The 72,089-nt window shown below is 47.9% G+C and overlaps 2 protein-coding genes and 1 long non-coding RNA gene across 3 annotated transcripts in view; 2 read left to right on the top strand and 1 right to left on the bottom strand.

The window, feature by feature from the left end:
- LOC122374716 overlaps positions 1-22,346 on the top strand; it is a 29,617-nt gene extending 7,271 nt beyond the window's left edge. Inside the window, exons 2-3 of the long non-coding RNA XR_006255270.1 lie at positions 17,096-17,292; positions 21,467-22,346. This is a non-coding gene — a long non-coding RNA (uncharacterized LOC122374716). The remainder of the gene's footprint in view (positions 1-17,095; positions 17,293-21,466) is intronic.
- A 9,846-nt stretch (positions 22,347-32,192) lies between these two features.
- Positions 32,193-48,047, top strand: LOC122374717 (neuronal PAS domain-containing protein 4B-like). Its single transcript, XM_043353637.1, has 6 exons — positions 32,193-32,682; positions 35,600-35,693; positions 37,702-37,874; positions 46,766-46,821; positions 47,503-47,592; positions 47,964-48,047. The coding sequence occupies exons 1-6, from the start codon at positions 32,664-32,666 to the stop codon at positions 48,045-48,047; spliced, it is 516 nt and encodes a 171-aa protein (XP_043209572.1). The 5' UTR covers positions 32,193-32,663.
- A 2-nt stretch (positions 48,048-48,049) lies between these two features.
- Positions 48,050-64,189, bottom strand: LOC122374715 (neuronal PAS domain-containing protein 4B-like). The gene is made up of 6 exons (XM_043353636.1): positions 63,697-64,189; positions 60,686-60,779; positions 58,505-58,677; positions 49,566-49,621; positions 48,795-48,884; positions 48,050-48,058 (listed from the first exon to the last, which is right to left on the bottom strand). Exons 1-6 carry the CDS (start codon positions 63,713-63,715, stop codon positions 48,050-48,052), a joined length of 441 nt encoding a protein of 146 aa, XP_043209571.1. The 5' UTR covers positions 63,716-64,189.
- Between the last annotated feature and the right edge of the window lie 7,900 nt (positions 64,190-72,089).

Here is a 72,089-nt window from a genome sequence, read left to right as displayed (position 1 = left end):
TAGGGGTGCAAACGATATTGAAGCGCCCCTTCCCGCTGGGCGCCCCTTACCATATACCTACACGGTTGTAGTAACACAAACAGTGAAGAGACGTTTGACAATGTGTTGTACCTGTTAACACGTTCAGAATTACAGTTTTTATGTAACGAGAAATAGTTAGGTACATTCCATAGCGTAAATGTAACCTTCATAATGTTCGTTTAGAAACAACCTCATCACCATATCATAAGATTCTCCGAATAAGGCATATCGAAAAGAGTTCCACGGTTGCAATACCTTCGTGTGAACTAGTGAATAAGGCGCCGAATCCATAACGCTAACTCGGTGCCAGAGAATTGCAGGCCGGTAAGCAGCATGCCGCCTGGGCTGCACTGCACTATTGCATTCAGTGGTGTCATCAGTATCACGCCAGCCCTTCGGAACGGACATCCATGGCTCAATGTCATCAGGTTTATGGTGGGAGTAGCAGGTTTGTGACGCCCCAGTGAAATAAATGCCGCCTTTCAACACCGATAGGAGCCCGAAATGAATGAATACAGGCAATCAACGCTGGTAGGTGTCCCAGCGAAATGAATGCATCTATTACCACCCAGAGGTGCCCCCATTTCAAACTAATACGACGGCGACGCCTCCACACCGATAGGGGCCCATCCCAGGGGAACGGAATAAATGCCGCCCCCTCATTGCCGGGCGCCCCAGGAGAATGAATGTTACACATCAACACCAATATGCCTCCCAGTGAAATGAATTATGAATGTCGCCTTTCGACGCCGGTAGGCGCCCCAGACACCAGTGGATTTACTGCCGCCTTAAAACACCGATAGGCACCTCAGTGAAGCGAATGCCGGCCTATACCACCGATAAGCGCCCCGGATGAATAAATACCACCCGTCAACGCCGATAGGCGCCTCAGTGAAATTAATGCCGCCCAAATCTCCGATAGGCGCCCCAGGTGATACATGTCGCCCATCAACACCAACGGGCGCCCCATTGAAATGAATACCGCCCTTCAACACACAGAAAAATATTGACACCGTTAGCGGTGTAATTGCACAGTACATATCTGAGCACTTGAGGAAAGTTAATTTAGTCCCTTCCCCGCTTGAATTACTCGCGCTTCTAAATGAACACCAGGAAGAAGGTAATAGAACACTGTTAGGAGGGTTGGGTGTTTTACTACATGTAGCAAAACACCCAACCCTCCTAACAGTGTTCTATTACCTTCTTCCTGGTGTTCATTTAGAAGCGCGAGTAATTTAAGCGGGGAAGGGACTAAATTAACTTTCCTCAAGTGCTCAGATATGTACTGTGCAATTACACCGCTAACGGTGTTAATATTTTTCTGTGTGAACACTGGCAGACGCCCCAGTGGAATGAATGCCGCCCCACAATGCCGATGGCCGTCCCTGCACTGGAAAATCAGTTTCGCCCCTATACAGGCGCCCATAGAAGTTTGCAGAGTGCTATTCCTGGTCATAATCATCTCCCTAGTAAAAAAAACGCAAAATACGCCCTAGCACTAGGGGTGTAACCGCCCACGGACAGTGCAATTTTACAGATCCCAATCTCGGACCTCCCTTAACATTCATATGTTGTAAACGGCAAACCGCCCCCCCCCCCCGATAAATGTTACACAAACTAATTTCCTCTCGCATATCGGCCATCAGGCGCCCCTTTTTGTCGCATGGAGCCTGCAACGCTATAAGCCCTCATATGTTCGTGTTGGCGTTCGGAGGCTATCGCCTTCAAAGACGTCTCCATAAATGTTTCTTTTTCGTCCCCCCACACACAGGCGCCCCTCTTTCGCATGCAGGCGCCCCTCTTCCGCATGGCGCGCTTCTCGAGTGGCTGCGCCCTCCTAGCCTTTATCGCTGGCAAGATTATATTCGACAGGGTCGGCAGCATCTGCCTTTGTTTCAGATAAGGATGCCCTCCACTCTTCAGCATATCAAAAGATACTTTTCCCACGTCATTGCCACCCTCTTCGTGTCACAAGTGCCTTTATCAGTTGCGGTGTCGCACTGCTCAGCTTTATGGCTGCCGCACCTCTTAACTTCCTGCCTCCTCTACAGATTTTCGAGGCGCCCCTTTCCATAGCTTTAGGGTGCAGCTGCCCCCCTTGCCCCCCTGCTTCCGCCGCCACTGGTACTTTGGCATACGAACCGTACGTACTTTTGACATACGTACTTTTTACACTACGTACTTTTTACACTACGTACTTTTGCATACGAACTTTTGCGTACGAACATTTGCGTACGTACTTTTGGCATATGTACTTTATACACTACGTACTTTTGCAAACGTACTTTTGCGTACGAACATTTGCGTACGTACTTTTGGCATACGTTCTTTATATACTACGTACTTTTGCATAAGAACTTTTGCGTACGAACATTTGCGTACGTACTTTTGGCATACGTACTTTTTACACTACGTACTTTTGCATACGTACTTTTGCGTACGAACATTTGCGTACGTACTTTTGGCATACGTACTTTATGCACTACGTACTTTTTCATACGTACTTTTGCGTACGAACATTTGCGTACGTACTTTTGACATACGTACTTTATGCACTACGTACTTTTGCATACGTACTTTTGCGTACGAACATTTGCGTACGTACTTTTGGCATACGAACTTTAGCGCCTACGTATATTTGCGTACGAACATTTGCATACGTACTTTTGTCCTACGTACTTTAGCGATACGTACTTTAGTCCTAAAATCGCCGTCCATAATGCCTGCTATGTCTGCCAGCGCCCCCTCTCCTCGATACCAGAGACGTGGTTTGAACACAAGCGCCACCTGTAAAGTAGGTGACGCTACGTACCGGGTGCCGCATCGCGAAGAGCAGCTCTTGTGTTTAACGCATGATAGCATCTCGGATGTTAATTAAGAGACTCGAAAGTTGGAGCTCATAGTTCTCATTAGGTTGCACCTATATTATATAGCAAGTCATCTGCTCATGAAATGTGTAAACAAGTTGAAGGAAAATTCATGGATTTATTTGACTTGGCCTCCGGGTATTTGGCCGATATCACGAAAGTGGCAGATAAGATCCCGCTGGCACACTGTCCAATGGATCCCGAACGGAATTGACTTGTTGACCACGCGTGAGAGGCATGACATTAAAATGCAACGGTTCGTATGAAAGCACAGCCCTGGGGTGATCGTTTGTGTGATCGAGTGCAACCTGTCTCACCGGGACACCGTCACCATCCTTCCTGAACGGGAATGAATAGAGCAACTGCGGCGCGCCAGCCGGTAGTCGGCTCCATAGGCGCGGGAACCGGGGGGGGGGCAGCTTGCCCCCACAACTCTGGGGCCGTGGGGGTGGTGCCCCCACAACTTTGAGACGCAATACAGCACTTTTTTGCCAATGTTTTCTTTTTTTGTTGAAAAGGCAAAGGGATGAAAAATAAGTGGCCTAAAGCCGGTGAGAAAACTAGATTACCATCTGTAGGTTGATCTGGGATTATCCCTAGGTTGATCTGTATTATGGTGTGCCCCCCAGTCTGAAAGTAGTTCCCGCGCCTCTGGTCGGCTCAGTCCAATGACTGAATTAGCCACAACAGGTCGAAAAAGTGAAACAAAGAAATCAAAGCAGGGAAACAAAAGGTTTGAGCGTTTGGGAGGTTTGTCAAACCAGCAGATTCGCCGGCCTGCGTCCCCCCCCCCCCCGCTCCCGTTCCTCGCCTTAGGTATTCTCCTTCCAAGGCGAGATGAATATTGCCATGAAGCATTCGTTGAACTTTATTGCGTGCATCTTTGTCAATAAGTTGGTAGAACATATCAGGATTGATATCAATAGTGTGAAGTTACCGAAGTGAGTGAACCCCAGTAGGCATTACCCGTATTGTATGTCGGTTCCACTTCTGCAGGCAACAGCCCTCCCCACGATCTGATCTATATTCAAATACTCCGCCCACGCACTACCACACATACCCACCCCTGTCAGTTGCCCCATGATTCTGAAATCCCAAATAGGTCACTGAAGCCGGCCTGATAACCGATCATGTTCGTGAACCTAACTGGTCTCGGAAACAGCCCTGGGTGTCTCCACTGGCGCCGTATCTCGGCCCATCTCCGACTCCGAGGCTGCCCAGCTGAGAGTTCCCACGCCTCGCTCAGCCAGAGATACCTAATTGCGCGATCTTATCGGTTCAGGGATCTTAAATTTGCATCTGATTACCATACTCAGCGATAAAGGGCACTCATGTACTGGCGAGAAAGTGCTGCGGCCGAGAAAATTGAGTTACAACGTGCAGCGGGGCGCATGCAATATGGCCGGGCGTTTTGCGTGTAGTACTGGGCAATGCGAGCTCGTTCACTCTTTTTGGAACGGGGCAGGGGTGCGGGTGATCGCAAGCTGTGTTTCTTTGTCTGGCTCACTATGCTTGGGTGGGGAGAGTTATACCTCTGAGAGCTTGTAAACGCATGGGTGTGGTGTGTCATGCGTGCGTAGCCCGCATGGTTCATTCCATTAACACCTCAGCCCGCCGCCAGCACTTAGATAACATTTACTGGGGTGAGCGAATAACAGAAGTGCTCCGATTAGGGTTTGGCGTGCCTTGGATAATTGTGAATCTTACGAGAAGTTGGACCGTAAACGTGACAAGGGCGAAGTGATAGGAAAGTTACAAGTACAGTGTCATAACAAAAAAAATGTGTGCGAGGAAGCTGATCGATCATGGTTCGTAACCCATATCCAAGTTAAGAAAACCATCACATCTCGTAAGACCTCACGTCCTCCGTCCTCACGCGTTGACACTTGACTGTGACATGCCGATCTATGTATGTACATAGTCAACAGCTGGAAATGGAAGCGTGAGTGGAACTCTAGCCTTTCGTTTTCCTAAACTTCTTGGTGACTGACTTATTTGCTGACGTGGATGGGTCGCATTGTGTTGAGTTTCAGTGCGTTGTATGGATACTCAGAGCACTAGGTATATATGTTGCAGGCACTTTAGAAAATCAGTCATTTTGTAAAATGCCTAGGCATTTTGCAAAATGCCTGATTTTCCAGGCTTTTTGCAAAAAGCCTAGGCATTTTACAAAATGACTGACTCTCCAGTCATTTTGCAAAATGCCTTGGCATTTTACAAAATACCTAGCCATTTTACAAAATGACTGAGCAGCGTGTTGTAGATACGAGTACCTAATTTTATACGTTTTGGTAGCGTGTAGGTGGACCGAGGAGTCCAGCATTATGACCAGAGGAGTCCAGCAGTGGGAAGTCCATAACTACCTCTCTCTATTTTGAGAAGTGCAGGCCCGCGACATTTCCAACCCCCACGTCAGCGACGCTGCTGGATTTAAAATGATCGATCTGGAGCGTCAACAAACGACTGGCCCTATGCCGGCCTGTATCTGTAAAACCATTAGAGGTCGCGAGGATTCGATCCCACACACTTAGGCGTTAGTGTCTTCTGAAACCAACGCTCTCGTCCTACGCCAAGCGACCTGATGATTCTCCCGATGTGGAGCTTGATATTTGTAACTGGGACCATGCAAGTAGGTACTCAAAGCTGTCAAACAAAGACACAATCAAACAAAGACTACACTCATTCGTTTACATGTAATTGTACATCAACCGGGCCTGCCTATTGACTAGGGCCGGTCTCCGGCTGGTTTTGTTAGGTCTATTTTCAGGCAGAACATGAACGGCGTTGATGTACTTGGGAGTTTTTACAGCGTTAGCCGTTAACTAAACAATGCTTTATGCTACAGCCGAGTCTGCAACTCAACCTGGTCGTTACTCAGCATTGTCGTCATCACAGAGCTTCAAATCGATCAGCTACAGGCTGAACACGTACCTATAGGGTATAGGAAGACGTCCAAAAACTGTTGGCCATAGTATCTGTAGTGGGATCTACGTTCCATGCTGGTCAGGCATTTTGCAAAATGCCTAGTCATTTTGTAAAATGGCTAGCCATTTTGAAAAAAGCCTGGTTGCGTTCAGTCATTTTTCAAACAGCCGTCTTTTTGTAAAATGCCTAGGCATTTTACAAAATGACTGATTTTCTAAAGTGCCTGCAACATATACAAATAGAATAGTTATAAAGGGATGTTTCAAGTTTGTGACAACCTTTCCATATTCAACCCGCAATTTTATGCCTGCTTTGCACGCTGAACAGTCTATGTATATATATTTTTTCTACTTATTTTTGGACTGTTATTTGCAAATGTGCGTACTTTTCGGTCTATTCTTGAAGCATTAATGGTAATTATTCAGCTTTGCCCTATATCTGTCAATTAACCTATAGGCGAAGTGCGGGCGCCAGGTGCACAACTGCTTATCATTTTGGAATCGAGTTGCTGATGTAACTCATTAACCCTCGCCCCGTTGGGGGGGGGGCATTTTGGCCCCCCCCCCTGTGGTTTTTCCTGAATAGCAAGAAAACGGCGGCGCGCAGCGCCGCCAAATTTTCAGTACCTTCCCGGGCATCAATTTGACACCTTCACACCAAATTTCAAGTCTTAGGTCACCTTAGGTCAGGAGTTATTGAGGTCAAACTGAGGTCATGTTCGAGCAAAAATGACCAAAAAACATGCAATCTTGAAACGCTCACCAAATCTACAGTCATCAAGCAATTTCAAAGTTCTTTATATGGTCTAGTAGACAAAAAGTGGCGCTACAAAACTGCTATCTCGGATTTTCAAAATTTTTGGTTTTTGACCAAAAAAGATTCCAAAAATTGATTTTTTTAGAAATACTTTGAAAAAATCCAAAAATTTTCCGAATTTCGAAAAAACTGGAATATATGTGATAGTCCCAGCGCTCTTCTATATACATACCAAATTTCAGATCGATATCTCGTTTTTTGGCCAAGTTATAGCGAAAAAAACTGTTCAAAAATGATGACGTCAAATTTTTCAACTCAATTTTTAGCAATTCTAGACCACGTACGGCAAAACAAAGACCACCATTGAACTCCCCGTGACGAGCTGCATCGATTCGATACCCATTTTATGCAAAAATGTTAACTTTGAAATTTGACCTAATTTGACCTGACCTTGACCTGACCTTGACCTGACCTTGACCAAAACGTGATCTAAGTTGGCCCCAAAGGCTGCCTGACCCATATAATCGCATTTGTCATGTAAAATGGACCATAAAACACGTATCACACGACACTTTCATATTGTGACCCCCTCGTGACCTGACCTCTGTGACCTGACCTGGTATCAGTGACCTCAAATAGCAAAATATGTGTTTGAAGAACATTTCCCCATCGATGATTTTCAATGAAATGCATTTTACTCGATTTTACAACGCATTTCTTGAAGTGCCTGTAAACGGTGAAAATTGGACCTTTGACCTGACCTGTGACGTCATCGGTTTGACCTAGGTCAATAAAATTGGGTCACAAGGTAGTTCCCCGTTGGGGCTATCCAACGCCGTTTACCGCTTGTCGCTATGTTGCGTGGTTCTCGAGATCTTAGGGGGGGCAAAATGGCCCCCCCCCAACCGGGCGCGTTGCTCGGCAGAGCCCAACGGGGCGCGGGTTAACATTTCCGTTGAATTTATGCTCAAACAATTGCATTTACGTACAAACTAATAAGCAAAGACGTGAGTTATACGTACCCAGGGAATTTTACATTATCAAATACTTCAGGTGTCGTCGTATATTTATCAGTGCAAGTTTCAGAATAAAGTTTGACAAAGTCCTTGTCTGGTGTCCATTAGCCAAGAACATGCGAACAATGATAAAATCACCTTTACTCTGCCCTGTATGGCAAGCCTATTCACCGCTGCACGTTCCCTAGAAATGCCTAAAATATTCCAGCGATCGCAGGCATTCATGCTACCTAATACTTCCATAAAATCTCCATTTCTCTCAACACAAAATCCGGTCAAGGTCCGGCGTTTTGCTGCACCTCTGCGATGAATTCACGCTCTCCAGCGTGGCCGGCACGGCGGCGGGCTATCTCTGAACATACATTAGAGGGCGGCGCCGACTCCGACCCTGGTGGCAGGTGCTGCCGCCAGGTGCGGGCCCGCGTGCGCATTGTCAGTCATCAGCAACCCATCTTGAGCGGCTGGGCGGCTGGAGGACTGTCTGTCGGCTCCGGGTGGTGGAGATGCGGGTCCACTGGAGGATGGAGGAGCTTGAAGGAGGTCGCTTATTGACTCTGCTGGGGATACTTGAGATTCTTGAGTCAATGGATTACGAAGATCCCCACTGCAGTATGTTTTACATGAGTCCACTGGATGTTATTGGATCCCGATGAATCCTCATTGTACCCCCTGGATCCCTCTGGATGCCATTGGATCCCTCTGGATCCCATTGGATCCCTCTGGATCCCATTGGATCCCGCTGGATCCTCTGGATCCTCTGAATCCCCGATATACCACACTGGATCCCTGCTGTATCCCACTGGATCCGCTGGAGGCCGTCGGAGCGCCGCGGCCCGGGGAGGCGGCCTCAGCCGGCCCATCCGAGGCGGACACGAGGCGAGGCGACGATCTCGGCGGCGATACCGTTTGACGTGGCGGCGGACATGTGAAGTGAATTATGGCCCACCGTCGGCTCCCGGACCTGACCAGTGCCACCGGTGGCATTAGGCATTCAGCCGTCCGATGGCATCGGCGACGGCGGATGGCCAACGCACTTCCAGCGGCTGGGGATAACCGCCGCCGGTTGGGTCATCAGAGGGCGGCCCGGCCCGGCCTACAGAGGTCAACGAGCGGCACCTTGTCATGCAGCGGCCCTGGTATGCGTACTTGGGCGTGGCGCAGAGCGTTCAGTGATTTCAGTCCAGGTTTATGTGGAGGATGTCTCAATGCGCTATGCGTAGCGATTTTCGGAATGTCATTCCTTATTTCGGCTCCCGATAAATGATGTATTTTATGCGGAACATGCTCGCTGCAGGGATGAGTCGATATGTAGTTTTCGACATGCCACTCCAAGACCCAGAGAATATTTCTTCGCTGACGTTCCACTTTATCGGAAACTGGACGTTGGCTCAGAAAATTGTTGCGAGCATGTGTTGGGCACGGGTTACCAGGGTCAAAACATAACGATATTGAATATTTTGAAGCATTCACAATACGAGCGTGCGTATGAGCAATAAAACACTGAGCTGCGCGCAGTTGGAATTTCTGTGTTATGTAAGGTTCAAGAAAACTGCTCATTTACGTAGCTCACATATTGTACGGATATTTGGAAATTCGGAATATTACACTTTAACCCTCGCCGGACCTATTGGTTTTCTACATACGCGCCGGCCGAGGGGGGGGGGGCGGGTACGACCCCCCCCCCTCGCCGTTTCGCCCCTGGTGGAGCTAGCGCGTCGCGGAAAAAACGAGCGTGTGCGCCGTTACGAGACGCAGAGATTGGTACCCGATTTTAAGGTCCTAGGTCAACCGGTGACCTCTGAGGTCAGGTCAAGTGCCCAAAGGTACGGTTCAGTTTTTGGTGAATAACTTCGCAAAAAACGGCCGCAGAGCGCCGATTTTGGCAGCATCGTGTTCGTCTCGCTCAGGCGCGTCGAATGATATACTTTTTGTCCGGGTCAGGTCAACTTGGGGTGTTGACCTCAGGTCAAGGTCAGGTCAGCACCCCCAGGTCACGAAGTTGGTCGAAAGGGGTCATGTCGCATATCATTCGATTCGGCAGGTCTTCCTGAGTCCATTGGTGGCTTTCCCGACTCGCTAGCTCAATTTGATCAAGAGTTATTGACGAAAAACTAATATGACCTTGATGACGTCATAAATGACGTCACGCAAGGTCAACATTGCAAAAGTGACGCATCTAACCTTGCAAGGAGTGCATCAAATCACGATTCTGTGTGCTTGAGATAGTTGGAGATCGTTCCCGGCGCCAGAATAGCAGTTTGAATTTTTCCCCATTGACTTATAATGGTGAGGTCACGAAAATGACCTGACCTCATATGACCTTTAGGAAAAATCCGAGATATACAAGTTGTGGGACTCGTAATGGATACTAGATCCTGCAAGTTTCATTTCCCTGTGACATCTCCTCTGGCAGTGAGGGCGTTGCGAAGTTGCGACATCTGAAGACCGTGCAGAGGTTCACTTATGACGTCATAGGTCAGTGACCTGACCTGACCCAAAAATGCGGTTGGTGTCAAAAGATGCGGCTTGGATCAAAGGTCAGGTATGCCAAGTTTCAGCTCTCTATCGCCAGCGTGTTCGGAGCTATCGCGAAAAAACCCTATGGGGGGGTGGCACCCGCCCCCCCCCCCCTCGGCCGGCGAGGGTTAAGCCGTGCAATAATCAAACGAGGCTTACACATTTTACCTGAATTGCTATTACATATCAGAAAAAGACATTTAAAGACATGATGTGGAGATGAATTGTGAATTAAAATGAAATCGGACTTACTCCACAAGAGTTCGTTGGGTCGGAGCTTTCGAATTGTATTACAATTCTTCGTCAGCGAGAGTCGTATCGGATGTTAAGATCGAATCGAAGGTACAGTGCGGATCGAACAAAATATATTGTTCGATCCGCACTGTACCTTCGATTCGATCTTAACCCGCGCCCCGTAGGGCTACCGGCGGACCCTACCACCCGTAGGGGGGGGGGCCGTTTCGCCCCCCCCCCCTAAGATCTCGGAAAGTTACCGGCCGATTTTCAAAATTCAAACGGCGTTTGATAGCCCTACCCGGGAACTACCTTGTGACTAAATTTCATTGACCTAGGTCAAACCGATGACGTCACAGGTCAGGTCAAAGGTCAGATTTTCACCGTTCACAGGCAATTCAAGAAATGTGCTGTGAAATCGAGTAAATTGGTAATTTATTGAAAACCATCGATGGTATATTGTTCGTCAAACACATACTTTGCTATCTGAGGTCACTGATACCAGGTCAGGTCACAGCGAGGTCAGGTCACCGGGGGTCACAATATGAATGTGTCGTGTGATACATGTTTTATGGTCCATTTTACATGACAAATGCGATTATGTGGGTTAGGCAGCCTTTGGGGCCAGCCTAGGTCACGTTTTGGTGAAGGTCAGGTCAAGGTCAGGTCAAATTAGGTCAAATTTCAAAGTTGATATTTTTGCATAAAATGGGTATCCATTCGATGCAGCTCGTCACGGGAAGTCTAATGGTTGTCTTTGTTTTGCTCTACGAGTTCTAGAATTACCAAAATTTGAGTTTGAAAATTTGACGTCATCATTTTTGAACAGTTTTTTCGCTATAACTTGGCCAAAAAACAAGATATCTATCTGAAATTTGGTATGTAGATAGAAGACGGTAGGTACTATCACATATATTCCGTTTTTTTCGAAACTCAATTTTTTTTTTTTGATTTTTTGGCTAATATATCCAAAAAAATGCTTTTTTGATTTTTGGGGATCAAAACTCAAAAATTTCAAAAATCCGAGATAGCAGTTTTGTAGCCCTGTCAATTTTACACCTTTTATGTCTTGATCATTTTTCTGTATCTTCAAAGCTGTAGGCCTGACAGGTCTTCTCGCGAAGGTCTTTTTTCGGTCGAAAATGACAGAACATGACGTCACTCTGACGTCATTTGTGGCCAACCTATCACAGCCTCTGGAAAAATTTTTGGTCACAATGTGTAAAATTGATGCCCGGAGGGGTCCTGAAAGTTTGGTGGCGATATCTCCAGCCGTTTAGGAGATATCGACCGAAAAGGACAGGGGGGCCGTTTCGGCCCCCCCCCTACGGGGCGCGGGTTAACATCCGATACGACTCTCGCTGACGAAGAATTGTAATACAATTCGAAAGCTCCGACCCAACGAACTCTTGTGGAGTAAGTCCGATTTCAATTTAATTATCAGAAAAAGATTACGCATACTCAGTTATCTAAACACTATGGTTATATATTTTCCCTGAACTTCGTAGAATTTCAAGAAAATATGTATTTTCTGTTTTATAATTCACTTTTAACCTCGCGTTTTATCGTTTCACTGGCATTTCCGGCCATCGGCGTGGTCTCCCGTCGAAGGCTTCAGACACGACAGAGAGAGAGAACAATGCTGTTCGCGCCATTTTCATCAGCACGGATCTATCTTATTTAGACACGATCAGAATGCGAAATATCCACAGTTGTACCGGTACCTATCCATCATTTTTAAGGTCAACACACAGCACGAAACCAGAGAAGATGAAACGATGCTCATGAGTTGCATCAGCAACTCGATTCCAAAATGATTAGCAGTTGTGCACCTGGCGCCCGCACTTTGCCTATAAGATAGTTACAGATTCAGGGCAAGGTTGAATAATTACCACTAATATTTTTATAATGTTGCATTTTTTATCGTTTTGTGGATAATTGAACATGTAAATGAATTAGAATGCTTACTCAAAGTTACTTTGTTGGCTCAGAATAAAAATTCAGACCATGTGAATAAATGGGCGGAACGCTTGAAACAACCCATTACTTGGGTACTCCTTGCAAAGCGAGAATGTCTGCAACTTGCGTTTCACTTTGTGGTCGCGTCACGAAACACTGCAAATATCGTTTATGCGCTGTTGACTACCCCTCCGATAATTTGATTGAATAATGATCATCGATTTGCAGTTCTTAATTGCTCATGCTCTTGTAAACTAGTTTGGAAGCTTCTCCGTGAGTAATCAAGAATCAATGGTTGTTGCGCCATTGTGAATTTAACAACTCTCTTTTACATTCGTTTCCATTAATATTTACATGTAACATCACGCTGACTGCCCCTTATATTCAGCGCGCCGGCTCATATGCACGTAGTTAACAGCGACCAATTAGCATTGGTCCATTGCTGCTTATTTATAATCCGGATATACATGGCACCTTAACAAGAGCACGTGTTTTGTCTTTAGTATGGGCCCGGCGCCGTCTCGGCGGGCCGCTCGCTCTCTGGAGATCAAAGGCAGACCAGCGGCGGCTCTGATGCTCGGTGCATGACGCTCCGATTCTGGGGGGCAGTCACACATACACACGGCCGAGCAGACAGAGTCAGTTTTGCATACAATGGTCAATAAGGCAGCCAGAGAGAGCAATTAAAGCGCCTTATAAATTACTGGCCGGGAGTAGGGATGATTCCACGCCGCCGACGCGAGAGGCAAGGGCGGGGGCGGGGGTGGACTCGAGGTCGCGACCTCTTCTTTCTCACTGATTAGGAACGAAACGTTATGCCACTTGTCACAGCTAGAAAATGCGATGTGACTGTCCAAGTGCTCAGTTTCTTATGACAAGATTGATGATGCATTTATCATGAAAAATTAAATACGTCATATGTTTCACTGTTGGTTTAAATAACCGTTTTTACACGAATGAATCAAACTTGACAAAGCTAACCAAACCTCTTTTGCAGCAACTAACTATTTTTATAATGTGAACTTATTTCAATGCTTTGATCGGAGATGACGTCTGATACTTAGGTAAATGAATCAGGTGTTATAGCAACAATTAATACCAAAGCTAAAACCTAAGTAGGTTTTATAGTAGTTATATAGCACTACTAGTAGTTTGCCTAGAAGTGTTTCATAGTACTATGAAACACTACTAGGCACTAGCGCTTTTCACGACGGAACATTGGTCCTATTTGACTGAATTTGAAAGCAAAGAAGCAGGGCAATCGATATTATATTCGAAAGGTAGAACCCTTCTTGTAAACAAACCGCTACTAAAATTTATTAGGTACCAAACGGATCAAACAAATCAGGTAGATGCCAAATGTTCCACCATGAAAAGGGCTACCATAGCCGTTTTCTCGACGGCTATTTCGTGAAAATGGCTAAAAGCCGTTTTCACGACAGCCATCTGATACACATTTGGTGTAGATTAGATGAAGATTTGGTGCAGATTTGGTCAAATTAGGTTCATTGTTTTTCTTAGAAGTTAACAGCTTGGGCTGCACAGTTGCCTATATAGCTGCTTTTTCAAATTATCAGACCTTATTTTCGATTAAAACTCTGAAATAGATTCATGATATGATGTTTGTTATAAAATAGATTTGTTATAGCTTTGGTCCAGTTTGGTCCATTTGCCAGATAGCCCGTCGTGCAAACTGCTTATTTGAACCTAATTTGACTAGACTGCACAAAATGTAACCAAATGTTTGTCATATATGACTGTCGTGAAAACGGCTTATTTCCACTTGGCACACAAATGCTAGTAACGACTTTCAGTGTGCAGAAAGGAAAGAATTCGTCGTGCCGAGAAGGTGAGTAAGCTAAATTTTGTCCAACAAACTCACTATAACGTCAGACACTTGCGTCAGACGCCAGTAAGTCTAAAAAACTACATGGTTATTCAGATTGAAAGCCAACATCGTGTCCACGTAACTTCAGTGACATCTTGATTGGTGAACAGCCAGACGCCGGCGGATTTTTTATTCGGACGCAGTCAACCACGAAACCCAGCCGCATGCTGTATGGCTAATGCTCTGATTTGTCATGATCAATTGTTCAGTCATGGCGTAGGTCCGGTATGTTAGCATAAGTAACGCTGCGATTTTCGTTCCTAGGCGGTTAAACGTTTCCGGTCGAGTGTCCTACATTGTTCAATGTTCTTGGTTAACAGACCAGTGAGTACCATTCCAAGAGCAAGAGCTTAAATAATGGGCACGCGGATGATATATCAAACTCTTGCGCCATGAAGCAGCCGAGCTGAAATAATCTGGACTGCGTACTTGTTGCTATAGTAACCACCTGCAGGTTCCTCCCTGCAGCCGGCTGCATCCGGGTTATTGTTTCTGAGCTGGGTGATGGTCCGTATTAGGGAGAACGGCCGCTGCCTCCTGCGTTATAGCAGAATGGAGAGACAGCCATAGACCGGTTCCAATGCCCTGTTTACCGTTACTCAGAGCTCCAGATGAAGCGTTTTGACCGTAATGGACCCCCAGCTGTAGAGTCGTATTTCAGGTCGTTTTTGCTCTGATTCTCGACCGTAAAGGGCGCGAAGGATCGCATTCCTGGCGCTGTCTCTGCGGTTTATGACACTCCGAATCAAATTGTTATTGCTCGGCCCTTACACAGGCAGCGGCCAAGGAGTCTTTATGATTTCGGAGTGCGGATTGATGGCGGTGGGAGTCATCAGGGTCCCGGTGGGGTTCATCGCTCCGACTGTGACGGCCGACCGACCCTGGGTGGTGGGGAGAGTCGACACCAGGACATGGGAGATAGTAATGGGTGGGGGAATCTATACCGGAGCATGGGAGCTGATAATATGCGGGAAAAGAGAGTCTGTCGTCTGAAACGGAGGTCAATACTTGCACGGTAGAATTTGTAAGCAAAATGTCACGGCAGAATTGTTTTTCGAGTGGATGTCGATTGCAAGAGAATCTAAGGAAATGGTGATCTATACCTTCGTAAGCATTTGGTGCAAGAGGCTACAGAGAAAGAGAGAACCTCACGCAGCGTCAACGCTCGAACATATATGCTAACACGCGTCTCTCCAGCACCCTGTACTCGTACCGACACCGCTCTGGAACGCTGCAGCGCCCCGGGCTGAGATCGCACACGATAACTGACCACAGACATAAACGCCATTATGTGGTCCAATGTCCATAAGTTTATATTTTAACTGCCCTCTGGCGCTGTAACTCGGTGGTGGTGACATCCGGACAAAGAGCACCCCCTGCGCGCCCCGCCGGCTCCTGAGCACCCGTACGAGCGTCCCGTCGGCCGAGAGCGGCCGTCTCCAGCCCGTATTACGGATGTCATCACTGAATAATGAGCCGCGGCCGTTCAGCCGGTGAAATATGACCGGCCTGGAGAGGTGGCAGCACAGCCTAGAAGTCAGCCCGCTGATCTGTTTAACAAAGCTCGGCGACAATTAATCACACCGGCTCGTCGGTAGAGGGCCAAGGGCAGCCTTTAATTGGGCAGTGATACGCAAGATCTGTATGCGCCAAGAGCCTGTTTTGCAACTGGTGATACGTTGGCGGTCGCGCGCAGCCTTTGAAATGCGCCGGGGAGGGCTGCCGATCTAACCCGCCGGGGTGTGGAGTCGAGTAATATACCCCACCGATGAGGCGGTATATGGAGACAAGAGTGATGGAGGGCGCTTGCTCAAGAGCCGATGGGATCCTTTATGGGGTGCGAAGACGTATATGGGTGTCGATGTGTCTGAAATGAGCATTCATACCTGCTACTTGGCTGAGCAGCTTTGAGGGAGGTGGATCTACCTGCATTCCGCTACGCTGAAACCGAAATCCAGTTGTATCGACAAACGGTAATGTACATTTTCCACTAGATGTTGATGCATCATTTTTTAATCTCATATGCATGCGTGCAAGCATGTAGCTTATATAATTGTCAATGTTGTCAGAAATCCGTACTGATCTCTTGTTCATAAAAGGAAGGCTGCTGGCTGCATGTCCTCTTCAGCCACCACTCTCCACCATTTATCTCATTTAATAATGCAGTAACACGCCATTCTAAATGAGAGGAAACATTGCGCAATTTCCATTCGATATCTCGATATATTCTGCCCAGCGAAAGCATCCCATCCCGTTTTATAATCCAGCGCGGCGCAGACAGTATGCGACTTTTTTATTGTCCGCCCTGCTCTTTGATGCGCTATAAAGCCGTTTGCTACCGCCACCCGCGGGTCGGTATCACTGTCCATGCATCATAACGTAGCTGCCGCTTCGGTGTGTCCGGTATATACCGCCCCCATAACCGGGCCGGCGCGGTGGCCGCCCGCGATCGTCCCCCGGGGTCACGACCTCTGACCGGCGCCGCTGCGTGCTGACACACGATCCAGGCGTGTTCTGCGTGAGCACCATCCGCCACTGACGGCCGCTCATCGTCCCGTAGTAAAACGCTGCACATACCGACCCTGAGGCGGTCAGTAGTCTTACGGCGGTGAACGGCACACGGATCAGTGCCTTCTTTCTCACGGTTATTGTGGGGGAGGAGTGAGGAATGCATTGATGGAGCTGGATTGTGATGATAATGGGCCTGGTTTGTGAATGAATGTCTGGCAACATTCTGCGGTTTGGTGTAACGGTACTGGAAGTAATCTGCCTCAAATGTGTGCTGGTGTGGGGCATATGCTGGTGTGGGGCATTTTATATTGGGCATTTAGAATGTGATGCCGTAAGCTACCAAATGCTTCTGTGTACTGAATGTCAACGGTCGTATGAAAGATGCCCGTATCCTGTTTCAGCCCCGACAAGGCCTGGCCTGAGTATGCAGCGTCACTAGAGCGCTGTTATGGAGGAGCCCGAGCCTCGTGGGCGCTGTGTCATACCACAGGCTGCAGACTCGAGTGGGCTACTCAGGAGGAGTACCGAGCCCGCCGTCCTGCTACCCATCTACCCTAGACTCTTCAAACGTCCAGTGCAGACAATGCCGTCTTTTATGGTAAGTGCTGAAGATGACCCCGATGCTGAAATGATGGCAGCTAGTGTGATACACGTCACCCAGGCACCTCATGGGGCGTATTATTTAGCTTTCACCGAGATCACTTCGCTAAATTTCAGGGGGTCAGAGGTCACCGGGGCACCTATGATGGCGACCAGGGGTGGAGGCCATAACAGCTATGGGGTGCAGTGAGGAAACTTTATCGCCTGTAAATTTGGTAACATGTTTCGCTCGCAAGCGGAATAATGTTTAATCGGAGGTGGTATGTTATGATTAGTTTCTCACAATGTTATTATTGCTTGTTCTGCTGTGGTCGGCGGTAAGAACATACTGCGCTCTTGTTTTGCTTACTATAAAAATGCAGTTTTTATACTTGATTCAGCATTCAGCCCAATTCAGGTGAAGTTGAGTGTACAGATTTGACATCAGCAGAATTTTCAATAACTCAAAGCACTTGCTTCCTTAGAGCATGCAAATTAATATCGTAGAAGAATAACCTTATGCTCACTATCTTTAAACAATCCAAAAATTAGCCTAAAATCAATGAATATATTTCGGAAACGTTCCTTCTTCAGTTCAAAAGATAACTATACAAGCCACAGAAATGTACAAATAATTGAACGTCACAAAAGCGCCGAATTCACTGATCCCACCAACGAATATTAGTCACATTCTCGTGCCATATAAGTAGAACGGCCTCTTTTAATCAACGCAAGACTAAAATAACAGGTATACATAAGGTAGCGTAACCAAATACAACTGTATGAGATCACTTGTGACCCAACGAATAACTATGCTAGTCATCTTAGAAACACACAATATAATTACAACTAACATGCAAGGTGCACACAACCAACTACTCAATAGATCGATTCAATATCGAGTCGTCAGTAGATCGAGTCGACAAACCATTCAAATATCCATTCCAAATCATTCAATCAAACGTTTTATCATACAATCAAGCAGTCATCCAATCAAACAAACAACGATTTTTATCATCCAATCAAGCAACCCTTCAACCATTAAATCAATCAGACCCACAGTCGTCCAATCAATCATCTATCAATCAACCATTCAATATTCCATTTAATCATACATATAATCAACCATTCAATGATTCATTCAAACATCGGCATTTAATAAAACATCTAACTAAGCATCTCAAAAGCCAAAAGATCTAACAGTCATGAGGCTATCCCAACATCTATCACGTCTCAGTCTGACAGTTCACACTAATCACAGAACTGCCCAAGATGCGATGTTGGTGTTTAGGGCTGGTCGGTATGTTCTTATCCATAGCGACTCTGCTATTTTTCTGTCTCTGCTGGTGTTGCATGTCTGTAGGATCTTGGCCGCGATGTGTTGGGGCTCTGGGCGACATCGAGGGTGGTCATCTCTGAAGTGGTCGCCCCACGGTGAGTCCATACGGTGGTTCTTCGCGTCCCGTAGATGTTCATTGTAGCGAAGTCGTATGTGACGTCCGGTTTCACCGATGTAGCTCCGGTTGCACAGCGTGCAGGTAAGTTGGTATACCACTCCGGAACTGTGGCACGCAACATGATCAACAAGATCCTACAGACATGCAACACCAGCAGAGACAGAAAAATAGCAGAGTCGCTATGGATAAGGACATACCGACCAGCCCTAAACACCAACATCGCATCTTGGGCAGTTCTGTGATTAGTGTGAACTGTCAGACTGAGACGTGATAGATGTTGGGATAGCCTCATGACTGTTAGATCTTTTGGCTTTTGAGATGCTTAGTTAGATGTTTTATTAAATGCCGATGTTTGAATGAATCATTGAATGGTTGATTATATGTATGATTAAATGGAATATTGAATGGTTGATTGATAGATGATTGATTGGACGACTGTGGGTCTGATTGATTTAATGGTTGAAGGGTTGCTTGATTGGATGATAAAAATCGTTGTTTGTTTGATTGGATGACTGCTTGATTGTATGATAAAACGTTTGATTGAATGATTTGGAATGGATATTTGAATGGTTTGTCGACTCGATCTACTGACGACTCGATATTGAATCGATCTATTGAGTAGTTGGTTGTGTGCACCTTGCATGTTAGTTGTAATTATATTGTGTGTTTCTAAGATGACTAGCATAGTTATTCGTTGGGTCACAAGTGATCTCATACAGTTGTATTTGGTTACGCTACCTTATGTATACCTGTTATTTTAGTCTTGCGTTGATTAAAAGAGGCCGTTCTACTTATATGGCACGAGAATGTGACTAATATTCGTTGGTGGGATCAGTGAATTCGGCGCTTTTGTGACGTTCAATTATTTGTACATTTCTGTGGCTTGTATAGTTATCTTTTGAACTGAAGAAGGAACGTTTCCGAAATATATTCATTGATTTTAGGCTAATTTTTGGATTGTTTAAAGATAGTGAGCATAAGGTTATTCTTCTACGATATTCAATAATGCTGCTCATTTTAGTACTTCGCCATCTTATTACATGCAAATTAATATTAAATTTTATAGCAATTGAACAAGCATCGTTTTATTTAGGATTTGGAGTCGGGGAACTGCAAAGCAGGCTAGGATCATTGATAACTGTCATTCACTACAGGACCAAGTCACAAAAACTTATATACCTAGTGCTTATTTAACAGCAAAATCCTCCTGTGAAAGCACTCTACTTTGACGTGCTAGCACAGATTGCTTTAGCACAGATTGCTTCTAACTAACTATGCCCGGCTCTCTGTGTCGTCATTCGTCAGCCTTGAATTTAGCTCCGAAGTGTAGAATGTAGATCCATGATTCATTCGTGGTCTTACGTGTAGGTATTTCGTGGAACCATTAATTGCAACGGCCAATAATTGCATACTGTTTCCGGTCACTAGTCCATGCAAATGTAAAATCTAGATGCAAATATCTACTCGTTATGTTCACACCAGTTGCATGCTTTGATAGTCGAACCCGATAGCCATCTGAAAATTGATTCGGTTTTCCCGACTGATGGCGAAACTGTGCGCGGACATATCTCATATGGATGATTGGATCGCATCTGGAGCGGATCATGCGAGCCTCGTGGCGCGCGCCAGGTCGTGGTCACTACGACCTCCCAATCCAGCCCTAAAACGGCGCCCGAATAGCCAGTAAAGCGTGGTTACACCGTCTCAGCTGGTAATGATCCATCCCACACGAGAGAAAATACAGCTGGCTGGATGGCCGGAGTATCGCACCACGGGAGGTGGCCCAGATAGGTGATAATTAAGGTCTCTGGAGTGGAGGCAGACCTCACATCGCTGCCTCCATCCTACAAGTGTCCGGAGAAGTGGTTACGTGAGAAATGGTAACGGGATACCGCCGAATTATCATGTGCTCATGCATGCTTATCTTATGGAGTCTCGGCAGATTATGCTACACATTGCTGTTATTTGTCAGGGCGATTCATATTTTAGCTTTATGTTATGAGAATGGGGCTGTCTTACAGCGAGGCAAGCTTGTCTTTTTGTCAGTCCATCGCTTTCAAACCAACGAGAAAGATGATATGACAATGATTTTCTAACATTATAAGACGATTTTATTGCCGTGTTAACATCATGTATTCCCAACACTTTTTGTAAGAGGTCATTATCTGATTTTTTGCAGACCGCTAATGCTTTCTGGTCCATTGAAAGACGCCAATCACGATCGGCTGTTACGGTTAAAGCTTAGAATCTCAGCTCACGAATTGAATTACTCGTTTCCTGTAGTGGCAATGTAACGGCAGAAAAAAGTCACTGTAGCTAACCGAGACAGCTATTTTTACGAAATAGCTCCTTTCAATCGCGAAGTTTTCCCACTTTGCTGAGGCTGGCGGATTCATTAACCTTGAATGGATGCACAAGTGACTAGCACGTGCGCTTCTCGTGCGATTCGGAACGACTGATGCGATTCACAAACCAAAGTTAGTTGCCACTTACAATACTAATGCTCATTGCTCATTAGTAAACACGTGAGAGAGGCACGAAAACCGGCGTCAATGAATGCTGATGCAATCAGCGATATCATTTGAAATACAATTCAAGTAATAAAAAAACGTTTTTATTTAGATGTCATGTCCTCAGGTATTAATATGTATATCGAAAGCTCTTCCAATGGATAGCCTGTTGCCATCATTGCATTTAAAATATCTGCCCGTTTTATGGTTGATTCTCTCTTTGCAGTGAGCTCGGTCAACTTTTCAAGCTGAACCACACGGATGTAATTGGTGAGCAGACTGTACTCGATGTAAGCTGGGCGGGCTGGGTGAGCTCTGTGGGGTGGATGTCTCGGTGAGCAGGCTGGCTGGGCTATATTTGTGAACTGGGTGAGCCCTGTAAACTGAGAGAGCTGTGTGAGCTCTGTGAGCTCAGTGAGAGCTGAGTGAGCTCACTGGTGCACAGCTGGTCGATCCCACAGACCGCCCCCTGTCGGCGGCCCGTCGGTGGCGGACAGGGACGCCGCGGGGGTGCGCGCTGTGGGTGTCTCACTGTCCTCGCAACTCAGAGCAACGGCCGCCTCTCCGCGCCACCCGGCGCCTCCGGTGCGCCACCGAACGTCACCGCTGCGCCGAGGACGTCGGGCGCTCCTGAGGGCCGCGCTTTTGTTGCAGAGCACAGTTTATGGCGGCGACCGGATCAGGGTGGGACCGGCAGTCGCGGCCTGGTATGACACAGGAGAGGTCCGCTTTGACGGCGTTTTGATGGGCTGTTACGGCCTGTCCGACGTCGTAAAGAGTCGAGGGGACGGGGGTCCAACGGCCGCGCAGCACAGGAGCGACCGGAGAGAACGGGCACAGACAAACACAGGTGCCCTGGTCGTACATATGCTCGTGGTATGTCGACTGTGCCACCCGCAGCTCTGAGCCTGTGAGGCAGGCTGCTGCAGCTTTTTAGTTGGGATGTCGGCATTTGCATGCGACGCTGAAGGCTTATCATAAGAAGTAGTTATGTGTGATTGAGCTGTTTGCCAGAGCTAAGGATCCCAACTCATGCAGCTATGACTGGTTCGACCATCGCCGAGACGGACTCCAGTTGTGGTATCATAAATCAGTGTCATTTCTGATCCGCTGTCTTCATATCGAGCGGAATGGACTGCGCAGATCATGCGTCCTTTGAACATCCAGCAACATTCAGCCTTCGAATGGAAAGGGGGCCCAAATCGTCATCGACGATTTGGGCACTAGCATTAATCTAGCCACGCTCAGCATGTCGGCGGCAGTCAAACAAAAGAGCCCAAAATTCACAGACTTAGATATGGATTGATGAACGAAACTGAACATGAACGATTGTCGCATTTGCATCAAACACTCGCTACTGGCTTTTTGTTTACAAGTTGATCACTTTCATGCATTTATTCTCGCACTCATCTCTAAAGTGCACCCACAAGTCTTTTCACTCATCAGACTCCCCGAAACGGCACGCTGTTTTAATGTGCCGGCTCTGCGACAACTGCGAGCACACTGGGGAGTTCAAAAACTTGTCACCGCGCTCGGCCCGGCGTGTTCAGGTCTCGGTCAGCGCCGCCGGTCGCGGACGGTGTCCGGTGACCGCCGATACCATCTCCTGTTCGGCGGTGCGGTGGCAGTTGTTCCGTGGTCAGGTCGTGGTGACACTGGTCGTCGACGACGCACGATTCGCACCCGACGCCAAGCGGGAGTCGAGCTCAAATTAGAGTCTAGTCTGGCAAAATGGGCTCTGGTTGAACCATTATAATTCGGCCATGGAGGACGGAGGGGCTCTGCCTCTGACTGAACGGATCGAGCACGGATCGCTTTGTTTCGGTCGAGTGGGCTAGCATGGTGGGGTATAAATGGTGGGGCCGGCATTAGCATGTAGGACACACTGCTCAGTCTTGGATAAGCAGAACTCTATTCTGACTGAGCTAAATGGTTAGTTCGCATTAACCGAATAAGGACTAGGACGTAATAGCCTAATGTTCCAGTGGAATGTCCTGAATAAATTGTCAATTGGACTGATCTAGAAGGACTCGAGTCTTGACACCTGGATGCCGCTCACCAGTCCCCCTCCTGCAGGACGGGGTGGCGGTGCACCGCACCAGGACTGCACAGTGCACACTGCACACGCATCGTCACCGTCCCGGATGGTCCGCGGGAGCCATTACCGACGATGACAGAAACGTTTCGGGGTGCCGGGCTGGGGACACCGCGGCACGGTCTTCCGGTATATGGGGGAACAGAAAGGGTTCGATGATTTTTGCTATACTCCCATTAGGGGTGGCCACTCTAGTCATCATGCTGCTTTCGTAGTTTCTTTGTGAGATTCACGTTCGGATATTTGCAAGTGCGAAGTACGTTTTGCAAACTTCTTAAGCCCACTCAGTGGAAGCTATGAAAAGATGTGTTGAGACTTCGGCAGTGAATTTGATGAATGGCTTGCTTGTTCTTTTCTTCGAATTTTGCATGGCCATCAGATACTGCTCACCATGGCCCGACTGCAGAGTGCAGATAATGTGATGACCTTTTCCATAACGATAATGGATACGAGGTTGGTGTGAATGACACTTGGTATCGGATGTCTGTGCTCACCGAGGGTGACTGTCCGCTCCCCGCGGTTCATTTACCTGAGCCGAGGGTGCGACCTTTACTGATCCACCGGGACGATGAAACCGGGAGTATCTACTAGGTTTCGATGACACCGGTATCGGATATCTTCCACTTGACCGAAGACGTCCGCAGTCACACCCGGGGGTCATTTGCCCGGAGTGGGGGCGGCCCGGACGCCTCCGGTGAAACGCGTCGGGCCACTGGAGAGACCGCTGGCTTCACGCACGACTTCCGGCAGTTTCCCCGGGCCGTGAAATTGGCGACAGTGCGGCGCTCACACCGCTCGCGCTGCAGCCTTTCCGCACCACCGGCTGACCTGCAACGTTGCATTTTGTGCCGACCGGCGGGCGGAAGCGACACCGACCGACGCGCGGCTGCCTGTCCTGGCTGCAACGTCGAGTGTTGCACCGGTGCTCTTGTCATGATCAGCTTCCTGACCGGTGCTGGCTGACTGGAGCCGCTAACGGGCCGAGTCGACGCACGACTGAAACGACGGGGCCGTCGCCGAATTTCACACCGACGAGCCACCGACCTGTCCGGCCAGGTGTCGAAATTCACGCCGCCAGGCACGCGCGGGGACTTTCCGACAGTGACAGGCTGCATGTGGGACTGGTAAGCAGTTGTTGCTTTACTTGACTTACACATCGATATTGCATAGACGTATCGCGTAAGCGACTGTGTAGTACACTTGGCGTTATGCAAGAGACTCAACAAGCCAAGCCGAAATCAACAAGCCAGCACTCTGAAGAGTGCTGGCTTGTTGATTTCGGAGTGCTTAAACTTGCTAAACAACTTCACCTGTGTCCGTCTCCGGCACGTGCAGTGGCGGTCCGGCATGTCCTGTCACTGATCGCCAGCACTCTTCAGAGTTTCGAGACACGGATCTGTCACATCCGTGTCTGCCCTCTCGGCCTTCGTGGCCTGTCTCCTCTTGGCCTCCATGGCCGGATCTAGGTACAGGCAGGTGGTGCGGTGAATTTCGCTCATGAGAGACGTTAGAGAAGACCATAAGCGCTTCGGGATTGTGTCTGCCGACTATCATGTACAGCGTGGACATGATTGGGTAACAAAAAAAAAAAACGCATAGCAAAGTAAATAGCACAATCCATAAAAGTGAAGCATGGTAAGCAAGTACTGTTTACGAGTCATATAAGCATCTGGATAGGGTAGGTGAATGTGACGTCACATGAACTTTTGGTTCACCCTTTTCCAGGATTTACTTCCGTGCCTTGTGATACGGGCTCGTTAGTGAAGCGTTGCTACTTTTTGTTCATGTTTTATTCACTAAGCTAGATAATGTGCAAACGTGAGTTAATTAAGAACGTAGTGGCCGGTGTTGGGGCCTCATGTACAAAAACTGTGGTTCAATCAGCAGCACGTTGCATGCCGGTCGATGTTAATAAACTCGGATATCCTCAACTGCCCTATAATATCTAACCCAGAATGGTAACGAAGAACCAGAAGCGTGGAAATGAATTGTCGTGGTTTTAATAAATGTTTACTTTTTATTATTTAGTCCTATAATAAGGACATGCCCTTTGAACAAACATGTTTTCCGTAAGCACAAAATCTTTGACGTATTTGTGCTGATAATTATTTGATTGACCCAAAATAATATTGTCTATTCACGACGCTTGTTTTGCTGTAAAATGAAATGAAATGAAAAGCCACGTCAAAAATATAAGCAGGCATATCTTATTTCTTCTTACGGATGCATGCATGTTGACAGTTCCACTCATACATCAAACTCGAGAAGTGTTAAGCATGTATTAATGGATCGTAAAATGCTCCATTGGCATACTACCCACGACATCGTTCTGCGCTGTGGTCAAATGGTAACCGTTGGATCTCTGGCATTGATCAGATGGTAAATCTCGCTTAGGATTATGTCGGCAAATATAACGTCTCGCTGAGGTCTGATAGTGGATCTTTCCATACGGGTTTCTCTACACATTAGTCCTACCATCCACCCGTGACAATAAAAAATCAAATTATGGGACATTCACGAGTTCAATGACTGTTTCTTCTCGTTGTTGTTTTTATTACGTCTGTGCAATGCCCAATGTTCACAGATCCCCTAATTCCCAATTACATGAGGTATCTCTTGGTATAACAAGGATTGTCCATTTATCCGTTCATCCAGTCACCCATCCGTCCGTGTATCCGTCTATCTTCGTCCGTATATATTTATCCTTGCATTTGTCTATCCATCCGTCGCTGTTCATCCATTCCCATTTATCCTTATGTTCGTCCGTCCGTCCGTCCGTCCGTCCGTCCGTCCGTCCGTCCGTCCGTCCGTCCGTCCGTCCGTCCGTCCGTCCGTCCGTCCGTCCGTTCGTCCGTCCGTCTATCCGTTTATCCGTCCATCCGTACATCCATCCATCCATCCATCCTTCCATCCTTCCATCCTTCCATCCTTCCATCCATCCGTCCCTCCATCTGTAAGTGCGGCGCTCACCCCGGTCAGGGCGTGACCCACTCTGAGCCGGTCCGCTGAGACGGCCCTGACGCTCTCCCGTCTCCCGGCTGCTCGCCGGCCGTTCATGAGACTGCACCCGTTGCATAATGAAGCTCCAGGATACGCGCCTGGCCTGCTGAACTGTGGCAGCCTTGAAGCCCGGAAGCCGAGCAGGGGTTGTCCCCGGATCCCGGACCCCGGATTTGGCGAGCGGTTCGGGGCTGATCGCCTCGCTTAGCGTACGGCAGTGCAGTCAGTTGGATACGGGACATTGGGGAGAGACATGGGTCTCGAAGGGTTTACTCTGTACGATAGGGGAAGTCAAGGGGTGCGCGAGAGTTCAAAGGCGGTTTTGTTCGTGCCTGCGTGCGAGTGTTCGCGGTTTCTTTGTGAGACTACGCAGCAAGAACGGCGACTTGAAATGGAGTGGTTGAAATGCGCTGAAAGTCGCCAGGAAAGCCGTAAAAGGTAAGCTGGAGTAGCTGTTGAATGCATTGCAGTGCATGCTAATGTCTGTGGTCTGTCTTTGTAAATTGGTGATCATAGAAGCTAAGTTGTGAATTAGGGGTAACGACTCTTGACTGGCAAAAGATAAATCACACATCGAATCGGTAGTCACTTTATCAATGCATATTTCCTCAAACAATTGTCATTAGATTTTAGGGTCCTTATCGATTGCTTCTTGCCTGCATCGATCATCAGTTTCTACGCCAGTCGGCAGAGCAGCCGAGTGTGCCCGCTCCGACCTCGTCCCGCCTGATCGTTAAACTCGCGGCAGACGGCAGAATTTAGTGGCGAAAGTTCTGTGCACCCGCGATGGACACTAACAGGCCACTCCTCCCAGCAAACATCGGTAGTCTCAGAGCTCTGGCGAGTGGACTCTGTGCTACAGACCATGGTGGGCTATTACCGAAATTACTGCAAGATGTAAGGCAAATAAAAGACTGTTGTTTTTCAAAAGAGAATATTACCTAAATTCAGTAATTTCTTACATTACACGTCAATAATCAACTTCGATGAAACAGATGGTCCTAAGCACTGAAAAAGTTTTTTTTTCTGAGAGAAAAGCCTCTTAGCTCCAAAAGGAAGTTTTGTGTTGTGATTTTAATGACTGCCGAATGCAATGACCTCTCTATACTGCCATAGTTTGATAGTTCTGTCATTAGAATGGTTACCCCGCGTCACACTCGTTCGTACAGGGGTGCGAATTAAAGATATGTATTTAATTAAACTCTTATATTTGTGTTATGAGGTTATCGGTGGAGCCAACAAATAAATATTTGTTGGAGCTGCGATAAATGAAATTTGTTTGTTGGCTCCACCGATAACCTCATAACACAAAGATGTCCTTACATAATCAGCAGTTCACTTTTATAGTGTCCTCGCCTTTTTCGGGATTCATTAATTGTGCTCATTGATGTCGTATTCTAATTTCATTCAAACAGCTTTGAAAATGTAAACAAGCTGGTAGTTTCATTACCACGCGCAGTGGAAAGGGGAGGGGACGAATTTCGCCCACCCCTCCTGTTTTTCGCAAATATCTAATGCCGTAATCATTCTGTGAACGTCAATTGCTAGTGCGTGCCTAACATTTAATAGCGCATCTTGCCGTCAAAGCAATAAGTAAATCGGTCCACATTTTTTTTTTGTGATGGGTGTTCAGTCAAAAATCCCGCCAGTGCGGGGGCGCAGAATCCGGTGCCGGCCGATTCTCGCTGCCGGCGCCGGACGATTACGTCTTTGCATTACGCTGCTTACCGCTGCTAATAATCGATTCGCGTCAAGACCTCTGTGAACACATAGAAATGTACATAGAAATGTAATGTAAATGACCTTTTAAGTTCAAATTCGACGCGTCTCGATGAGAGGATCACGGTGCCGGCAAAACAAGTGTCGTGACACTTTTGAGTTGTAAGTTATTGTTAGCAAACACTTTCGGTAAAAACATTACAACCTAAATTCCGTTTAGAGTATTTGTCCTAAGAAGAAAGTTTACGGTTAATTTTTGGTCAAAGCCTCATTATTTTTTACTCTTTTTTTTCAAATGTTGCCTGCCGCGTGTCGCTACGTGGCCTAGCAGCCGAGTTAGACGGGGGGGGGGGGGTCAAACACTCCATGCCCGGCGCACCCCTCGCGCCGACCACCGAGCACTGAGTATAGGTGCGGGCTCAGACGGGAATGGTGAACGACGTAACTGCTTTCTTCTGGTGAAAAAAGGAATTAGAATTGTCGATTGATACATGCAAATGCTTTAGCAATGAAAGTTTTTCTTTATTTTACTCTTTGACCATTTTATTAATAACGCAACGTTAAAATATCGCAGACGCCGCGTTTTTCCAAGCCCATTGTCAGTTTGGCTCGTTTCAAACACGTACTGTAAACAGACGCTCTGCCATAAAACTTATGCTTTATGTTGTGCTGACATAAACGGGGGCAACATTCCCTTTTGAGGAAAGGAATCCTTCACTCCATCATGCGTGCAATGTCTGGTCACCTTATCATAAATAGTGGCCATAAAACCTTGATGCTTACGAAATCCGGGTTTGCTCTCGGTGACTTATGCAAATTTTATGACACCTGTATATGCAGCCACATGAAACCCAAATTGGAGCAGCATACAGCTGTATATGCAAATTGTTCTGCTACATCTTTGAGACTTGAAGAGTGACCACAGGAAATATTCAATGGAATAGGTGGAATATTGTTACATGAACTTCATTAACAACTGTTTATTGGCGCAGAAAGTAAAATTTTTCAATAGTTCCTGTATCTGAGGAGGCCGTTAAATCATGATTATGATGAGCGGATAAAAAAATGTTTGACGCAACGTTTGCTATCTGGATCCTTGCTATGATTCCCTGTGATTGTGGTCTTCTTCACGGTATCTAAATGCTCGAAATTTTCGATAGCATAGTTGTAGCTGACTGAATTGTATTCGTGGACGGTTTTCGGCTCCTTTATTTGCTTTTATTGGTCGATTACTTACTAAAATAGTACTTAATAGTGTAATTATATTTTTATGAATAGTAACGATGATTTCAAATAGGCAACGAGACGTGCACCTCGTGTTTTAACCAGCAACCACCTAGGGGAGTCGGATCCGGTCCCTTCTGTTTGTCCTTGAATTAGTCATAAACCGTTTAAGCTAGCAAACGTGGCTGAAACGTGGAATATGTACCTTTCTTTACATCAATCTGACGATTGTTGTTAAAGTTGCATGCAATATGATAAAAAATCATTTTTAGGTATACCCATTTTACTGACCCATCTACACGACATTTCTCGTCACAAAAAGGTGCATGTTCGAAACATCGCCAAAAATCGAGCGTACGGGGACCCGCAGTTGCTACTGTACACGAACCCCAACTATAGCTGTCTGTCCTGTCCAGTAACAACCGACAACATTGATATCGACTGCCGGTCCCTGTACAAGAGCAGCTGAGGTTTTCTGTGCATGCCCTCTGACAGCTTATCGTTGTTCCCTGTGAGGGTGCTAGGACAATCTACTCAGGGTCGCTGTACAGTAGCAACTGCGGGTCCCCGTACAAGCAAAATGCAAATCAAAGACGTCAAAAGACGCACAAACATTAGTTCTCCAAATGGCTAACACCGAGTTTCCAAAACCTGTTTTGTTCACCCCTAAAATGAAAAACTTACTTCTTGACCTGCGTCTTGAGATCAACACTTTAACAATGAGAAAAAAAGCGGAATAAATGTTTGATATAACTTTTGATGTTGAAATGTTTGATGAATAAATGTTTTGGGACGCAAGGTATGACCCCCTCCCTCCCTCGCAATTGGCTCCTACTGCACTTAAAAACACGAAATTTGCAGGGTAGGTAGACTTGCGGAAAATTTCACCCTGTACAAATTTGATGGATAGTTGGTTCAATATTTCGGGGAGCTTGTGAAGAAAGGTTAAAAAGGCAAAATTTTTGCTAAAACTGGTCAATTTTTGTTGCTTTTAACTTTTGCTTTTTTAAAGCATCAAGCAAAAAGCACCAATGATCTCAGCACGCCAACGCGCTTCGAATGCTTTATTATTTTACTTAATTGAGGGAACTTTAAAAGTTCGTTAAAGTTCATCTAGATTAATAGTTAAGTTATTTAATTCATACAAATGCTTCACTTTGCATATCATTCGATTCGGTTGATTAAGAGGAGTACAATGATATCCTTTTTGAAGCTCTATCTTTCATGTGTGCCAGGTTATCAGCAAAAACGTTGTCTGACTCATTTGACCTCAGTCGACCCGGCCTTAGCGTTCTTGCACCAAAGAAACACAAAATTAGTCTTGTGTTGGTATATGTTGGAATTGTGGCACAAAAACGATGAAATGGAGTGAAAAGTTCCAATATTTTTACAATTAGAACCATTTGGTTGAAGTTTGAACATAAAATATACTTATTCTGAGTGTTGCGATACACATGACCTCTAGATGACCTGAAGTTGACGAAATTTCAAAACCAGAATAATATCTCATTCAATGAGCTAACAACAATAGCAAGTTTTTGTTACTTTAATCAGCTAAAAAAAAATGGAATGAGAACAAAATAAAGATCATTTAAGTGTTATTAATGACGTTGTACCCATTTTTTCCTAGTGACCTTTCCTGAGGTCACTGCGATTTGAAATTTGCAGGACATGTGTCAAATAGATGCCAAATAGAGTGTGCTAAACTTTATGGCGCTGTATGCTCCCGCTTTTACGCTGTGTAAGACTTGGTTACTTGGCTGATAGTTATTCTAGGTAATGCCGCTACATCATTCCAATTTTGCACCGACTGTGAACCAGCTTTGTGATCTGGTGATTTGACCTGAAGTGACTGTGACTTGAAATATAAGGAAATGTGTCAGAATGATGTCCCATAGCTTATGCCAATTTTAGCGATGCTACGTGCGGGCATTTTTACGTTATTTGCGAAAAATTGTTGTTGTTGAAAGTTGCTAGGCTGGCGAGGGTTAAATGTGTCCGAGTTACCATCAGAATCGCTCCGAGATGAGTATTCTTTTAGAGTTTAGCGAGTGTTCTACGCAAAATCATATGTTTCGTGGACTCCCTGAAACACATGAAAAAAGGATTTGAATTCGGACAAGATTTTGACAACTTCTTTTCCTCAGTGTTATAGTGCAGACACATGAGAACATTAAGATTGCAAAGTATCGTTGTGATGCCGATAGTAGGACATGAGCAAATTGCAAAAGTTTGGTGGTCATGTGTTGGGCAGTCGCTGAGTCCCGCTGCTATATTATCAAACGTCTTGAAATGAACCCTTCGCTTATACCCTTCGCTTATAGGCGGATATGTTTTTGCGCTGTCACACAGCAAGACATACCTTATATCAGTCAGAATTTTGCTTTTGTAGATGCAGGTACCTTACTGATACAAGACGTAAGCTATTCAGTACCTGCTTTCAATAGCGAGTGCCGGTTCGGCTCGAACTGGGCTGACCTGTGGATCGGTTTGGAAGCGGACAAGGCAGTTTTAGCTCGCATGGGCTGATTGCAATCTTGCTAGAGGATTACCGTGCTGCTTGCTTTTGTGGACATCTGAAATACCAAAAATACCAGATATCATACCAAAGGTAATAATTAGAGATTGATATGGGAGGCATACCTATAGGATAAAATGATCGCGCGGTTATCATGGTAAGGTTGAAAGTGAGCACTGAATTTATCCCACATAAAAAGAGACCATGCCTCAAATAATTACTTCATCACCCATAAATAAACCGTTGTTTCAATAGGCTCATTGCAATGACCCACTAACCAGGGCACATTTGCACTGAAACCCTTGCCTCATGCATCTCGCAGTGCCATAAATCACGACTGGGTGTACGTTCTCGCCCCAAATTATCGTCGTGGCTCAATTCTGGCCGACTGCTCATTATTCCGCTCGACTCAAAACTCGATCATCGCCACTGGGCTGACCCAGTCCGCCTTTTCCCATGAGGATAGCCGCTCTCGCTACGGCGGCTCCATTCTTTTTCGGCCGTCGCGCGCCGTCCACCAATCAGCGCTCTCGCTGCCGGGCGTGGACCAATGAGCGGTGAGCGGGCCGTCGGGTCCGGCTGCCGGCCCGTGGGCCGACTGGTGGTCGCTGGTCACTCGACGGTTTAGGACGGCTGTGGGCGTTGGTGGCGGCGGCGTGGACTCTGTGACATCTGAGGTACGGAGGGCCCTCTGAAACCACGGAGCTGGACAGTCGGGAGAGGACCGCCGTCCAGCGGTGGACAGTGCGAGGTGGACTTTGGTGGACGGTGGACGCAGTGCGGGACAGTGGACGAGGATTGTGGAGTGGAAACACGGGAGTGACGTGGGAAGGTGACATTTTGTGACGACGAACTGGAGCTTTAACCATGGATTATCATATCAAAGGTGAGCACGAATTGCAACCGTCGGCAGTAAACCTGGCATTTCAAGCTGACAGGGATTGTGTCTGTGGCTCAGCAACATTGTTATCATTGCGGGGATCTCAGGCGTCGTGAGACCCCGTGCGAGGGGGCAGCATAGGGCGCCTGTGTCGGCCGACCGACGCCGCCCACACGGACAAGGTCAGACGCGGCCAGTTGCAGTCACAGTGGGTCAAGGCTCGGGTGTCGTGCCAAACGGCCATTCATCTGCGATACGGCATCCGTTCGCGCCGAGCGCGATAGCCATCTGTCAAACTACGCTGGCCAGTAATTAATTGGTATTTGTAAGTCAAGTGAATGGACATTCAATGGCTCGTGTATTGCAGCTGTTGAGGCCAGCAGGATGAAAACATTTTAGTTTACAATAACGCAAATGGCGAACGAAGCAACGAAATTTGGAGCACCTATGCACGCTGAGTTCGGATTGCGTATTGCGAACGGTAATGTCTGCGATAACTGAGACTACCAAAGAGCAAACGATGGACATTCGACGGTCTGTGAATGGACATTGGACATTCTGCTAGTGCATAATGTCTCTTTGCAGCTAAGTCGGTGACCTCTGCTAGGCTGGAACAACTGACCGCGGCGGCTGAAACTGCCCCGTCGTCTCCGCTGCAGCGGCGCAGTTTTCCACTCGCAGACGCCATGCGGGCCAATGCAGTGGAGTCCGTAGTCCGTACCCTCCATCTAGGATAATGCACTGATACGCATCAAATGGCAATGCCGATGTACCGTTCCGCGGTGCGCTGAGCCCAAGGAACTGCGGCTGGCAATGTTCGGAGCATTCGTATGCTGCAAGACAGATGACATAACCGCCGCGCTGGTCGCAGAGGGAAGGTTATGAGTGCTGCAAGTTTTCACCGGCTTGGAGATCCCGGAATATTTGGCGAGCATGACAGATGTTCCTATCATTTTGAGCACAATGCAACGTACTGCAAGTTCCGCGGTGCATGCTCAACATGGAGTTATACGACTGTCCGTCTGCCCCGCCTGCGCATAGACAAAAGCATACAATGACAATAATGCAAAGAGCGGACCTTGAGGACTGCCGTTCATACAAAGACTGACTGGTTGAACTGTTATCTGTCATACAGTCCTGCAAACAATGCGCTCTGTCTGTCCTCATTGTTCGCCTCTGTTGAAAACTGTCGCACAGCAAAATTGGCCTCAGGACTGCTGAGCATGCGGGCGTTTTGCGCTGTCAGTATGTGTGAGATTGTTCACACCGCCTTAGACCGCCCGGTCGGCGACGTCCTAAACCTGACGGTCCTCTTTTGTGTGACCGACGCGTGGAACATTCAGACGAATGTGTTTTCACATAGTGCAGTGATTTTGATGGCCCTCCTGTGCCCGCGAGTGATAACACTTATCACGCGTTATTGCAGTTGTCGTGGCGATGAAAAGAACAAGTGAATCGGGTGGATAAATAGAATCCGTCGCGAGAATGAAGTGAAGCAATTAATAAAATGAAATATTGCTCACATTTTCGCTGCAAGTTGTGGGCTCGTAAAAATTATGGTCGGTGGGCGGGAAAATGAGGGCAATTCACTCAGTTTACGCAAATCTGCACTCTTGTTATAGCCCCATGAAACGTAAAACTGATTACCTTCACCTCAAGACGGCTCACGTCTAACGTATTCAAACTATCTTTATCACCACCACTATCCCTCTTATGGGATACTATCAGATGACCACAAACACTGCTGGCCGTTATGTCTACTCTAAGCCTTCATCCTGCCGGCTCCTGCCGTACAGACCTCCCGTGTGAGAGCTACGGCGAGCTCCCGGGAGTCCGCTTCTACCGGTGTCGCGGCGGAATCAAGTGGCCGGCGGGTTGTGACCCCGGTACGTGAGGAATACTAAGCAGCCGGTGGGGCGCGTGACGACCCACTGCGAGGTTCTCACACTGCCCTCTGATGTCTCAGCCACCCTGAACGTGCGTGATGAAGACAACGGTGGGGGCACTAACTGTCCGGACACGCTCTCTGGAGTCTTGGGGGTTCTACAAAATACGTTGGGAATGGGATGCAGCTGGTATTGCATTGTTACGTTCTGAAAGAACAGACGTGTAGCTTTGTGGTTATACATCTACAGATAATCAGGCATATGGCCAGGTGATACAACAAAATAGACTGATGCAATTTTGCTATATTTCGTGGAAACCAGCACTTTCTCTGAAACAGGTCGAACTCGAAAATGGATGTCATTGAGCGCATTTATGGCCTTGCGAATTATCTGGTTTAGATAACACCAATACCATGTTTAACTTAGCTTGTCTTAAGCCCATTTTAACGTCTTTTTGGTTGCATATCATTGCATCGACTAACGCTTGTTATGTGTTCATTTATCACCTCCCAATATCGTGTGCTATTGTATTAGTTATGCATTTAACTGAAAGTAAATACATCCCTGGAATGTGCTAACTGTTAATGTTTTAATTTCGTGGCTGGATTTACTTTTCTTTAATCGTTCGATATCGCTTTGACAGTCACATATCTTCGATCTTTGGCTCAGGAAAGAATGTAATTTTATTGTGGAATTTGATAAGAACTAAGCGCTTTTATAAGATATTTAGTACAATGTCTTGTATGTTATCGTTTTACATGCACATTAGCGACCCTTTAACTAAATATCCTATCCATTGTCTCCAATTATTCAACTCAAAATATCTTCTATTCAATCTGGACACACAACATATAATTAGACATTGTTGTATCTCACAACTCAGGACATGTATAACGTCATTGATGGTGGCGATTCCGTGGCGATTCTATTGTTATTTCCGTCACTGTAGCGTCAGGCCCTGTGTAGATGTAATCGACCGCGCCACGGGTCCGTGGTTCCTGCGTGGTCTGCAGTGACACTGACACGGTGCTTCACAGTCGAGGGAGGAGGCATGGTGGCCAGCACCGACATCGGCTTCCAGGAGACCTGGAACAGGTCACCGTGCAATACCGGCAATGGAGAGAGCATTGGGTGAGTAATGAGCATACAGAACGGTGCTGAGCCTGGGAGCGCTGAGGGAGGGTGTGATGCCATGCGACTCCCTGGAGGTTTCTACGGGTTGCAGTTTAGTAAATCTACCGTATTTTTATGTCTACCAGAATTTATAACATTACATGGCATAGCTACCATTTAATGCTCTCAAATCTTCAGATTTAATAATAATTGTTGAGCTGTTCGATAGGCGTTATCACAAGTGTATTCGCGGCCATTGGGGCGACGTAAGAAAAGAAGAAAACAACTGGCCCCAAGAACTTTAAATTATCATTTAGCATGCACGTTTTCCTTGATATGTAGAGAATTTACCACTAATTGTTAGAGAAAATTGCATTTAAAATCTTCCATTCATGCTTTTTTTCATCATTTGCACAGTATGTTCTTTTACTAAGCTAGAAACACTAATTAGAAATAGTTCCCGCATCATCAAGAACAATAGGGAAGGCTTGAAGTGAATACAATAATCTAAACGGTTTTGTAATCCATGTGAAGACACTTCTAAAATTGCCTGTAGAAATATTAAAGGCAAAAGTTCAACCTTTTCACAAGACTGATGGCTATAAACCTATTCAACGTGTGACAACTCAGCCGGTATTTCGTCGCCTACAGCCCAGCTTTCCCTAGTGACCGATAGAGGCGCTGCTATCGATGTCCGCCCGTGCCGCCTAACGTGTATTAGCTGTGTCATCAAATTTGTAAAAATAAGTTCATGCTAGGGCTGAAGGGCAAACAAGCCCCACGGCCCACATGCCAAGTGTTTCTGATGTATCCTTTCATCCTGTTAAGGCCTTTCTTCTTTCGTCTATGCAGAGCTCGAAATTTCCAGATGTCTCCGACAGGCATGGGGAGTCGGACTGTAGTTTGCATTGAACCTGCATTTCAGATTTAAGCAGCAGCGAATTCTTTGGGATCTTATGCTAGCATCTGGCATTGCAATGGAAGGGGAACCCCCCGTCGCGATGCAGGTAGCATAGACAAAAAGATATTTATTACAACCACATGTCAGTTGGGATATTTCACCCGCATATTGAGCTCTGAGCTCTCTGTCGGTCCCATCCACCAGATGGCTGACCTAATCCGCAACTGTGCGCGTCCCGGTATCGACTCGTCTGTCTCGTATATTGTCCCACCACTGTGTCAGTCTGTCGCTGTCCGATCGGACGCTGCACTTGTCAGATGTATGGCTGTCACTGATGTGTCGTATTAGACAGATTACATTGGACTACACCCGGTGCCGCGCCGGGTACAGGCGCCGGGGTACGGCGCTTGCCTTCAGAAAGGTGTTCAACAAGTGCAGAAACACGTGTATGAATGGATAAGCTGATGGTTCAGCAAGACAAAGATGCCTGCCTCTAATTCCCGCACAGTAATGAGCGCTGGAGAGCTGCAGTCATTCCGTGGAAGCATCATTGGTACGCGGTGTGAGACAACGCACCGTGCCAAACCGGTTCACATAACGACACGGTTATTGCTCATCTGTGTAAAATGAGACTCTCCACTACTAAAAAGAAACGATGAAATTTTAGCATTTAATCACAAAACTCCTAATAGGCGCGTGTCCGTTTTGGCAGAACCAGGGCGCGATTCATCAGCAACCGAGAGAAGTATGTCAACGCGTCAAAAATCGCGGCGTCACTTTTACATCCCACGGCCGGTCTAATCAGTCCAATCAATAGGTCTGCCTTGTTCCGTGAGAACTAACCCCGGACTGGCCAGACCAGTGCCGATGTGTCTACCGATTGGGGTACCACCGGTGAACCCCTGTCGACCGGTCATCCCAGCAGCAGGGATTTTTATCAACGTTTCTTGGTAGTGTTCGCGCTGTCATATTGATGATGATGATGATGACGTTGATGACCTCTGCGTTGACGTTGATGACGTTGACGCTGACGTTGATGATGAGACGTTGATGATGGGTGGTTGACGTTGGCGACGACGAGTTCGACGTTACCGTTGACCTAAAAACGTCTCCCTTGTTTCACAGCTACAAGTCGACAAAGGGTGCCAGCAAGTTGAGGCGCGACCTCATCAACAGCGAGGTGGCGATCCTGCGTGACCTGTTGCCACTGCCGGCCACCACCCGACAGCGCATGTCGCAGCTGCAGCTGATGGCGCTGGTGTGCGTGTACGTGCGGAAGGCCAACTACTTCCAGCAGGGTGAGTACGTCAGGTGTGTCTGTGTGTGTATTTGCCAAGACCAGCTATACTTCAATAGGATGAGTACGCAATGTTGGTATGTGCGTATGTGGGAGGGAGGGTTGTATGTGTGTGAAACATTGTGCCTGGTTGAGAAGGTTGCATTATAAAATGTGTCTGCCAATGATTCTGAGATACCTACAGGAAACTGCAACTTATAGTTATAAATATGTGAGCGGAAGCAATGAATGGTAAAAATTTTAGTTCCATGACCAATTCTCTAACGATTCATTTGTAAGAAGTATTTCTTTCTAAGAGCGATAAATGTTCTCAAATTTGCAGATGTCCTAATTATGCCAGTCTATCGCACTGGTTCAGATTATTCCTTGCAGTGCCTAACTCAATGCTAATTAAGTCACAAAATGTTCTCGCTGGTTTTGTTTCTGCACGGCGCAGCATATTTCATTTCCCACCGACTGGCAAATGTCAGAACCCTTACTTCCGGACTGGCCTTGTGATAATGTAGTAACTCAGTAGCTTTTTATCTGGCGGACATGATGTATTGATAAGGCGGCTCGGACAGGCTTAGCGTCTGCGGGCCAGATCAGGGTCTCACGTGAACTATGAATTGTCCGTGGGAAGCCGGGTAATAGCCCTGGGCTGGCCTCAGAGGTGAGACCTTTTTATCGGGCCGACTAAATCAATGCTCCGATCAGATAATGCCTCAACCATGAGAGTTTCGGTGATCTCCTTTGTCTTAGGAATGCATGTGGAAGGGTTAACGTGGAACACAATCTTGACGAGGTGTTTGAGAGTGATTAAAGACAGGTTCACGCCACGACGCTTGAGAAATCGGTGTTCTACAAGTACTAAGAGATGATGTATTATTGAACACAAACAATTCCTGGAGTTCCTCTCAAACAGCCAAATCGGATTTCTGACACCTCTGATTGGCGCTGGAACTGGCAGAAGCTATAAAAAGCGTCGTGTTTCTATGCTACACAAACCGGAGCGCAACTGTTGGCCATTACAGATAATTTCGGAACCGGATCCCTTCTGTACTCTGCGAACTTCTCAGTCGGTTCGCGGACCATACCATTAGCATCGCGACGGCCTTATATGTAGAACAAACCGGATTCGGTCTCATTACACATTCAGCTCACGCCTTCGATTGACAAAGATTGTCAATGCACCAGAGTAATCGCTACTGGCCAAGTTTTGTCCAAAGAGCAGATATGATCGCTAGGTCGTCCTCATGTACCCATTCGGCGATGCTGTACGGTGTAGAGCATGTCTACGGGTTGTTAAATCACTGTGTTACCGCCCTGTATAGCAGACAGAATGGCGCATAAAGTATGTCGAGTTTCGGCCCGTGCCACCTGCATGCAGTGTGGTTCACCTCGGCCGTCTGACCTCCTGAGCCCGACTGTGGTCGGACGAGGTTCTACCCTCCTCTACCTCCCACTGCACTGCGGAGAGGGCGAGTGCGTTGCCGAACTGCAATGCCAGCGTGCCGACCGAACCCGACGTGCATATCTCACATAGCGATCCGCCGGCCTGAGGCGGTGCTCTATCTGGGCGCGCATCGGCCGGAGCAGTGCGCCCGGAGCCACGTCCCGTCCCGCCCCGCCCGCCGCCGGGTCCGGGAGGCCGTGGGAGAATCGGACGAGCCGGGTTTTTCGAGCGGCACGCGGCCGGCGGTGGTTGAGATGTATGGACGGTGACCGGCCCCCTGCCCGGCACATGTCGGGTAGAGTGATTGGGACCAGACTTAGGTGAAAGGCCAGCTTGGTCACCGGCTGGTGGGTCGGTGTGTTGGACGACGGAGGTCGCGGCTCATGGAGTAGGAACTAAATAGGAAGATTAAGTCAACTGTCGTCTTTGTTGCTCTGTGGGTCAGCAACGGCGGTGAATTCTCCAGGTTTAGTCTGTTTAACCATGGTCCTTTTTCTACTGTTAACCTCATTTTTTATATCATTCCAGCTATACTTTTATCCCACAAATCCCATCAATCATCACTTTATTATCAAATACCTAAAAGGCAAATGCTAGTGAATGGTACTTGCTAAGTGCAATGTAAGTACCCACCCACTACCGGTGAATGCCTAGACAAATACCTGGGCTGCATTTCTGGCATTAAATCTGAGTGAACCGCATAGAAGGACCATTGTCAGCCGACCTCATTGTATGCATCAGCCTCCGGTAAAGCATGCAAAGCTGGTGTCGCACTGCCGGCTAAAACGTCGAAACGGTCGGCCAGCCCGAGTGCACCTGCCCGAGTGGCGCTCCTGCCGCGCGCGCTTTGCATTGCTCCCGGATGCCGGCCAATGGCCCCCATGCCAACATTTGCGATACGGAGTTTACAGTGCCGGCGGATTGGAGGACGTTATGTCACCACCCGGTGGTCGGCACAGGCAGACAGGATCCGGGATGCAGCAATATGATGCATGTATTCACCGGCTCAAATCTATCGGCGCCGGGCCGGTTGCGGGGTAGTATGATAATTTTCCGGAGAACGGTGGGGTTTTCCGCCACCGGCGGCGATGTGCCGACTGCCCCCGGGCGAATCGGCGACGGGCGATAGATCGGCCGGGAACCGGCGGTGAGCGATACATCACGGATGGCGAGTGTGCAACAGAAACAGAGATGGACGAGAGTTAGGAAGAATGTTCGATAAAGTTGTGTTGGATAAATTGAGAGTTGTGTAAGCGTTCACGGTAACCAACGAGGTATAATGGGATAGGAGATTTTATTTACTAAAAAATTATGTTAGCCAAGAACGTAAAACTTGAAGCTAAGCGGAATTGAAGAAAGTGAAGCAAAAGTTCCGTGGATGTCCCAATTTTACCATTTGGCATTTACAATGTTTGTCCAACACATAAACCTCCCGCCGACTACAAGAAGCTTTGGGTGCGTTTCACCAAAAACTGCTCAATCCAGTAGAAACCTGTCTGCTACGCGCGCCGCCTTCTTTCCCTGGTGACCGGACGGAGAAACTCTGTGCACCCGGAGATGTGCGGAATCGTCCGTCCGTCCGGCGGCGCCCGCGGACAATGAGCGCTCGATCAGGGGTGACGTGACTCCGACCCGTCGACGGTGACGGCGCCGGTGACGCCAGCCGTGCGGAGCCGACACTAAAGGCGGCCGATGACGGCCAGAGCGCCGGTGACGACCGCAAAATCGCCGCCACGCTCCACCGGCCCGCTGACAGGACACGGGAGACCGGGTCAGGTCGCGGTGACAGCGGCAGAGGTCTCCGATCAGCGTGCCGCCGGTGACGCACGACGGACTGCGTCGGCCGAGAGAGCTCCGTGAGATGGACTGTAATTATCGCCGCACTAACGCGCCGACGCACCGTGGGGACTTATGCCATCCTAGCACGCATTAAGTGGCAAGTTAAAGTATTTCGATTTCCACTTTTTTGTTATTCATTCCACGTAGAATTGTCCAGCGCATCCGAATCACACCTTAAATCGTCTGTAAAATGATTGTTTATGCCTAAAAAAACCTCTCAAAGTGTAGCTTCGTCCTGACCAGCGTCGTGCTACCTGCATACAGCGAAAAAGCACACTACAATAAAACGCCCTCTCACTCGTTTCCCTGAACAGCAGGTTATAGTTGCGACATGTTTTCATTATCTTTGACTTATAAGGAAGATGATGGTATGCACGAAAATTTCCAAAATTCATCCAAATGTATAATTTTTGACCGAAATGTTAAAAATGTTAAAATGCTTCTTGATTCATAGAGTTGACAAGCAAACTATTGCCTTACAAAGTTTGTTACGCGGTGTTACGCGTGGAAATGTATATCAAAATGTTCTCCAATAATTTCTGCATCGGGGGCAGCTCTCATTTTTTGCCGAAATTTGCCTAAACCAGTCACTATGAGACGTCAAAGCAGACGGTGCCGCGTGGTTTCTTACGCCGCGCCGGGCCGCGCCGCGGCGGGTTACCCGACCGCAGCACACCGCCTGGGGGTTTCCGGTCAGTATAGGAGTTGGGAGGAGGGAGGAAGGGGGTGATACCATGTTGACATTATTTTTCTATCGCTAAATGTTATTTTTGAACAAAACAACAACACCCTTGCAACGCTGCGTCCATTTTATTGGCTATCGCCGCCAATGTTCACCTTATTGAACTTCAGTACAGAGCTTTGATATATAGGGGAGAGTGGGGTAAGATGCCCAGGGTGGGAAAGACGCCCCACCCCCTCTAGCGGCGAAACAAAGAATCGAACCTGGAAATTAATGTTCTTAGCGTAAAGCGGAAGCCTGCCTTGTTAACTGCACAAAAATTTGCGAAGCTCAGTTGGGCAACGGCTGGCTGGCGATTGCATGTTTTTTATTTGCTGCTTTCAAAAAATATTTTGCTGTCAAAACATTGTAAATATCAAAGAAGATAGATAATTTTTGCGTCCCTTGCTATAGTCGTGATACATTAAAATGCGTGTACTGTGTCCCAAACAGTTTGTTTCAGGGTGTAGTTTTATGGCTAACAAATTGTACTGATTTAATGTTACTTCGGTACCTCTGGGTAAGATGCCCCCTGTCCTGATGGGGAAAGACGCCCCCCTAAATTCGTAGGCTGTCCCTCAAGCATCCCATCAAATCATTTAATACATACTTGTGATTAGAGACAAAAGCCGATCTGGGACTATTGAGAGTCCAGTACGGTCGGGTGCTCCCCATGCCGGTCTCTCGGCCCATACAGCGACTTTTTGGGCGGCATCTGACTCTGAGAGCCCTCGCGACGGCCTCTGTGGGCCCCATTATTGGCTCCAGGGCCCCTCACGACATCCTTTGAGGGCTCCCACGTTGGCTCCACGGGCCGTGCTGGCATCTGAGATCCCCACGATGGGCTTGAGGGCCCTCAAGCATCATGAAGACCTATAAGGGCCCCACAGTGGTCTCCGAACGCCACCACGGAGGCTTGTTTGGCCGCGCTGGACTATGATGGCCCTAACGATGACCTCTGAAGCCCCTTACGACTACTTTTGAGGGCCCTTACGATGACGTTTGGTGTCTACTGCAGGCTCGAAGGGACTGCTGATTCGTTCACGCGATTCACGTGCCCATTTATGTCACTTATAGTGCAGGGGGCATCTTACCCAACGCCAGGGGGCGTCTTTCCCACCCTGTGGGGTAAGATGCCCCCTTTCACTTCTTCAGGGAAATGCTTAATAGCAAAAAAAGTTATCATATTTCAGGCACGAAAGTGTGATATTTTTGGAGAAAAATGATGTCGGCTTCCGTTGAAACTCCAAGTTTGTGCTTTCCGATCGTCATTTTCGAATAAAATCTGACATAGTAAAACCCTGGGCATCTTTCCCCACTCTCCCCTATCGAAAACTGCTGCAACTTTGTAAAGTGAGGTTGGAGGTTTTTGGGGTGCTAATCACGAATTTCAAGCTAGTTTTGATCAAGGATGATGTTTTCATGCTAGGCCGGGTCAGGTCAGGCCCGACCAGTAGGTGTCTTGCCGGCTATCCATAGAAGGTAGGCGTCGAATACCTTTGACGGCTTCGTAGCATGTTCCGTTAGGCACCAAAACTACTTAAATCTTCAAATGGGTGTTAAGTTCGAAATAAGCTCCAAGCACTTATCTAGAAAAATCGTATAACTTGAAAAAGTCAACTAAGGTCATCTAAGGTAAATGACCTTGATTTGACCTTAACGTGACCTTAAAATGCAAAGAACAAACAGCATTTCATACCTTGGAGAGTTAACAACCACAACAAGACTGAAAACGCGCCGATAATGTGCGCTGATAAGCGCCAAATCGATAACAGCCTGACATGGTCTGGTGAAACAGGTCACAGGTCAAATTTTTATTAAGGTCAAGGTCATGATATTTTAAGTGTGTGAGTAACATTGATCGATTCGAAGGTATAGAAAGTTTCGTCGTGATCCTCCACGTTTTGCTTGAGTTAGTATGCGAAAAGTCGAGGACAGAAGTCTGTGCGACCCCCTCCCCCTTTAAGTGCAAGGACTAACAAAGTGCAAAGGTTAAGCCCGAAATGCCTTTTTGGTGATTGGGCTAGACATGAACAAATATCTACTTCTAAAACGATTGTAGTTTCGTTCTACTTTTTTAACGCTTCCACGCCCACGATGCATTGCTAGCCGAAAACGCTTCAGTGCTAAGTCCGTGGGGAGGGGGCGGGGGAGGGATGGGGTCAAGCAGGAGAGTCAACCATGTTGTCAGGGATCATACACCCTAAGCCTAACCATTTAAAGGTGAAATAAAATTAGTTAAGGTAGCGGAGGATGCGATATAAATAAATTCGTGCTAGGATCGATAAAAACCCCACAGTGGACGGTACGTAGCGCTCATTGTGTCAAGAGAAGAGCTAATGCAATGGTTAATCATCATGAGCGAAGGTATTACTGCACGGTATAATTTTCCGCCTGGCAATGGTGAGACTCGACGCTGCGATTCGTTTCGCGGTCGCGCTCGGTTCGCCGCAGGACAGTCCGGGACCGTGCCGTTCGGGCATTAGTCTGCGCTGCTGCCGTACGTGTGTATTACCGGGCCGTTAACGGCGCTCGGTGCCGGCATTCCGCCGGTGCGAGAATGATCCCCCGCCCGCGGCCAACCGTTTGACCCCGCTGACCCGGCGCCGCTCGCTGCTGACCTGCGCCGGACCAACGACTTTGTTCGCGTCCTTCACCTGGGAGGAGAGAGTTGAGTCGACTCGCACGGTGATCGCATTAGATTAATTAATAATTTTGGCTTGGTGTGATTAATTATTCGCGCGAATTTAGGTCAGCAATGTGACAGGGTTGTCGATCATTGTAAAAGTGAAACAGTTCCTGAAATTCATAGGTATGAATATAAGGGCATCAATAGTGTACCAAGAAGTGAACTATCGTTGACTTGGTGTCCCTGCAGGGTTCTCAGAAATTTTACGCTGATTGCGTCTATCATCATAGCGCATTAGCAAGGAGTGTAACACGTTTTTCACGTCACGTCTCACCTCCACTTCAGCGAACACTGTATCTGGACACGGGTGGAAAGGCGACCGCCACTTAGCGACACATGTTGCGGTAACCCGCGCGGGGGACAGACTCGCATCTCGAAGCAGCACCCAGGCTAGGGTCACAGCGTGCTGACCTTCATCCCTGACTGGCGTCACCACACGCAAAAACTTTAATCGGACAGCGCCGCCACCGACCAAACCTCGTTCGATATTAACCCGGTATCACTGTTGTGAAACGTTGATACGATACAACCGTGATACGAGCGTGATGCGTGTGTGATACGAGTGTGATTCGACTGTGATACGGCAGCGACAGTGAGTGAGTTATGGTCCGGTGACCGACTCCCGGACCCTGCGCCGCTAATGTACGATCAGCGATGCGCGCGCGGCCGACGGCCGGACGCGGCCCGTGCGCGCCTCCGATCAGCCGCAGCCATTAACATCTAATTGCCGCAGATTAAAATGTAAACTGGGCAAAAAGCTGACCTGACGGGCGGGGTCAGGCCGGCAGGATGTGACCCAGCGCCGCGACAAAAACGCCGACACCGAGCTGCTATTACTGCCGCCGGTTGATGTATTTTTAGCTGAAGTTATTTTTCCGGTAAAGCCGTCTTTGTGAACGGCCCAGCTGGGAAGGCAGAAGGTGAATACGTTCCGTTATGGACGGTAGCGACAGGCGAGAGCATTCATAAGGGACTTGGGATCGAGGTGAATGGGTTTGCATCGTCATTGTTGATAATTTGTGACTGTGGTATGGTTTTTGGAAGCACGCGATAGTCACTTTTTTAGAAAGTTAACGACGCCATATAATCTAAAGCATGTTTCTCTAGCTTACGCTTTCGAGTTCTTTGCTTTCCCTGCAAAAATGCATCAAAGAAGACAGCTAAGCCAATCATGTTTCTTTTGATTAAAATAATCTCTCAAAGTGGCCACAGCGCATTTGTCGTCCTTGATCGGTCAAGTAGCCACAGCCTAGTCTTCGACAAATAGCCACAATCCATCACCGATGACCAAAATCTGCGGGACCACCGTGCCTCGGACCGCGGCGTCACAGACGGCCCAAGAAATCTGGTCTGACTGGCAGCTAACTGTCGAGCGGGGCGGGGGCGGGGGCGGGCCGCCCGCTGCAGCTGACCGTGGGAGCGCCTTTGCCGGCCGTCGGGACCGCTGTCGATATGTGGTCCGATTGTGTGCCGGCCAGTAATCCCATGTGATGCCGGCCGTCGTCCGGTCGACCACGCCCGTCCGGACAGTGGACGGCACGGGGCGCGCGGCGGCCCACGCCACTCGAGAAGGCACCTTATCGATGGCCGTCGCCGGCGCACAATGCCCGACAGACCATTCTGGCCGGCGCGGATCATTCATATATGTGACGCGTTTGTTTAGATTATGTTAACTGCACAGCCGGTGACACATAAATCGAGGCGACAGCGGCGGGGCGCCGGGCGACGCGGCGCGGCGGGCGGCCACCCCAAGGAGGGCTCTATCCATCACCGGCGTCTCTGTTCCGCCGCCCCCGCCGCCCCCGCCCCCCGACCCGCCCCCGCCCCCGCCGGCCCTCCAGCTGAGAGCACCGCCGCCCTCCCCGCGTCGACAGCCAACCACCCACTAATGCAAAAACGCTGTGAGCTGCTGAGAAATGATCCCTGACGGCTCCCGGGGCTCTGTGTCGTCCGAAATGGTCCGGACGGAGTAGACGGACGCTGTTCGGTGCAGGCGCAGCGGAGAGCCGCTGCACTTAGCGGCGTTTTATAATCAGCATTAAGCACAGACACTTGGATTACACGTTTTAAATTTCTTGTTACTTTTGTTTCATCTCTTCCATAAAAAGAGGAATTGAGTATTACTAGGATCGGCAAGCGTATGCGAACCTACGTGATTGTGATGTACTGAAGTTTCTGTTTCTAATTGTAATGTTTTTCTTCTTGCAGTGTTCAAGAACATCGAACAAGAGCCGAACCAGCCTCCTCCGCTGGGTTTTTCTAAGGTGAGTCACAAACAACTGACACCCGTGGCGACGCTGCTCGGTGTTCCCTGCAGCAGCATCCGTGCCCGGCGACCTGTGTTGTGGGCTCTGTATCACGCGCTAGCGTTACACGCCCCATTGAAGTCCCCACCGGCCGGTGATGGGGCCTGTGCGGCATCAAAGTCTCCGCTGTGGCGGCGGCACGGTTCAAAGGCTGCCGGCCACATCCACCCCTGCCCGGTGTAGAAACCCGCCCGCCCCGGTAGGACGGAGGGATAAGGGTGGTCGCGCAGTGGCTCGGACGCGCCCCTAGCTACCTCATTATCGAGCCAGCGCTAACAAGATCATTTACCGGAGAAGACAGATCGCTTCTGGAGCCGGGGTTTCAGTATTGGCGGTCTGACTGGCCTGCCGAACTAGCTGATCTGTGTGGGTTTTGGTGGAACGGCGGCCAGCACAACAGGTCGAGGATTAATTTACAGACAGATGGCTGTGCGTGCGTAGGGGATTGTGGTTACAGATAGGATATGTGATAATATTCGGAGATTATGCGTGTTTTATTTTGCTGCTGCCTAATTGGTTTAAATGAGATATTCAGAAGAAATGCCTGTTAATCGAGTTGTCAGTGGTGCTGTGGGAACGATTTGCCGCGGAATGCTTCTGGGTGCTTTTTGTTTCTATTTGGGTTTTTTATGTTTCCAGGCAATGAATGGATTCATGATGCTAACAACGCAAACGGGGAAGCTGCTATACATATCAGACAACGCTGCCGAATACCTGGGACACTCAATGGTAAGTTCGTCGTCCGTCATATATACAACGACTGAAAGTAGCTCAAATGCATATGCAAAAAAAAAAACTATTAAAAAATATGATATCAAACGTATCGAATGTTTATGATAAGTTTCATCACAGATAACAGTAGTACTACTTGTGGTTACATAATCGGCAATACAATGCTCTGAAACTCCTGTAAGTGAATATGATGCATGTGCAATTTTCAAAATATACATGCTACATAGATTTGCGTCATGGTCCATTCTGCATATATCATTTAACCTTGCGTAAACCAATCGAATTTTATGAATGCATTTTATGAAACCATCTATGTCATTTTGTTCTGGCTGCATGGCTTGCCGTTCGTCTGAGTGCTCACTGCTCAGTGTCGAGGATTTCACAACTCATCGGAGTTCGTCCGGCCAACGAACGCTCCATTCAACCTCGGGGCGTCACAAATTACCCGGTGACTTCAATCCCTCTGTCACAGCAGGCAGCAGCCGCGTCACAGATGTTCAAACACAATACGGAAGTCTGCCATTTTGTCATTTTAGTCTTCTCGTGAAGGTCGCCATTGTATAACATCCGCCGGAAGTGTTCAAAGGTTAGCCAGAACTCCCCGGCTAACCTTTGACACACTTCCGGCGGATGTTATACAATGGCGACCTTCACGAGAAGACTAAAATGACAAAATGGCAGACTTCCGTATTGTGTTTGAACATCTGTGACGCGGCTGCTGCCTGCTGTGACAGAGGGATGTGAAGTCACCGGGTAATTTGTGACGCCCCGAGGTTGAATGGAGCGTTCGTTGGCCGGGACGAACTCCGATGAGTTGTGAAATCCTCGACACTGAGCAGTGAGCACTCAGACGAACGGCAAGCCATGCAGCCAGAACAAAATGACATAGATGGTTTCATAAAATGCATTCATAAAATTCGATTGGTTTACGCAAGGTTAAATGATATATGCAGAATGGACCATGACGCAAATCTATGTAGCATGTATTTTGAAAATTGCACATGCATCATATTCACTTACAGGAGTTTCAGAGCATTGTATTGCCGATTATGTAACCACAAGTAGTACTACTGTTATCTGTGATGAAACTTATCATAAACATTCGATACGTTTGATATCATATTTTTAATAGTTTTTTTTTTTGCATATGCATTTGAGCTACTTTCAGTCGTTGTATATATGACGGACGACGAACTTACCATTGAGTGTCCCAGGTATTCGGCAGCGTTGTCTGATATGTATAGCAGCTTCCCCGTTTGCGTTGTTAGCATCATGAATCCATTCATTGCCTGGAAACATAAAAAACCCAAATAGAAACAAAAAGCACCCAGAAGCATTCCGCGGCAAATCGTTCCCACAGCACCACTGACAACTCGATTAACAGGCATTTCTTCTGAATATCTCATTTAAACCAATTAGGCAGCAGCAAAATAAAAACACGCATATCTCCGAATATTATCACATATCCTATCTGTAACCACAATCCCCTACGCACGCACAGCCATCTGTCTGTAAATTAATCCTCGACCTGTTGTGCTGGCCGCCGTTCCACCAAAACCCACACAGATCAGCTAGTTCGGCAGGCCAGTCAGACCGCCAATACTGAAACCCCGGCTCCAGAAGCGATCTGTCTTCTCCGGTAAATGATCTTGTTAGCGCTGGCTCGATAATGAGGTAGCTAGGGGCGCGTCCGAGCCACTGCGCGACCACCCTTATCCCTCCGTCCTACCGGGGCGGGCGGGTTTCTACACCGGGCAGGGGTGGATGTGGCCGGCAGCCTTTGAACCGTGCCGCCGCCACAGCGGAGACTTTGATGCCGCACAGGCCCCATCACCGGCCGGTGGGGACTTCAATGGGGCGTGTAACGCTAGCGCGTGATACAGAGCCCACAACACAGGTCGCCGGGCACGGATGCTGCTGCAGGGAACACCGAGCAGCGTCGCCACGGGTGTCAGTTGTTTGTGACTCACCTTAGAAAAACCCAGCGGAGGAGGCTGGTTCGGCTCTTGTTCGATGTTCTTGAACACTGCAAGAAGAAAAACATTACAATTAGAAACAGAAACTTCAGTACATCACAATCACGTAGGTTCGCATACGCTTGCCGATCCTAGTAATACTCAATTCCTCTTTTTATGGAAGAGATGAAACAAAAGTAACAAGAATTTAAAACGTGTAATCCAAGTGTCTGTGCTTAATGCTGATTATAAAACGCCGCTAAGTGCAGCGGCTCTCCGCTGCGCCTGCACCGAACAGCGTCCGTCTACTCCGTCCGGACCATTTCGGACGACACAGAGCCCCGGGAGCCGTCAGGGATCATTTCTCAGCAGCTCACAGCGTTTTTGCATTAGTGGGTGGTTGGCTGTCGACGCGGGGAGGGCGGCGGTGCTCTCAGCTGGAGGGCCGGCGGGGGCGGGGCGGGTCGGGGGCGGGGGCGGCGGGGGCGGCGGAACAGAGACGCCGGTGATGGGATAGAGCCCTCCTTGGGGTGGCCGCCCGCCGCGCCGCGTCGCCCGGCGCCCCGCCGCTGTCGCCTCGATTTATGTGTCACCGGCTGTGCAGTTAACATAATCTAAACAAACGCGTCACATATATGAATGATCCGCGCCGGCCAGAATGGTCTGTCGGGCATTGTGCGCCGGCGACGGCCATCGATAAGGTGCCTTCTCGAGTGGCGTGGGCCGCCGCGCGCCCCGTGCCGTCCACTGTCCGGACGGGCGTGGTCGACCGGACGACGGCCGGCATCACATGGGATTACTGGCCGGCACACAATCGGACCACATATCGACAGCGGTCCCGACGGCCGGCAAAGGCGCTCCCACGGTCAGCTGCAGCGGGCGGCCCGCCCCCGCCCCCGCCCCGCTCGACAGTTAGCTGCCAGTCAGACCAGATTTCTTGGGCCGTCTGTGACGCCGCGGTCCGAGGCACGGTGGTCCCGCAGATTTTGGTCATCGGTGATGGATTGTGGCTATTTGTCGAAGACTAGGCTGTGGCTACTTGACCGATCAAGGACGACAAATGCGCTGTGGCCACTTTGAGAGATTATTTAATCAAAAGAAACATGATTGGCTTAGCTGTCTTCTTTGATGCATTTTTGCAGGGAAAGCAAAGAACTCGAAAGCGTAAGCTAGAGAAACATGCTTTAGATTATATGGCGTCGTTAACTTTCTAAAAAAGTGACTATCGCGTGCTTCCAAAAACCATACCACAGTCACAAATTATCAACAATGACGATGCAAACCCATTCACCTCGATCCCAAGTCCCTTATGAATGCTCTCGCCTGTCGCTACCGTCCATAACGGAACGTATTCACCTTCTGCCTTCCCAGCTGGGCCGTTCACAAAGACGGCTTTACCGGAAAAATAACTTCAGCTAAAAATACATCAACCGGCGGCAGTAATAGCAGCTCGGTGTCGGCGTTTTTGTCGCGGCGCTGGGTCACATCCTGCCGGCCTGACCCCGCCCGTCAGGTCAGCTTTTTGCCCAGTTTACATTTTAATCTGCGGCAATTAGATGTTAATGGCTGCGGCTGATCGGAGGCGCGCACGGGCCGCGTCCGGCCGTCGGCCGCGCGCGCATCGCTGATCGTACATTAGCGGCGCAGGGTCCGGGAGTCGGTCACCGGACCATAACTCACTCACTGTCGCTGCCGTATCACAGTCGAATCACACTCGTATCACACACGCATCACGCTCGTATCACGGTTGTATCGTATCAACGTTTCACAACAGTGATACCGGGTTAATATCGAACGAGGTTTGGTCGGTGGCGGCGCTGTCCGATTAAAGTTTTTGCGTGTGGTGACGCCAGTCAGGGATGAAGGTCAGCACGCTGTGACCCTAGCCTGGGTGCTGCTTCGAGATGCGAGTCTGTCCCCCGCGCGGGTTACCGCAACATGTGTCGCTAAGTGGCGGTCGCCTTTCCACCCGTGTCCAGATACAGTGTTCGCTGAAGTGGAGGTGAGACGTGACGTGAAAAACGTGTTACACTCCTTGCTAATGCGCTATGATGATAGACGCAATCAGCGTAAAATTTCTGAGAACCCTGCAGGGACACCAAGTCAACGATAGTTCACTTCTTGGTACACTATTGATGCCCTTATATTCATACCTATGAATTTCAGGAACTGTTTCACTTTTACAATGATCGACAACCCTGTCACATTGCTGACCTAAATTCGCGCGAATAATTAATCACACCAAGCCAAAATTATTAATTAATCTAATGCGATCACCGTGCGAGTCGACTCAACTCTCTCCTCCCAGGTGAAGGACGCGAACAAAGTCGTTGGTCCGGCGCAGGTCAGCAGCGAGCGGCGCCGGGTCAGCGGGGTCAAACGGTTGGCCGCGGGCGGGGGATCATTCTCGCACCGGCGGAATGCCGGCACCGAGCGCCGTTAACGGCCCGGTAATACACACGTACGGCAGCGCGCAGACTAATGCCCGAACGGCACGGTCCCGGACTGTCCTGCGGCGAACCGAGCGCGACCGCGAAACGAATCGCAGCGTCGAGTCTCACCATTGCCAGGCGGAAAATTATACCGTGCAGTAATACCTTCGCTCATGATGATTAACCATTGCATTAGCTCTTCTCTTGACACAATGAGCGCTACGTACCGTCGCACTGTGGGGTTTTTATCGATCCTAGCACGAATTTATTTATATCGCATCCTCCGCTACCTTAACTAATTTTATTTCACCTTTAAATGGTTAGGCTTAGGGTGTATGATCCCTGACAACATGGTTGACTCTCCTGCTTGACCCCATCCCTCCCCCGCCCCCTCCCCCACGACTGGATAGCACTGAAGCGTTTTCGGCTAGCAATGCATCGTGGGCGTGGAAGCGTTAAAAAAGTAGAACGAACTACAATCGTTTTAGAGTAGATATTTGTTCATGTCTAGCCCAATCACCAAAAAGGCATTTCGGGCTTAACCTTTGCACTTTGTTAGTCCTTGCACTTAAAGGGGAGGGGGTCGCACAGACTTCTGTCCCTCGACTTTTCGCATACTAACTCAAGCAAAACGTGGAGGATCACGACGAAACTTTCTATACCTTCGAATCGATCAATGTTACTCACACACTTAAAATATCATGACCTTGACCTTAATAAAAATTTGACCTGTGACCTGTTTCACCAGACCATGTCAGGCTGTTATCGATTTGGCGCTTATCAGCGCACATTATCGGCGCGTTTTCAGTCTTGTTGTGGTTGTTAACCTCCAAGGTATGAAATGCTGTTTGTTCTTTGCATTTTAAGGTCACGTTAAGGTCAAATCAAGGTCATTTACCTTAGATGACCTTAGTTGACTTTTTCAAGTTATACGATTTTTCTAGATAAGTGCTTGGAGCTTATTTCGAACTTAACACCCATTTGAAGATTTAAGTAGTTTTGGTGCCTAACGGAACATGCTACGAAGCCGTCAAAGGTATTCGACGCCTACCTTCTATGGATAGCCGGCAAGACACCTACTGGTCGGGCCTGACCTGACCCGGCCTAGCATGAAAACATCATCCTTGATCAAAACTAGCTTGAAATTCGTGATTAGCACCCCAAAAACCTCCAACCTCACTTTACAAAGTTGCAGCAGTTTTCGATAGGGGAGAGTGGGGAAAGATGCCCAGGGTTTTACTATGTCAGATTTTATTCGAAAATGACGATCGGAAAGCACAAACTTGGAGTTTCAACGGAAGCCGACATCATTTTTCTCCAAAAATATCACACTTTCGTGCCTGAAATATGATAACTTTTTTTGCTATTAAGCATTTCCCTGAAGAAGTGAAAGGGGGCATCTTACCCCACAGGGTGGGAAAGACGCCCCCTGGCGTTGGGTAAGATGCCCCCTGCACTATAAGTGACATAAATGGGCACGTGAATCGCGTGAACGAATCAGCAGTCCCTTCGAGCCTGCAGTAGACACCAAACGTCATCGTAAGGGCCCTCAAAATAGTCGTAAGGGGCTTCAGAGGTCATCGTTAGGGCCATCATAGTCCCGCGCGGCCAAACAAGCCTCCGTGGTGGCGTTCGGAGACCACTGTGGGGCCCTTATAGGTCTTCATGATGCTTGAGGGCCCTCAAGCCCATCGTGGGGATCTCAGATGCCAGCACGGCCCGTGGAGCCAACGTGGGAGCCCTCAAAGGATGTCGTGAGGGGCCCTGGAGCCAATAATGGGGCCCACAGAGGCCGTCGCGAGGGCTCTCAGAGTCAGATGCCGCCCAAAAAGTCGCTGTATGGGCCGAGAGACCGGCATGGGGAGCACCCGACCGTACTGGACTCTCAATAGTCCCAGATCGGCTTTTGTCTCTAATCACAAGTATGTATTAAATGATTTGATGGGATGCTTGAGGGACAGCCTACGAATTTAGGGGGGCGTCTTTCCCCATCAGGACAGGGGGCATCTTACCCAGAGGTACCGAAGTAACATTAAATCAGTACAATTTGTTAGCCATAAAACTACACCCTGAAACAAACTGTTTGGGACACAGTACACGCATTTTAATGTATCACGACTATAGCAAGGGACGCAAAAATTATCTATCTTCTTTGATATTTACAATGTTTTGACAGCAAAATATTTTTTGAAAGCAGCAAATAAAAAACATGCAATCGCCAGCCAGCCGTTGCCCAACTGAGCTTCGCAAATTTTTGTGCAGTTAACAAGGCAGGCTTCCGCTTTACGCTAAGAACATTAATTTCCAGGTTCGATTCTTTGTTTCGCCGCTAGAGGGGGTGGGGCGTCTTTCCCACCCTGGGCATCTTACCCCACTCTCCCCTATATATCAAAGCTCTGTACTGAAGTTCAATAAGGTGAACATTGGCGGCGATAGCCAATAAAATGGACGCAGCGTTGCAAGGGTGTTGTTGTTTTGTTCAAAAATAACATTTAGCGATAGAAAAATAATGTCAACATGGTATCACCCCCTTCCTCCCTCCTCCCAACTCCTATACTGACCGGAAACCCCCAGGCGGTGTGCTGCGGTCGGGTAACCCGCCGCGGCGCGGCCCGGCGCGGCGTAAGAAACCACGCGGCACCGTCTGCTTTGACGTCTCATAGTGACTGGTTTAGGCAAATTTCGGCAAAAAATGAGAGCTGCCCCCGATGCAGAAATTATTGGAGAACATTTTGATATACATTTCCACGCGTAACACCGCGTAACAAACTTTGTAAGGCAATAGTTTGCTTGTCAACTCTATGAATCAAGAAGCATTTTAACATTTTTAACATTTCGGTCAAAAATTATACATTTGGATGAATTTTGGAAATTTTCGTGCATACCATCATCTTCCTTATAAGTCAAAGATAATGAAAACATGTCGCAACTATAACCTGCTGTTCAGGGAAACGAGTGAGAGGGCGTTTTATTGTAGTGTGCTTTTTCGCTGTATGCAGGTAGCACGACGCTGGTCAGGACGAAGCTACACTTTGAGAGGTTTTTTTAGGCATAAACAATCATTTTACAGACGATTTAAGGTGTGATTCGGATGCGCTGGACAATTCTACGTGGAATGAATAACAAAAAAGTGGAAATCGAAATACTTTAACTTGCCACTTAATGCGTGCTAGGATGGCATAAGTCCCCACGGTGCGTCGGCGCGTTAGTGCGGCGATAATTACAGTCCATCTCACGGAGCTCTCTCGGCCGACGCAGTCCGTCGTGCGTCACCGGCGGCACGCTGATCGGAGACCTCTGCCGCTGTCACCGCGACCTGACCCGGTCTCCCGTGTCCTGTCAGCGGGCCGGTGGAGCGTGGCGGCGATTTTGCGGTCGTCACCGGCGCTCTGGCCGTCATCGGCCGCCTTTAGTGTCGGCTCCGCACGGCTGGCGTCACCGGCGCCGTCACCGTCGACGGGTCGGAGTCACGTCACCCCTGATCGAGCGCTCATTGTCCGCGGGCGCCGCCGGACGGACGGACGATTCCGCACATCTCCGGGTGCACAGAGTTTCTCCGTCCGGTCACCAGGGAAAGAAGGCGGCGCGCGTAGCAGACAGGTTTCTACTGGATTGAGCAGTTTTTGGTGAAACGCACCCAAAGCTTCTTGTAGTCGGCGGGAGGTTTATGTGTTGGACAAACATTGTAAATGCCAAATGGTAAAATTGGGACATCCACGGAACTTTTGCTTCACTTTCTTCAATTCCGCTTAGCTTCAAGTTTTACGTTCTTGGCTAACATAATTTTTTAGTAAATAAAATCTCCTATCCCATTATACCTCGTTGGTTACCGTGAACGCTTACACAACTCTCAATTTATCCAACACAACTTTATCGAACATTCTTCCTAACTCTCGTCCATCTCTGTTTCTGTTGCACACTCGCCATCCGTGATGTATCGCTCACCGCCGGTTCCCGGCCGATCTATCGCCCGTCGCCGATTCGCCCGGGGGCAGTCGGCACATCGCCGCCGGTGGCGGAAAACCCCACCGTTCTCCGGAAAATTATCATACTACCCGCAACCGGCCCGGCGCCGATAGATTTGAGCCGGTGAATACATGCATCATATTGCTGCATCCCGGATCCTGTCTGCCTGTGCCGACCACCGGGTGGTGACATAACGTCCTCCAATCCGCCGGCACTGTAAACTCCGTATCGCAAATGTTGGCATGGGGGCCATTGGCCGGCATCCGGGAGCAATGCAAAGCGCGCGCGGCAGGAGCGCCACTCGGGCAGGTGCACTCGGGCTGGCCGACCGTTTCGACGTTTTAGCCGGCAGTGCGACACCAGCTTTGCATGCTTTACCGGAGGCTGATGCATACAATGAGGTCGGCTGACAATGGTCCTTCTATGCGGTTCACTCAGATTTAATGCCAGAAATGCAGCCCAGGTATTTGTCTAGGCATTCACCGGTAGTGGGTGGGTACTTACATTGCACTTAGCAAGTACCATTCACTAGCATTTGCCTTTTAGGTATTTGATAATAAAGTGATGATTGATGGGATTTGTGGGATAAAAGTATAGCTGGAATGATATAAAAAATGAGGTTAACAGTAGAAAAAGGACCATGGTTAAACAGACTAAACCTGGAGAATTCACCGCCGTTGCTGACCCACAGAGCAACAAAGACGACAGTTGACTTAATCTTCCTATTTAGTTCCTACTCCATGAGCCGCGACCTCCGTCGTCCACACCGACCCACCAGCCGGTGACCAAGCTGGCCTTTCACCTAAGTCTGGTCCCAATCACTCTACCCGACATGTGCCGGGCAGGGGGCCGGTCACCGTCCATACATCTCAACCACCGCCGGCCGCGTGCCGCTCGAAAAACCCGGCTCGTCCGATTCTCCCACGGCCTCCCGGACCCGGCGGCGGGCGGGGCGGGACGGGACGTGGCTCCGGGCGCACTGCTCCGGCCGATGCGCGCCCAGATAGAGCACCGCCTCAGGCCGGCGGATCGCTATGTGAGATATGCACGTCGGGTTCGGTCGGCACGCTGGCATTGCAGTTCGGCAACGCACTCGCCCTCTCCGCAGTGCAGTGGGAGGTAGAGGAGGGTAGAACCTCGTCCGACCACAGTCGGGCTCAGGAGGTCAGACGGCCGAGGTGAACCACACTGCATGCAGGTGGCACGGGCCGAAACTCGACATACTTTATGCGCCATTCTGTCTGCTATACAGGGCGGTAACACAGTGATTTAACAACCCGTAGACATGCTCTACACCGTACAGCATCGCCGAATGGGTACATGAGGACGACCTAGCGATCATATCTGCTCTTTGGACAAAACTTGGCCAGTAGCGATTACTCTGGTGCATTGACAATCTTTGTCAATCGAAGGCGTGAGCTGAATGTGTAATGAGACCGAATCCGGTTTGTTCTACATATAAGGCCGTCGCGATGCTAATGGTATGGTCCGCGAACCGACTGAGAAGTTCGCAGAGTACAGAAGGGATCCGGTTCCGAAATTATCTGTAATGGCCAACAGTTGCGCTCCGGTTTGTGTAGCATAGAAACACGACGCTTTTTATAGCTTCTGCCAGTTCCAGCGCCAATCAGAGGTGTCAGAAATCCGATTTGGCTGTTTGAGAGGAACTCCAGGAATTGTTTGTGTTCAATAATACATCATCTCTTAGTACTTGTAGAACACCGATTTCTCAAGCGTCGTGGCGTGAACCTGTCTTTAATCACTCTCAAACACCTCGTCAAGATTGTGTTCCACGTTAACCCTTCCACATGCATTCCTAAGACAAAGGAGATCACCGAAACTCTCATGGTTGAGGCATTATCTGATCGGAGCATTGATTTAGTCGGCCCGATAAAAAGGTCTCACCTCTGAGGCCAGCCCAGGGCTATTACCCGGCTTCCCACGGACAATTCATAGTTCACGTGAGACCCTGATCTGGCCCGCAGACGCTAAGCCTGTCCGAGCCGCCTTATCAATACATCATGTCCGCCAGATAAAAAGCTACTGAGTTACTACATTATCACAAGGCCAGTCCGGAAGTAAGGGTTCTGACATTTGCCAGTCGGTGGGAAATGAAATATGCTGCGCCGTGCAGAAACAAAACCAGCGAGAACATTTTGTGACTTAATTAGCATTGAGTTAGGCACTGCAAGGAATAATCTGAACCAGTGCGATAGACTGGCATAATTAGGACATCTGCAAATTTGAGAACATTTATCGCTCTTAGAAAGAAATACTTCTTACAAATGAATCGTTAGAGAATTGGTCATGGAACTAAAATTTTTACCATTCATTGCTTCCGCTCACATATTTATAACTATAAGTTGCAGTTTCCTGTAGGTATCTCAGAATCATTGGCAGACACATTTTATAATGCAACCTTCTCAACCAGGCACAATGTTTCACACACATACAACCCTCCCTCCCACATACGCACATACCAACATTGCGTACTCATCCTATTGAAGTATAGCTGGTCTTGGCAAATACACACACAGACACACCTGACGTACTCACCCTGCTGGAAGTAGTTGGCCTTCCGCACGTACACGCACACCAGCGCCATCAGCTGCAGCTGCGACATGCGCTGTCGGGTGGTGGCCGGCAGTGGCAACAGGTCACGCAGGATCGCCACCTCGCTGTTGATGAGGTCGCGCCTCAACTTGCTGGCACCCTTTGTCGACTTGTAGCTGTGAAACAAGGGAGACGTTTTTAGGTCAACGGTAACGTCGAACTCGTCGTCGCCAACGTCAACCACCCATCATCAACGTCTCATCATCAACGTCAGCGTCAACGTCATCAACGTCAACGCAGAGGTCATCAACGTCATCATCATCATCATCAATATGACAGCGCGAACACTACCAAGAAACGTTGATAAAAATCCCTGCTGCTGGGATGACCGGTCGACAGGGGTTCACCGGTGGTACCCCAATCGGTAGACACATCGGCACTGGTCTGGCCAGTCCGGGGTTAGTTCTCACGGAACAAGGCAGACCTATTGATTGGACTGATTAGACCGGCCGTGGGATGTAAAAGTGACGCCGCGATTTTTGACGCGTTGACATACTTCTCTCGGTTGCTGATGAATCGCGCCCTGGTTCTGCCAAAACGGACACGCGCCTATTAGGAGTTTTGTGATTAAATGCTAAAATTTCATCGTTTCTTTTTAGTAGTGGAGAGTCTCATTTTACACAGATGAGCAATAACCGTGTCGTTATGTGAACCGGTTTGGCACGGTGCGTTGTCTCACACCGCGTACCAATGATGCTTCCACGGAATGACTGCAGCTCTCCAGCGCTCATTACTGTGCGGGAATTAGAGGCAGGCATCTTTGTCTTGCTGAACCATCAGCTTATCCATTCATACACGTGTTTCTGCACTTGTTGAACACCTTTCTGAAGGCAAGCGCCGTACCCCGGCGCCTGTACCCGGCGCGGCACCGGGTGTAGTCCAATGTAATCTGTCTAATACGACACATCAGTGACAGCCATACATCTGACAAGTGCAGCGTCCGATCGGACAGCGACAGACTGACACAGTGGTGGGACAATATACGAGACAGACGAGTCGATACCGGGACGCGCACAGTTGCGGATTAGGTCAGCCATCTGGTGGATGGGACCGACAGAGAGCTCAGAGCTCAATATGCGGGTGAAATATCCCAACTGACATGTGGTTGTAATAAATATCTTTTTGTCTATGCTACCTGCATCGCGACGGGGGGTTCCCCTTCCATTGCAATGCCAGATGCTAGCATAAGATCCCAAAGAATTCGCTGCTGCTTAAATCTGAAATGCAGGTTCAATGCAAACTACAGTCCGACTCCCCATGCCTGTCGGAGACATCTGGAAATTTCGAGCTCTGCATAGACGAAAGAAGAAAGGCCTTAACAGGATGAAAGGATACATCAGAAACACTTGGCATGTGGGCCGTGGGGCTTGTTTGCCCTTCAGCCCTAGCATGAACTTATTTTTACAAATTTGATGACACAGCTAATACACGTTAGGCGGCACGGGCGGACATCGATAGCAGCGCCTCTATCGGTCACTAGGGAAAGCTGGGCTGTAGGCGACGAAATACCGGCTGAGTTGTCACACGTTGAATAGGTTTATAGCCATCAGTCTTGTGAAAAGGTTGAACTTTTGCCTTTAATATTTCTACAGGCAATTTTAGAAGTGTCTTCACATGGATTACAAAACCGTTTAGATTATTGTATTCACTTCAAGCCTTCCCTATTGTTCTTGATGATGCGGGAACTATTTCTAATTAGTGTTTCTAGCTTAGTAAAAGAACATACTGTGCAAATGATGAAAAAAAGCATGAATGGAAGATTTTAAATGCAATTTTCTCTAACAATTAGTGGTAAATTCTCTACATATCAAGGAAAACGTGCATGCTAAATGATAATTTAAAGTTCTTGGGGCCAGTTGTTTTCTTCTTTTCTTACGTCGCCCCAATGGCCGCGAATACACTTGTGATAACGCCTATCGAACAGCTCAACAATTATTATTAAATCTGAAGATTTGAGAGCATTAAATGGTAGCTATGCCATGTAATGTTATAAATTCTGGTAGACATAAAAATACGGTAGATTTACTAAACTGCAACCCGTAGAAACCTCCAGGGAGTCGCATGGCATCACACCCTCCCTCAGCGCTCCCAGGCTCAGCACCGTTCTGTATGCTCATTACTCACCCAATGCTCTCTCCATTGCCGGTATTGCACGGTGACCTGTTCCAGGTCTCCTGGAAGCCGATGTCGGTGCTGGCCACCATGCCTCCTCCCTCGACTGTGAAGCACCGTGTCAGTGTCACTGCAGACCACGCAGGAACCACGGACCCGTGGCGCGGTCGATTACATCTACACAGGGCCTGACGCTACAGTGACGGAAATAACAATAGAATCGCCACGGAATCGCCACCATCAATGACGTTATACATGTCCTGAGTTGTGAGATACAACAATGTCTAATTATATGTTGTGTGTCCAGATTGAATAGAAGATATTTTGAGTTGAATAATTGGAGACAATGGATAGGATATTTAGTTAAAGGGTCGCTAATGTGCATGTAAAACGATAACATACAAGACATTGTACTAAATATCTTATAAAAGCGCTTAGTTCTTATCAAATTCCACAATAAAATTACATTCTTTCCTGAGCCAAAGATCGAAGATATGTGACTGTCAAAGCGATATCGAACGATTAAAGAAAAGTAAATCCAGCCACGAAATTAAAACATTAACAGTTAGCACATTCCAGGGATGTATTTACTTTCAGTTAAATGCATAACTAATACAATAGCACACGATATTGGGAGGTGATAAATGAACACATAACAAGCGTTAGTCGATGCAATGATATGCAACCAAAAAGACGTTAAAATGGGCTTAAGACAAGCTAAGTTAAACATGGTATTGGTGTTATCTAAACCAGATAATTCGCAAGGCCATAAATGCGCTCAATGACATCCATTTTCGAGTTCGACCTGTTTCAGAGAAAGTGCTGGTTTCCACGAAATATAGCAAAATTGCATCAGTCTATTTTGTTGTATCACCTGGCCATATGCCTGATTATCTGTAGATGTATAACCACAAAGCTACACGTCTGTTCTTTCAGAACGTAACAATGCAATACCAGCTGCATCCCATTCCCAACGTATTTTGTAGAACCCCCAAGACTCCAGAGAGCGTGTCCGGACAGTTAGTGCCCCCACCGTTGTCTTCATCACGCACGTTCAGGGTGGCTGAGACATCAGAGGGCAGTGTGAGAACCTCGCAGTGGGTCGTCACGCGCCCCACCGGCTGCTTAGTATTCCTCACGTACCGGGGTCACAACCCGCCGGCCACTTGATTCCGCCGCGACACCGGTAGAAGCGGACTCCCGGGAGCTCGCCGTAGCTCTCACACGGGAGGTCTGTACGGCAGGAGCCGGCAGGATGAAGGCTTAGAGTAGACATAACGGCCAGCAGTGTTTGTGGTCATCTGATAGTATCCCATAAGAGGGATAGTGGTGGTGATAAAGATAGTTTGAATACGTTAGACGTGAGCCGTCTTGAGGTGAAGGTAATCAGTTTTACGTTTCATGGGGCTATAACAAGAGTGCAGATTTGCGTAAACTGAGTGAATTGCCCTCATTTTCCCGCCCACCGACCATAATTTTTACGAGCCCACAACTTGCAGCGAAAATGTGAGCAATATTTCATTTTATTAATTGCTTCACTTCATTCTCGCGACGGATTCTATTTATCCACCCGATTCACTTGTTCTTTTCATCGCCACGACAACTGCAATAACGCGTGATAAGTGTTATCACTCGCGGGCACAGGAGGGCCATCAAAATCACTGCACTATGTGAAAACACATTCGTCTGAATGTTCCACGCGTCGGTCACACAAAAGAGGACCGTCAGGTTTAGGACGTCGCCGACCGGGCGGTCTAAGGCGGTGTGAACAATCTCACACATACTGACAGCGCAAAACGCCCGCATGCTCAGCAGTCCTGAGGCCAATTTTGCTGTGCGACAGTTTTCAACAGAGGCGAACAATGAGGACAGACAGAGCGCATTGTTTGCAGGACTGTATGACAGATAACAGTTCAACCAGTCAGTCTTTGTATGAACGGCAGTCCTCAAGGTCCGCTCTTTGCATTATTGTCATTGTATGCTTTTGTCTATGCGCAGGCGGGGCAGACGGACAGTCGTATAACTCCATGTTGAGCATGCACCGCGGAACTTGCAGTACGTTGCATTGTGCTCAAAATGATAGGAACATCTGTCATGCTCGCCAAATATTCCGGGATCTCCAAGCCGGTGAAAACTTGCAGCACTCATAACCTTCCCTCTGCGACCAGCGCGGCGGTTATGTCATCTGTCTTGCAGCATACGAATGCTCCGAACATTGCCAGCCGCAGTTCCTTGGGCTCAGCGCACCGCGGAACGGTACATCGGCATTGCCATTTGATGCGTATCAGTGCATTATCCTAGATGGAGGGTACGGACTACGGACTCCACTGCATTGGCCCGCATGGCGTCTGCGAGTGGAAAACTGCGCCGCTGCAGCGGAGACGACGGGGCAGTTTCAGCCGCCGCGGTCAGTTGTTCCAGCCTAGCAGAGGTCACCGACTTAGCTGCAAAGAGACATTATGCACTAGCAGAATGTCCAATGTCCATTCACAGACCGTCGAATGTCCATCGTTTGCTCTTTGGTAGTCTCAGTTATCGCAGACATTACCGTTCGCAATACGCAATCCGAACTCAGCGTGCATAGGTGCTCCAAATTTCGTTGCTTCGTTCGCCATTTGCGTTATTGTAAACTAAAATGTTTTCATCCTGCTGGCCTCAACAGCTGCAATACACGAGCCATTGAATGTCCATTCACTTGACTTACAAATACCAATTAATTACTGGCCAGCGTAGTTTGACAGATGGCTATCGCGCTCGGCGCGAACGGATGCCGTATCGCAGATGAATGGCCGTTTGGCACGACACCCGAGCCTTGACCCACTGTGACTGCAACTGGCCGCGTCTGACCTTGTCCGTGTGGGCGGCGTCGGTCGGCCGACACAGGCGCCCTATGCTGCCCCCTCGCACGGGGTCTCACGACGCCTGAGATCCCCGCAATGATAACAATGTTGCTGAGCCACAGACACAATCCCTGTCAGCTTGAAATGCCAGGTTTACTGCCGACGGTTGCAATTCGTGCTCACCTTTGATATGATAATCCATGGTTAAAGCTCCAGTTCGTCGTCACAAAATGTCACCTTCCCACGTCACTCCCGTGTTTCCACTCCACAATCCTCGTCCACTGTCCCGCACTGCGTCCACCGTCCACCAAAGTCCACCTCGCACTGTCCACCGCTGGACGGCGGTCCTCTCCCGACTGTCCAGCTCCGTGGTTTCAGAGGGCCCTCCGTACCTCAGATGTCACAGAGTCCACGCCGCCGCCACCAACGCCCACAGCCGTCCTAAACCGTCGAGTGACCAGCGACCACCAGTCGGCCCACGGGCCGGCAGCCGGACCCGACGGCCCGCTCACCGCTCATTGGTCCACGCCCGGCAGCGAGAGCGCTGATTGGTGGACGGCGCGCGACGGCCGAAAAAGAATGGAGCCGCCGTAGCGAGAGCGGCTATCCTCATGGGAAAAGGCGGACTGGGTCAGCCCAGTGGCGATGATCGAGTTTTGAGTCGAGCGGAATAATGAGCAGTCGGCCAGAATTGAGCCACGACGATAATTTGGGGCGAGAACGTACACCCAGTCGTGATTTATGGCACTGCGAGATGCATGAGGCAAGGGTTTCAGTGCAAATGTGCCCTGGTTAGTGGGTCATTGCAATGAGCCTATTGAAACAACGGTTTATTTATGGGTGATGAAGTAATTATTTGAGGCATGGTCTCTTTTTATGTGGGATAAATTCAGTGCTCACTTTCAACCTTACCATGATAACCGCGCGATCATTTTATCCTATAGGTATGCCTCCCATATCAATCTCTAATTATTACCTTTGGTATGATATCTGGTATTTTTGGTATTTCAGATGTCCACAAAAGCAAGCAGCACGGTAATCCTCTAGCAAGATTGCAATCAGCCCATGCGAGCTAAAACTGCCTTGTCCGCTTCCAAACCGATCCACAGGTCAGCCCAGTTCGAGCCGAACCGGCACTCGCTATTGAAAGCAGGTACTGAATAGCTTACGTCTTGTATCAGTAAGGTACCTGCATCTACAAAAGCAAAATTCTGACTGATATAAGGTATGTCTTGCTGTGTGACAGCGCAAAAACATATCCGCCTATAAGCGAAGGGTATAAGCGAAGGGTTCATTTCAAGACGTTTGATAATATAGCAGCGGGACTCAGCGACTGCCCAACACATGACCACCAAACTTTTGCAATTTGCTCATGTCCTACTATCGGCATCACAACGATACTTTGCAATCTTAATGTTCTCATGTGTCTGCACTATAACACTGAGGAAAAGAAGTTGTCAAAATCTTGTCCGAATTCAAATCCTTTTTTCATGTGTTTCAGGGAGTCCACGAAACATATGATTTTGCGTAGAACACTCGCTAAACTCTAAAAGAATACTCATCTCGGAGCGATTCTGATGGTAACTCGGACACATTTAACCCTCGCCAGCCTAGCAACTTTCAACAACAACAATTTTTCGCAAATAACGTAAAAATGCCCGCACGTAGCATCGCTAAAATTGGCATAAGCTATGGGACATCATTCTGACACATTTCCTTATATTTCAAGTCACAGTCACTTCAGGTCAAATCACCAGATCACAAAGCTGGTTCACAGTCGGTGCAAAATTGGAATGATGTAGCGGCATTACCTAGAATAACTATCAGCCAAGTAACCAAGTCTTACACAGCGTAAAAGCGGGAGCATACAGCGCCATAAAGTTTAGCACACTCTATTTGGCATCTATTTGACACATGTCCTGCAAATTTCAAATCGCAGTGACCTCAGGAAAGGTCACTAGGAAAAAATGGGTACAACGTCATTAATAACACTTAAATGATCTTTATTTTGTTCTCATTCCATTTTTTTTTAGCTGATTAAAGTAACAAAAACTTGCTATTGTTGTTAGCTCATTGAATGAGATATTATTCTGGTTTTGAAATTTCGTCAACTTCAGGTCATCTAGAGGTCATGTGTATCGCAACACTCAGAATAAGTATATTTTATGTTCAAACTTCAACCAAATGGTTCTAATTGTAAAAATATTGGAACTTTTCACTCCATTTCATCGTTTTTGTGCCACAATTCCAACATATACCAACACAAGACTAATTTTGTGTTTCTTTGGTGCAAGAACGCTAAGGCCGGGTCGACTGAGGTCAAATGAGTCAGACAACGTTTTTGCTGATAACCTGGCACACATGAAAGATAGAGCTTCAAAAAGGATATCATTGTACTCCTCTTAATCAACCGAATCGAATGATATGCAAAGTGAAGCATTTGTATGAATTAAATAACTTAACTATTAATCTAGATGAACTTTAACGAACTTTTAAAGTTCCCTCAATTAAGTAAAATAATAAAGCATTCGAAGCGCGTTGGCGTGCTGAGATCATTGGTGCTTTTTGCTTGATGCTTTAAAAAAGCAAAAGTTAAAAGCAACAAAAATTGACCAGTTTTAGCAAAAATTTTGCCTTTTTAACCTTTCTTCACAAGCTCCCCGAAATATTGAACCAACTATCCATCAAATTTGTACAGGGTGAAATTTTCCGCAAGTCTACCTACCCTGCAAATTTCGTGTTTTTAAGTGCAGTAGGAGCCAATTGCGAGGGAGGGAGGGGGTCATACCTTGCGTCCCAAAACATTTATTCATCAAACATTTCAACATCAAAAGTTATATCAAACATTTATTCCGCTTTTTTTCTCATTGTTAAAGTGTTGATCTCAAGACGCAGGTCAAGAAGTAAGTTTTTCATTTTAGGGGTGAACAAAACAGGTTTTGGAAACTCGGTGTTAGCCATTTGGAGAACTAATGTTTGTGCGTCTTTTGACGTCTTTGATTTGCATTTTGCTTGTACGTACGCTCGATTTTTGGCGATGTTTCGAACATGCACCTTTTTGTGACGAGAAATGTCGTGTAGATGGGTCAGTAAAATGGGTATACCTAAAAATGATTTTTTATCATATTGCATGCAACTTTAACAACAATCGTCAGATTGATGTAAAGAAAGGTACATATTCCACGTTTCAGCCACGTTTGCTAGCTTAAACGGTTTATGACTAATTCAAGGACAAACAGAAGGGACCGGATCCGACTCCCCTAGGTGGTTGCTGGTTAAAACACGAGGTGCACGTCTCGTTGCCTATTTGAAATCATCGTTACTATTCATAAAAATATAATTACACTATTAAGTACTATTTTAGTAAGTAATCGACCAATAAAAGCAAATAAAGGAGCCGAAAACCGTCCACGAATACAATTCAGTCAGCTACAACTATGCTATCGAAAATTTCGAGCATTTAGATACCGTGAAGAAGACCACAATCACAGGGAATCATAGCAAGGATCCAGATAGCAAACGTTGCGTCAAACATTTTTTTATCCGCTCATCATAATCATGATTTAACGGCCTCCTCAGATACAGGAACTATTGAAAAATTTTACTTTCTGCGCCAATAAACAGTTGTTAATGAAGTTCATGTAACAATATTCCACCTATTCCATTGAATATTTCCTGTGGTCACTCTTCAAGTCTCAAAGATGTAGCAGAACAATTTGCATATACAGCTGTATGCTGCTCCAATTTGGGTTTCATGTGGCTGCATATACAGGTGTCATAAAATTTGCATAAGTCACCGAGAGCAAACCCGGATTTCGTAAGCATCAAGGTTTTATGGCCACTATTTATGATAAGGTGACCAGACATTGCACGCATGATGGAGTGAAGGATTCCTTTCCTCAAAAGGGAATGTTGCCCCCGTTTATGTCAGCACAACATAAAGCATAAGTTTTATGGCAGAGCGTCTGTTTACAGTACGTGTTTGAAACGAGCCAAACTGACAATGGGCTTGGAAAAACGCGGCGTCTGCGATATTTTAACGTTGCGTTATTAATAAAATGGTCAAAGAGTAAAATAAAGAAAAACTTTCATTGCTAAAGCATTTGCATGTATCAATCGACAATTCTAATTCCTTTTTTCACCAGAAGAAAGCAGTTACGTCGTTCACCATTCCCGTCTGAGCCCGCACCTATACTCAGTGCTCGGTGGTCGGCGCGAGGGGTGCGCCGGGCATGGAGTGTTTGACCCCCCCCCCCCCCCGTCTAACTCGGCTGCTAGGCCACGTAGCGACACGCGGCAGGCAACATTTGAAAAAAAAGAGTAAAAAATAATGAGGCTTTGACCAAAAATTAACCGTAAACTTTCTTCTTAGGACAAATACTCTAAACGGAATTTAGGTTGTAATGTTTTTACCGAAAGTGTTTGCTAACAATAACTTACAACTCAAAAGTGTCACGACACTTGTTTTGCCGGCACCGTGATCCTCTCATCGAGACGCGTCGAATTTGAACTTAAAAGGTCATTTACATTACATTTCTATGTACATTTCTATGTGTTCACAGAGGTCTTGACGCGAATCGATTATTAGCAGCGGTAAGCAGCGTAATGCAAAGACGTAATCGTCCGGCGCCGGCAGCGAGAATCGGCCGGCACCGGATTCTGCGCCCCCGCACTGGCGGGATTTTTGACTGAACACCCATCACAAAAAAAAAATGTGGACCGATTTACTTATTGCTTTGACGGCAAGATGCGCTATTAAATGTTAGGCACGCACTAGCAATTGACGTTCACAGAATGATTACGGCATTAGATATTTGCGAAAAACAGGAGGGGTGGGCGAAATTCGTCCCCTCCCCTTTCCACTGCGCGTGGTAATGAAACTACCAGCTTGTTTACATTTTCAAAGCTGTTTGAATGAAATTAGAATACGACATCAATGAGCACAATTAATGAATCCCGAAAAAGGCGAGGACACTATAAAAGTGAACTGCTGATTATGTAAGGACATCTTTGTGTTATGAGGTTATCGGTGGAGCCAACAAACAAATTTCATTTATCGCAGCTCCAACAAATATTTATTTGTTGGCTCCACCGATAACCTCATAACACAAATATAAGAGTTTAATTAAATACATATCTTTAATTCGCACCCCTGTACGAACGAGTGTGACGCGGGGTAACCATTCTAATGACAGAACTATCAAACTATGGCAGTATAGAGAGGTCATTGCATTCGGCAGTCATTAAAATCACAACACAAAACTTCCTTTTGGAGCTAAGAGGCTTTTCTCTCAGAAAAAAAAAACTTTTTCAGTGCTTAGGACCATCTGTTTCATCGAAGTTGATTATTGACGTGTAATGTAAGAAATTACTGAATTTAGGTAATATTCTCTTTTGAAAAACAACAGTCTTTTATTTGCCTTACATCTTGCAGTAATTTCGGTAATAGCCCACCATGGTCTGTAGCACAGAGTCCACTCGCCAGAGCTCTGAGACTACCGATGTTTGCTGGGAGGAGTGGCCTGTTAGTGTCCATCGCGGGTGCACAGAACTTTCGCCACTAAATTCTGCCGTCTGCCGCGAGTTTAACGATCAGGCGGGACGAGGTCGGAGCGGGCACACTCGGCTGCTCTGCCGACTGGCGTAGAAACTGATGATCGATGCAGGCAAGAAGCAATCGATAAGGACCCTAAAATCTAATGACAATTGTTTGAGGAAATATGCATTGATAAAGTGACTACCGATTCGATGTGTGATTTATCTTTTGCCAGTCAAGAGTCGTTACCCCTAATTCACAACTTAGCTTCTATGATCACCAATTTACAAAGACAGACCACAGACATTAGCATGCACTGCAATGCATTCAACAGCTACTCCAGCTTACCTTTTACGGCTTTCCTGGCGACTTTCAGCGCATTTCAACCACTCCATTTCAAGTCGCCGTTCTTGCTGCGTAGTCTCACAAAGAAACCGCGAACACTCGCACGCAGGCACGAACAAAACCGCCTTTGAACTCTCGCGCACCCCTTGACTTCCCCTATCGTACAGAGTAAACCCTTCGAGACCCATGTCTCTCCCCAATGTCCCGTATCCAACTGACTGCACTGCCGTACGCTAAGCGAGGCGATCAGCCCCGAACCGCTCGCCAAATCCGGGGTCCGGGATCCGGGGACAACCCCTGCTCGGCTTCCGGGCTTCAAGGCTGCCACAGTTCAGCAGGCCAGGCGCGTATCCTGGAGCTTCATTATGCAACGGGTGCAGTCTCATGAACGGCCGGCGAGCAGCCGGGAGACGGGAGAGCGTCAGGGCCGTCTCAGCGGACCGGCTCAGAGTGGGTCACGCCCTGACCGGGGTGAGCGCCGCACTTACAGATGGAGGGACGGATGGATGGAAGGATGGAAGGATGGAAGGATGGAAGGATGGATGGATGGATGGATGTACGGATGGACGGATAAACGGATAGACGGACGGACGAACGGACGGACGGACGGACGGACGGACGGACGGACGGACGGACGGACGGACGGACGGACGGACGGACGGACGGACGGACGGACGGACGAACATAAGGATAAATGGGAATGGATGAACAGCGACGGATGGATAGACAAATGCAAGGATAAATATATACGGACGAAGATAGACGGATACACGGACGGATGGGTGACTGGATGAACGGATAAATGGACAATCCTTGTTATACCAAGAGATACCTCATGTAATTGGGAATTAGGGGATCTGTGAACATTGGGCATTGCACAGACGTAATAAAAACAACAACGAGAAGAAACAGTCATTGAACTCGTGAATGTCCCATAATTTGATTTTTTATTGTCACGGGTGGATGGTAGGACTAATGTGTAGAGAAACCCGTATGGAAAGATCCACTATCAGACCTCAGCGAGACGTTATATTTGCCGACATAATCCTAAGCGAGATTTACCATCTGATCAATGCCAGAGATCCAACGGTTACCATTTGACCACAGCGCAGAACGATGTCGTGGGTAGTATGCCAATGGAGCATTTTACGATCCATTAATACATGCTTAACACTTCTCGAGTTTGATGTATGAGTGGAACTGTCAACATGCATGCATCCGTAAGAAGAAATAAGATATGCCTGCTTATATTTTTGACGTGGCTTTTCATTTCATTTCATTTTACAGCAAAACAAGCGTCGTGAATAGACAATATTATTTTGGGTCAATCAAATAATTATCAGCACAAATACGTCAAAGATTTTGTGCTTACGGAAAACATGTTTGTTCAAAGGGCATGTCCTTATTATAGGACTAAATAATAAAAAGTAAACATTTATTAAAACCACGACAATTCATTTCCACGCTTCTGGTTCTTCGTTACCATTCTGGGTTAGATATTATAGGGCAGTTGAGGATATCCGAGTTTATTAACATCGACCGGCATGCAACGTGCTGCTGATTGAACCACAGTTTTTGTACATGAGGCCCCAACACCGGCCACTACGTTCTTAATTAACTCACGTTTGCACATTATCTAGCTTAGTGAATAAAACATGAACAAAAAGTAGCAACGCTTCACTAACGAGCCCGTATCACAAGGCACGGAAGTAAATCCTGGAAAAGGGTGAACCAAAAGTTCATGTGACGTCACATTCACCTACCCTATCCAGATGCTTATATGACTCGTAAACAGTACTTGCTTACCATGCTTCACTTTTATGGATTGTGCTATTTACTTTGCTATGCGTTTTTTTTTTTTTGTTACCCAATCATGTCCACGCTGTACATGATAGTCGGCAGACACAATCCCGAAGCGCTTATGGTCTTCTCTAACGTCTCTCATGAGCGAAATTCACCGCACCACCTGCCTGTACCTAGATCCGGCCATGGAGGCCAAGAGGAGACAGGCCACGAAGGCCGAGAGGGCAGACACGGATGTGACAGATCCGTGTCTCGAAACTCTGAAGAGTGCTGGCGATCAGTGACAGGACATGCCGGACCGCCACTGCACGTGCCGGAGACGGACACAGGTGAAGTTGTTTAGCAAGTTTAAGCACTCCGAAATCAACAAGCCAGCACTCTTCAGAGTGCTGGCTTGTTGATTTCGGCTTGGCTTGTTGAGTCTCTTGCATAACGCCAAGTGTACTACACAGTCGCTTACGCGATACGTCTATGCAATATCGATGTGTAAGTCAAGTAAAGCAACAACTGCTTACCAGTCCCACATGCAGCCTGTCACTGTCGGAAAGTCCCCGCGCGTGCCTGGCGGCGTGAATTTCGACACCTGGCCGGACAGGTCGGTGGCTCGTCGGTGTGAAATTCGGCGACGGCCCCGTCGTTTCAGTCGTGCGTCGACTCGGCCCGTTAGCGGCTCCAGTCAGCCAGCACCGGTCAGGAAGCTGATCATGACAAGAGCACCGGTGCAACACTCGACGTTGCAGCCAGGACAGGCAGCCGCGCGTCGGTCGGTGTCGCTTCCGCCCGCCGGTCGGCACAAAATGCAACGTTGCAGGTCAGCCGGTGGTGCGGAAAGGCTGCAGCGCGAGCGGTGTGAGCGCCGCACTGTCGCCAATTTCACGGCCCGGGGAAACTG

This window comes from Amphibalanus amphitrite, unplaced genomic scaffold (assembly GCF_019059575.1).
Source record: "Amphibalanus amphitrite isolate SeventyFive unplaced genomic scaffold, NRLGWU_Aamphi_draft 001700F_arrow, whole genome shotgun sequence".
NCBI classification, from domain to species: domain Eukaryota; kingdom Metazoa; phylum Arthropoda; class Thecostraca; order Balanomorpha; family Balanidae; genus Amphibalanus; species Amphibalanus amphitrite.
Note: the sequence above shows the minus strand (reverse complement) of the source record. Positions and strands in the feature narration are given on the sequence as shown.

Coding starts and splice junctions, on each gene's coding strand:
- LOC122374717 (XM_043353637.1), top strand. Junction 46,822..47,502: donor CTCCGCTGGGTTTTTCTAAG/GTGAGTCACAAA, acceptor TTATGTTTCCAG/GCAATGAATGGATTCATGAT. Junction 47,593..47,963: donor AATACCTGGGACACTCAATG/GTAAGTTCGTCG, acceptor CTCACTGCTCAG/TGTCGAGGATTTCACAACTC.
- LOC122374715 (XM_043353636.1), bottom strand. Junction 49,622..58,504: donor GGCCAACTACTTCCAGCAGG/GTGAGTACGTCA, acceptor TTCTTCTTGCAG/TGTTCAAGAACATCGAACAA. Junction 48,885..49,565: donor CTCCGCTGGGTTTTTCTAAG/GTGAGTCACAAA, acceptor TTATGTTTCCAG/GCAATGAATGGATTCATGAT.